General features: G+C 28.9%; 2 protein-coding genes and 2 long non-coding RNA genes across 4 annotated transcripts; 1 reads left to right on the top strand and 3 right to left on the bottom strand.

Moving 5' to 3' along the window:
- Positions 1-12,066: 12,066 nt before the first annotated feature.
- On the bottom strand, positions 12,067-14,485 carry LOC109818940 (gibberellin 2-beta-dioxygenase). Its single transcript, XM_020384492.3, has 3 exons — positions 13,988-14,485; positions 13,478-13,838; positions 12,067-12,499 (listed from the first exon to the last, which is right to left on the bottom strand). Exons 1-3 carry the CDS (start codon positions 14,392-14,394, stop codon positions 12,242-12,244), a joined length of 1,026 nt encoding a protein of 341 aa, XP_020240081.2. The 5' UTR covers positions 14,395-14,485; the 3' UTR covers positions 12,067-12,241.
- Positions 14,486-49,666: 35,181 nt separating this feature from the next.
- CCP1 (P-loop containing nucleoside triphosphate hydrolases superfamily protein) lies at positions 49,667-58,294 on the top strand. Its single transcript, XM_020384489.3, has 11 exons — positions 49,667-49,872; positions 50,260-50,421; positions 50,511-50,566; positions 50,913-50,978; positions 51,113-51,220; positions 53,010-53,076; positions 53,326-53,410; positions 56,426-56,586; positions 57,223-57,324; positions 57,607-57,835; positions 57,962-58,294. Exons 1-11 carry the CDS (start codon positions 49,834-49,836, stop codon positions 58,093-58,095), a joined length of 1,209 nt encoding a protein of 402 aa, XP_020240078.1. The 5' UTR covers positions 49,667-49,833; the 3' UTR covers positions 58,096-58,294.
- Positions 58,295-59,416: 1,122 nt separating this feature from the next.
- LOC145954518 (uncharacterized) lies at positions 59,417-61,366 on the bottom strand. The gene is made up of 2 exons (XR_014431758.1): positions 60,409-61,366; positions 59,417-59,625 (listed from the first exon to the last, which is right to left on the bottom strand). It is a non-coding gene; the product is annotated as an uncharacterized LOC145954518 (long non-coding RNA).
- Positions 61,367-65,314: 3,948 nt separating this feature from the next.
- LOC145954520 (uncharacterized) lies at positions 65,315-67,881 on the bottom strand. Its single transcript, XR_014431760.1, has 3 exons — positions 67,273-67,881; positions 66,885-67,179; positions 65,315-66,780 (listed from the first exon to the last, which is right to left on the bottom strand). It is a non-coding gene; the product is annotated as an uncharacterized LOC145954520 (long non-coding RNA).
- Between the last annotated feature and the right edge of the window lie 4,208 nt (positions 67,882-72,089).

Raw genomic sequence — 72,089 nt, 5'->3', positions numbered from 1 at the left:
ATTAATTCAAATCAACATATAAAATATTTTTATGATTATCCGTCAATTTGAATTAATAAAACGAAGTATTAAATAATTTTTAATTTTTTAAAAATTTTATAAAATTAATCTATATATTAAGAACTTTAATCTTAACAGTTAAATCGTTAAACTTTAACATAAAATATTCGTTATTGAATGAAGTGAGTTTAGGTAGACTTACTTCTAAAATAAACAGATTCCTTCTCTCATATATATATATATATATATGAGAGAACATGCTGCATGTCTTAATCTTTATTAAGTTAACTGTATATGGGTTGGAGTACCTCTTGTACTCGCTTTTAATATATTTCATTTTGCCTAACAAAAAAAAAAAATATATATATATATATATATATAATTGATTTTTCATATAATTAATATCTCTAAAATTAATCCAAGAAAAAACACTAAACACAAATCATGGCATAAACCAGGCTGAAGTTCCAATATACCGACGGATTACATCACTATTGGCTCTTCTGGCAATAACTGGTTTGAAAATAATGGGGAGGGAAGCAACTGGCATTAAATTTGAAATAGTTTCTATCCGTACAATTTATACAAAGAGCTCATTAATTGGGCTTTATTCTTATCTTCAATTAATATACAAATCTAAACCAGAAACCCTGAACAGTCATGCATTTTACAATGGCAATAAGCTATTTGTGTGCTGTACCATAACTCTTACGATTTTCCCTTCATTATGTACATATAAATAGATAAAGATAGAGATAAACTGATACATAAATATATAGAGAGATAAATTTATATATAAAGATATAAAAATAAATAGTTAGATACAACATAATATATATATATATATATATATATATATATATAAAAATATATAATATTTATTACAACTTCAAATTTTTTTAACTTTGTTGTATACCAAAATAAAAATCCATTAACATTAATGTTAAAGTCACTTGTATTCAAATTATTGTTCACTTTTTGACATCAACGAACATGATGCTAGACCAATATCAAATAAAATTCTTATTATTACGAAAAATATAGACTAAAAAGGAAATTAGATTAATAAATATAACTATAGTTTGGTTAGTTAATTGGATTATTTAGTTAGCATTACAATTCACATGTAATTAGTTAGTAAGATTACCTATTCTCTCTACTCTCTACTAGATATGACTTAAGCTTGCATCACAAACATGATGGTTAAATACTAAGTGTGAAGAATGTTAATGATACTCTTTTTCTCTACTTATCAGATTTTCCTAATAATCTTCACTCTTGTTATATATATATATATATATTTTTATTAATAAGTAGCTTTATAAAAAAAATTAATTAAATAAGCTAATATAAGTCTTAATGTTTACGTAACGATTGTTGTTATTTCATATGTAATTTTCATTATTTTAATTTTAAATTATTTCCATTAGAATTTTTATCATAAACTATTTAATTTGAATCGAAAAAAAATAATCTAAGGATATAACGATAGGTTAGGTCAGTGAAGATCAGTCACCCATGAAGTGATGAAATCACGATTTAAATATTTATTGAGAAATATGTTTTTCGACCGTGTTTTAAGTATTATTGTCTATTCTCTTAAGAAAAAAAGTATTATTGTCTATTATTAATGGTATTTTTGAAAAACCAAAGGAAAAAAAAGACAGTTATGCAATGTTTAACAACTTTTTAAATGTTTAATTATGACATTCTCTTGTTTTCTGTTTTCCTACTGCATGATTGCCAGAAACTGTTCTAAAAACATCGTATTAATGTTCGTTTGCATACCAGAAAGCATACTGGAAACATCGTATTTGCATACCGGGGAAAATCTTGTGGTCAACGTATATTTATGCCTAACATTATTTAAATTTTGCATATTCTGTTTAAATATTAAATTCAATAAATTGACCTAGCTAGTAAAAAATTACTTTAGTTAAAGCTAAATTTAACCTGAGGCAGAGAGTCACATTAACACCTTATCTCTAAATCAAATTTGGTTGAGTTAAAGCTGAACTAAACCTGACCCAAAGAGTCACATTAGCACCCTACTTGTTCATCTAATCAAATTAATTTGTGTTAAAGTTAAATTAAACTGACCCAAGTTGTTCCTAATCAAATTATATTGAACTAAAACTAAACTAAATTTGACCCAATAGGTCACATTAGCATTTAATCACCCCTAATTATGCCTTTTAAAGTTGAATTAAACTTGACTCACTTTGTTCATCTAACTAAACTGAGTTAAACTTGACCCATCGAGTCACATTAAGACCTACTTTTTAATCTAATCACATTCTAAGTTTTGGTACTGAAGAAGTAGAGATGATATTGATTTGTGTGCGACATCATCTACGAATAGAATCCGCACCAAAGTTGCAGTCTCTAGACCAAAGATAAACAATAAAGTGGATAAATTATGGAGATCACATTCTACTTGTAGGGTCTTTGAATCACATATATTTTCAAAAGTAGTAGGAGTTAAAGTAAATTTGATTGACATGCACCTCTACGGCTTTAGCTTAGGTACACGAAAAAAAGAAATTTGTAGTTGGAATTACTCTCTCCACCCATTCAAATTTTGACAGAAAACTTTCACTCCTGTAATCTTCAATTTCTAATGTGTTCATAAAAAATATTTTGTATGAAGAGATTATATTTTCTTCTACGAATGAACTCTAGCTCCATGATATCTCCAGAAAGATTAATCTCTATCCGTTGATTAGAGTTGTCTTTATGTTGCATATAAAAAAAAAATTTAAAAAATCTTAACACTTATATTTGCGTATTATTTAAATCTAAAGCTTTTTTTTCAAATAAAATATTACATTACATAAAAAAAAAAGGGGGAAATAGGTACTGGCTTTTCCAAATTTAGGTGAGACATGAAAACGGATATGGAAGTGACAGGACTTAGGGTTGAGGTCCTCTTGTCTTCATACTTTAACCAATTCCCATTGAAAAGCCTCTTCTATGAATTTTTTGCACTTTAATTACTATAATTTTCCACCTTCCAAAATATTGGGGGCAGCAAGGGACCCAAGAGGCGGCGCCTCTTGAAAATCCTTTTAAATCGTTTATAATATTTAATATTAGATTTTTTTTATAGATAATAATTAATTAATAAAAAAATCCAAAAACACTACAATAAAAATTACATATAGTGACATACAAAAAGTGTCACTATAAATATAATATATGTCGGTATATACCTATTTGGCATATAGTTACACACAATTTTAGTGTTGATTTTGAATGAGATTTAACAACATATTTTGTATGTCACTATAATTTATACTCACACTTTTTAACAATATACCAACATATATTATATTTATTATGTAAGTAAAAATAGCTTTTAATGACACATATTGTATCATTGTAGGATATGTCATTATATGACAATTTTCTTGTAGTGGAAGTACTTTTAAAGTATGGGTTTAGGAAGGAAAAAATTTGTATTAAAAAAATAAAAAGTACATTGTCACCCAGTTTTTTGTATAATTTTATTGTAATTTATAATGAAATCCTTTTTCATATTAATTATTTTCATAGTGTGAGTCTTAAGATTATTAGTCAGTAAAATCTTTAATATTTTTTTAATAGATTATTTTCTTGTTGAACATAAGAACTTATCTCCGATAATTAATATAACTAATGAATATTAATATAACTAATGAATATGTTTGATTTACTAAAAATTATGATCCTAGACAAGGTAATTATAATTTTTCTACATTTGATAAAAAAATATAATTAAAATGAGAAAAATTAGATGAAAACAAGATATATATAAAAATTCAATTTTTTTAATAAATAATGAGATAATATTTTATTATTATTATTATCACTTTACCATCATCATTTTGCTCTTAACACTATTATTAATTGTTACAAACCACCATTAACATCCATCACTATCCTCATCAACTATACTATTTTTTTCCTTATTATAATTATTATTATTTATTATTTTATTTTTTATTATTATTATCATCATTATCATTATTAATATTATTATTATTATCACTATTATTATTTTCATTATAATTATTGTTATTCTTTCTACAATTTTTATCACTCATCCCCTGTTATTATTAGTACTATCATTACATCATGAATTACCTCAATAAGAACTTACTTGGTCCCATTTGTTTGATATTCTAATATTTTTTATTAGTTTCAATTTGATTGTCGTTTATAATATCAATGTAACATTAAATTTTTTATATATATTATACTCTTAATCATTAATGTATTATTTAATATTATTGATAAAAAATCTAAAAGATTTAAAGGTATATTAAAAAGTTATTTAGTTTATTTTATGAAATCACACATATTCACTGTATTTCTTAAATCTCATGTTAAAACCTTAACTATTAAAATAATAAAATCGAAAGAGTAATTATAATAATTCATCAAGATAATTAATATTAAAAAATATATCATAACAAATATAAAATTATTTTATTTGTGATATTTATTATTTTTTAAATAAAATAAAAAATAAAAAATTATCCAATAACTTTAACATTCATCGTATGGTAATTTTTATTGTGCTTTACTTTGGTGCGTATCAAACTTAAAGTTTCAGCACCAACATAAAATTATTAATTCCCCCTAATTCCTAACAAGCACTAGTAGAAAATAAATATATTACGTCACCCCTTTTACGTCGGAAATACGAAAATCCGACGTAAAAAAAATGCGGTGGCATTTTTGTAATTTTTGCGAACTTTTTTACGTCGCACCTGGTAAGGTCCGACGTAAAAAGTCCAATCTACGTCGCACCTTCCCAGGTGCGACGTAAAAAGTCCAATTTACGTCGCACCCTACCAGGTCCGACGTAAAAAAGACGCAAATTTGAATAAGAGAGCGCGAGGCACACCGCGCGCATTCACTTTTCATTTTTTTCTCTGTAAACCCTCTTCCTCTTCGTTGTGTAAATCCCTCCGCCTCCTACTCCTCTTCCTCTTCCTCTTCCTCTTCCTCTTCCTCTTCATTGTGTAAGGTGTGATTTTTTTCTATCATTCAGTCTCCGTTCATACGACAAAAACAAGCAGTTTGCGTTCATACGACTAAATGTGTATTTTGAACTTATTATGTGTGTTTCTTTATATATTTTGAGTAGGAACAACCAGTGGCTGAAGCCAAGCCTGAGGAGAACAGAGAAGAGAAGCGATTCTGGGAAGAAAAGCGATTTCTGGGAGGAAAACGCAGAAGAAAAGCGATTTCTGGGAAGCAGAACGGGCCGTTCTGCAAGGAGAACGGCCCGTTCTCCAAGCAGTATGGGCCGTTCTCCAAACAGAATGCCCCGTTCTGCAAGGAGAACGGGCCGTTCTCCAAGCAGAACGGGCCGTTCTGCTGCATTCATTTTTCTTTTTTTTTTTAAAAATTTTTACGATTTTTTACGTCGGACCTGGGTATGTCCGACGTAAATTTACGTCGGTTTTTGACCCCCGACGTAAATTTTACGTCTCCCGCTTCTACGTCGGACGTTTCCCTGACGTAAAAACCCCTAAATAACCGACGTAAAAAGGGTCTTTTGTACTAGTGAAGATAACATCCATTAGAAAAAGGAAAAGGGAAATGTCTATTGTAGTACTTGAGGAAAAAAATCATTTGGTTTAAGTATTTAGAAGTGATTAATATTTGTTTATAAAATCATAGAAATCCGTAAATAATAATTAGTTGCTAATAAATAAGTCAAATAAAAACAGAAATTATTAAGGTGCATTTAATAGTAATAATTAAAATAAATACACGATATTCATCTTTATTATCTTCGTTATAATTATTTTACTGATAAAAAGAAAGAAAAAAAAAAAAAGAAGCACCTGCTGATCAGTTCGGTTTGGTTGAGATTATTAATTTCGAGTTTTGATTAAATCAGATCTTTTGCCCACAAAGAATTTCAAACCAACAAAACAGATTTTCTTTTCGTCATTCCTGTAGTCCTAGAGAATCTTAGAACTAAACTATGAATTAGGTTATCAATTAAGCCCCCACCACAATCTTTATTGAGACCTCACTTTCTTGTTTGAAAAGCATGTTTCCTTTTTACTGTGCTGAATTTTGTTCCTCGGCTATGTTGTTCGTATCACAGGAAATATATGCTACCCCACCTAATCTTATAGGCGTTAATTTCCCAGACATTTTGGGATGTTAATTTTTCTAGAAATAACAACTGGCCTATGAAGTTCTACAACAACTTGCCCAGTTAACTTTTTCCCTGTCTAACAATTTTTTTATAAAAATTTAAAAAAAAAAATAGGTTTTGGGCAAAAGTTTGTTCTTTTATAAGTCACCACTTCATTGTAGGAATAATGACCTTTAATTATTATTATTATTTTATCTCTTCTCTACTTTCTAATTACTATTTACTATTTACATAGTAAATAGTATGTAGTGCATTTTTTTCATCCCCTCTTTTTAAACAAATATTTTTTTTTAAATCTTCATCATTGAGATAATTACATTTCTCCTCTTTGTCTTTTGGTAATTAGTACGAGTGTAAATATCATTTATCTTTTTATATAGGTTTTTCTTTTTATAACATAAGACTAGCTATAAGTGATTCTATCTTCAATCAAATGGCTTTTTAATTTCTTTGTATATATATATTTTTCTCTAGTCATTAATTCTTTGTGATATTATTCTAACTTGTGTTTGGCTTCCACCACCATGGGTTGGGTATGCAGCGGTTTTGCCATCTGATGAAGGAACTATTTCAGGTGAGGAGGTGAAGGAGCTATGGATGGTTAGAGTGATGGATCCAAGATTCTGTGTCGGGGTTAATCTAATTATAAAAAACGAGATTATCTTGAATAATGTGCAAGTCGATGTTAATAGAGTATTATATTTGATTAAGATTTTGGATTAGATGTAATAAGGAAGATGGCTTCTTTTTCTCACTTTATGAATGGGTGAATAACCTAGTCATGTGTACTTTTTCTTTCTCAAATGAAATGAATATGATAAGGACTGACCTACTCTCCTTTTAAATATGTTATCTTTTATTTTGCTAAAATAAATGAGTGATGTAATAAGGATAAGAAGAAATAAAAAATAAATATCACTCTCTTACCCACACACACCTATATATAAAGTACTATTCAGTCTATTCTACATGAAGTAATTTAACATATCCAATAGGAATACAGAGAACAAGTGAAATCGAGGTCAGAGTTAAAGGTGGTGCAAATATCTAAATGTCAATAAAAATATCATTCATCAAATATATAAATGAGAAAAATACCTGATGCCTTTAATTTTTTAGATAAAGATATGATATCAACTTTACCCATATAATTAACTCATGACCCATTTAATGAGAACTCTCCGGTGATTTATTTAGCTTGTATTTGGCAACAGAAACTTTGGATAATTTGGAGAACATGTGAGGGGTAATTATATGTACCTGAATGTGACTGGCGCTTTAACTCTATGGCTCTGTGGCAGCTTTTTGACAAATGCTAGCTCTGAACCTTTTATTTTCGGCAATCATTTTGCTCTCATCTTAACTGTTTAATTTGAACCTTACTCCTTCACTTGCTAGTTTGACAATTGTGGAATGATCATATAACAAAATACTTTTCTCAAATGATGAATGATCGGATTCTCAAACCGTTGCCAATCATGGACAAAGTTTATGATTGAGTTTTTGTCCATTAGTCCTAACCTTATAACTCATGCATTCGACCTTCTGTTTCATTAAGAGCATTGACCGACCAAACAATTTGTAGGGACAAAATAATATCTTCACATGCATGAAAGGATAAAAAAAAAAAAAAAGTAGTATGGAAAAAGTTAATTATGATGAGACAAAATCAAAGATAATAAAGTTAAAATGACAATATGACACTATAATCATATTAAAAAATTACAATAAAAGGAACATAGTGGATTAGTCTTTGCATAGGAGCCTTGCTAATCTACTTCTTTAGGTTCTTCACTTCACTAGGATAGAAATAGGTCATCGATAGAAACCTACAACCTATCCTACTTTAGATATAGGTCAGGAAGCTTTTTATTAAAACTTATCAAGTTAGAAAAAAAAATGTTCTAAACCATTTAATAAAAATATTAATATGTGAATTTATTTAAATCAAAATAAACATTTTTTATTATTATTATAATATTAAATATGTTTAGTGATTAAAATAGAAAATTAGTAAAAGTTCAAAAACTAAAAGTATAATTAATTTTGAGATTAATAATGCCCTCATAAATACGAAGGGTGCAAAAAAAATGGTATTCATTATATATATGTAATTATTAAAAGAAAATTACATTTTATCTTAATTACCAAAATTATACAATATCTTTTTTTATTCATCAGAATATGCTAGACTAATTGATAACAACTAGAGTTATGATAAACCAACAACTAAATTATAAAATAAAAGTAAGAAGTATTACAAGATAACCAGAGCAAAAGCTTCTTAAAGAAAAACAGGTTTCCTCTCTATCCTAGTCAGAGTATACACTCTAAACTCCCAAATTGAAATACATAAACTCCACATGTTTTTCCTTCATCCCTCACTATATTTAAAACAAATTCATTAATTATTTTTTTTAATTCCCTCTCGGTACCTAACTGTTGATTCCTTTCCTATTTTTCATCGGAAAAAGATTCTGTGTATGTTTGGTTACACGTTCAAAACGTAATTCAGAGTAAAAATTACGTTTAAAACATAAAAGTTATAACCGATAACTTTCATTCTAACATGATTTATCACATTAAAAATCTGAATCAAACACACACTAAGTAAATCTTGTACATTTGGAATTGGGATTGAGAACTTGTCAACGTAGACAATGCTTCGAACTTAAAATTTTGTGAATAATATTTAAATTTTTTATCATTAAATCCATTTTAATGGTTACTAAAATTATATAATATAATAACAATATAATTTGTTTTTCAAATTTTAGGTTTTATTAATCATCTATCTAAATCTGTATGCATTATATAAAGTATTTCATCATTGAATTGCTTAAATTTATATTAAATATTTGTAGTAAAAGTTTATGGTAATTTTAAAACGCTTAACATGTTGGATTTATGAACTTTTTATAAGGTAAAAGTAAAATTTTGTTGTTCTCGTTTTGAATAGGTAAAGATGTGCACATGTCTCTTATATCTCATTATGACTTGTTAGAAGCTTTTCGTATCCTTCTTTTGTTGATTTGTGTGGAGAAATGTTCGGGCGGCCGCAAAAATCATAACCTCATTTTCATAGTTTTCCACGAATTCACAATTAAATAATTTTAATTTTTATATCTCAATATATATATATATATATATATATATATATATATATATATATATATATATATATATATATATATATATATATATATATATATCCCATTTGAAATGAATACGCCTCCCATGTATTAAAAATCTACAGTATTTTCGTCGAAAGCAAACTAAGAGAAAAAAAATTGTGTAAACAGTCATATTAAGTGAAAAGAGTACAAACCACATATATCTTCATTTAAATTGTGAGTTATGTTATAAAATCAACTTATTTTATAAGAATTATTTTCACTATATTTTATTTATCTTATCTTTATTTGACATGAGATTTTTTTTTTTAATATCTCTTATTAGAAAAAGAAAATGGCAATAGCATGCAAGCTAGCAACAGTAGAGACCTCGAAAAACTGATAACAGAATTTGTTATTTATAAAAATAACTAATAATTTATTATCTTAATGATATATTCATTTGTTTTAAAAAAATATAATTGATTATTTATGAGATAATCGATTATTTACAATTAAATTTCCTTTAAACACATGCAAAACAATCAATTGCTTTAGTTTATATATAATTTATTATTTGCAAATAAATATTTTCTTTAAAAAACTCAAAATAAATGGATTACAATTAATCTTAATCGATTTTTATCAAATTGATTTTTAACCTTTTCTTATTTCTCTTTGAGTGATTTTATTTGAAAATAAATGGATAATCAATTAAAAACCTTGTTATGACTTTTTTAGGAGGTGTTTAGTAGGGGAAAAAATTTATACTCGAGAATCATGATTTTTGGTAATTATAAACTCTAGGAATTATAATTCATGAGAATGACTTAAATGTGTTTAGTTATTCATAAAGATTCATAAAAATATTAATATAAGTTTCCTAAAAAATAAAGATTTTCACATTTAGTTACGAAATTATTTTCCTAATTATATAAATATTTTTTTTACAAAAATATCTTTTACAAAAAATTAAAATTTTTCTTCTTCACAAGGTATACTTGTGCCATAATTTAACATAAATAATATATTCTATTTAACTTAGAATAACAAATCAACAATTTATATATAATTACATTATATGCAAAAATATAATAAATCAAAATGTAAAATATAGTTGTCATGATTTATCATAATAAGAAAAAAATTGAATTAACAATCAAAATAATAATTAAAATTAAAATTTATGTAAACTAGAAAACAATAATATATATAGCGGTATTTTGTTTAAATATTTTGTTAAATTTAGAAGCTAAAAATTATAGTAAAAAATTAGCAATGCAATTTTATAATTTATAAATTTTAAATAACTATAAAATATCATATTTTATGAAAATTATATAATTATTTAATTTTTATTATTAGATTAACGATAAAAGTAATTTAAAAACATACAGTAATTCATACCGAATAAGTAATAAAAAATATAATAAAATAGTTTACTAAAAGTTTATACATGAAATGTTCTACTGATTTTTTTAAAATAATATAATTAAAAGTGATAAAAAAAATAATATGGCCTAATAAGTTATTTAATTTAATTTATATTTTAATTAGTTAATAAAATTAATGTGTTTTCGTGTTTGTTTTTCAAGTAATAATGGATAAAAAATATTAATTAAGTTTTCTATTTAAAAAAAAAAAGATTGTAGTCTTTTTATATACATAAGAATATTTTTGTGAAAAGCGAGATAAAAATAATTTTTAAGATTTACTACAAAAAATGTTTCATATAGTGACATACAAAAAGTGTCACTATAGGTATAATATATGTAAGTATATACCTATTTGACATATAGCTACATATAATTTTAGTGTTGATTTTGAATGAGATTTAACAACATATTTTGTGTGTTACGTACTATAGTTTATACTTACACTTTTTAATAATATACTAACATATATTATATTTATTGTGTGGGTAAAAGTAGTTTTTAGTGACACGTATTGTGTCATTATATGTGTCATTTTCTTGTAGTGAGTATATTTTAAATAACTATTAAATGTGGAAAATCAAGATTTCTCATTAAAAATTTTCATGAAAGTAACACACTAACACACAACTATACATAAAATATCCAATAATTTTTTTTTATTTGCATTGATATCCAGAGATTTTGTCTTATACTTATATGACTTGATTAAAAGGTAAATAAAATTTGACTAAGAATTATTTTCGTTAGGAACCAAACTCAAACACTAATTAAATAATTTAGTCTTAAATTCAACACATTATAATCTTATATCCAATTCTTAATTACAATCATGTTCAGTAACACAATAAAATTTTGTCATTCTAATTATTTCCTCATTTATCATTTTAGAATATCATGTTATGAGGCTTTGCTAGTGTCATTCTAATTATTTCCACTTTTCCTCATTCAATTCATTTTCAAAGAATATTTACTTTCTTCACCAAAAACTTGAAAATTTATTGAAAAGAAAAAACGATTACCTAAAAACAACGTATTAATTTCAAATTGATTTGCGAAAGCCACAATCTAATTCTCAAACTCATCACAGATTTGCTAAAGCTTAGGCCTTAGTGCAACTATTTCACGACCATAGTCAAGTGGATAATAAATTTTTAATTGAAATTTTCCAAAAGCTTACTTATAATTCCTTTAACCTGGTAACCCATTTTTTTCTTCTAAAGGTAATTAAGAGTGTACTTTCTTTAGATACAGATTTTGAATTTGAATTTCCTAGGAGGCAAATCAATATAATTGCTAACTCTCTAGTAATTAAGGAACCGAGTTTTATTTTTATTGAATAAAAAATCAAAGAAACTTGGGTGGCAAAAGAAAATTTATTAAACATGTAACATAAGATCACATCATGGTAGAGAGCTTGAGTTGCATTGAGGCATGCACCACAAAGTGCTATCGACAAGAGAATGGAAGAAAACAATGGTATAGTCAAGTCTTTGAAACCTGTTGTGACCAATGGAGATATGAGTCACTGACTAGTGAGTAGCAGTGGGAGATTTGTGAAAGAGAGAGAGCCTATTATCAGAAAGCCTTGACTTGTAGGCAGCACTCTTGTATTCTCGCCATGTCAACTCTCTATACAAACTTTCTTCTTCACTTGACATGAGAGAAGGTAAAGGAGCAATCTTTTCATTCAAGGGTGGTCCTCCAAAGTATATCATTGACAATCTTGACATGCTTGAGTCAGCCAATACCCTGTGCTTAACACTTTTAAACCTCCCATTCGTCATCACCTGAACCAAATTTACATTTTTAATCACATAATCCAAATTACCCTTTGGTGAAAATTCCCAGGTGATCCACATGCAATGCCACATCCGAGTAAAACAACAAATTAATGGCTGGCAGATTATGATATGAAAAAACGATTGACTTGTAGGGAGATAGAAACAATTTCTTATACAGAATTGTATTACTCCCTCAGTATACCATAATAAAATACATGTTATATTAAAAGGAAAAATGCATTTCAAAATAAATATCATCTTAAATTTTCAATATAATGACTCTGTTGATTTAATTTCTTTTTCTTCTAAAAGCACTTCCTTTTTAATAAAATAAACATTTTTTTTACGTGTTTGTCTAAACTTATTTTTTTAGAATAAACAATTTTTTTATTCTTTTTAAAAGACAACTTTTATCTACTTCTTAAAAATAAAATTTAAAAGCATTTGGTTTAAAATACCTATTTTTAAGTTTAAATAAAGAACCACAATATTAGTTACCAAATTTTTATTTATACCTATAATAATCTTATGTAGAAATTAGTTATTGTATTACATTGTTTCTAGTAAAAATTAGTAATAAGATTAAGTTTGTAAAATTATTATCTTCTTTCATCTATTTATTAACTTTTTTTTATATATGTGACATTTATTATAAAAGAAATGAATATTTGTTATGTATTTTAATAATTTTTTTTTATGATTTCTCGCTCTTTCTATCACATTGATCGTCTTAATAAAATCGTATTATATACTTTTGTATACATTTTCATAATTCATTTTTTATTCCTCTTCTTCACAACTTCTATATTTTGATAATTTCTTCACATTACTCATCCATACATATATTGCTTTTACAAATATTTATAGAATAATATAAACGTTTTAATATCAACCATCATTCAATTATAAACTATCATACACAACAAACATATTAATTTTTATAATAATCAAAGTTATAGGAAAGTGTTGAAATGGGTATTGTACCTGCAAGAGGTCACCAACACTGAGGAAGAAGGAAGTGTGATCAGGAGGGATGGAAACCCAAGTCCCATCTTGGAGACATATTTGCAGTCCTGATGTGTTGTTGGATCTGAGGACAGATATTATTTGTGGGTCTGTGTGCTCTCCAAACCCAATCAAATTTCGTCCACTCAATGCTTCTACTTCAACACTCAGCTCTGGACATGCTGGGTAACGATTAATCCTCAAGCAGCTATCACTTCTCTCATCCCTTATCAGCCTGCTAAACACTTCCCTTGATCCAATCCCCAACCCATCACCCATTAGTTCCAACACTTCACTGCACACCTTCTTCACTGCCCTTGTATACTCCTCCACACCACTCCTTCAAAGTTAAACAATATCACACTCTTAACAAAAATATCACCATGCTTTATTCAAAATTTATAAATACATATAAAATAAAATAATAAAAAAAAGATAAAAAAAGATAAACACCAGGGGACTCTGTTTTGAAAAGATATGATCAATTACCGAAAACTTTGTGGGTTTTGGTGAAGAAGGAAAAGTGTCTTGGGGGATACGACTTCAGGGTTGGTGGTGAAGAGAAGGTACTCAAGCCAACCCATGTCACCGTTGGTGCCGATTCTCTTGCTGCCATATCCATAAGGATCGGGAGGTCCAGCCTTATCCTTGTGGAACTGGGGTTGCACGAAAAACTTTAAAGCTTCATTCTCCAAACTAGTCATCAACTCCAAGGGAACACCATGGTTAACGAGCTTGAAGAAACCAACGTGTTGGCAGGCCTCAACCATGAGCGTCTTGGCCTCAGGGTGTGCGAGATCAACCACTGGAACACCCGTGAACATGCTCGAGGGCTTGCATGATGCTTTCACGAGGAATAACTCGTTTAATGCAGCAGGGTGCGAAAGAACAACCATGGCTATATATGTGTGTTATTGCTTCACAAAGAAAACAAGAGAGAGTTTATGATGCATGAAGGGTGAGAGAAAGATAGAGAGGCGTTACGAACTAGCCTCTCATTGTCTTCGTCGCATGTTTATATATACTATCGACCCACAAATCTATTTCTTCTTTTTAAGCATTTTTCTCTTTCTTAACGTTATTTTAACTTCTATTAATCTATAATAATTCTACAAAGAATTAGAAAACCTGGAAAATTTGTTTATAGAATAAATCATATTGATTTTATGAGATTATATATACGTAATCTTTCTTTTCCTTGTGTAATATTTTATAAATAATTAAGGGTTAACATTAGGATATAGAAAAAAATAAGGTATGTATTTGCAATTTTACCAAACCTCGTAGGTTGTATGTAATTTACTCGTGTTCATATTATTATTCAATTATGTATTGCTATTTATGATAAATTTAAGGATAGTTATATTAAATTCCGTACTTTATGATAAATTTAAGGATAGTTATATTAAATTCCGTACTAAAATTAAATTCTAAAAATTGTTATATTAATAGTGTATAAAGTTTGAACTTCTGTATAGTGTCATTTTGTTATATGTAAATTCAGAAAAATTTAAACGAAAATATTAAATGTAAAAAGACCGATGGAGTGCTATATATGTTATACATAAATACTGTTCAAAAAGCATATTCAATGTATTTGGGCTATTTTTTCAACGTTCCAACTCACTTTAGTAACACTAATGAATTGACAGATAGGATAACTTTCATTTTTCAACCAGAATATTCATCCTCATGTAATTAATATTTATATATGAAGCTGATGTTAATATTAACTGGAAACACTTACGCCGAGTGTACTTATAGAAAAAAGTTACATATAATTATGTGAAGTTATAAAAATTACGTTTATTAAATCCTGTTTCTATACGAGTGTATTTAAATTCATCTAATATTTTGTAAACCGTAGTTTCAAGTAATAAACGGGATATATTACTCTGTTTTAATTTCCTTTTCATTGTTGTTTTGCAACAGAATGGTAGAAGAATTAGGAACAAGTGAGTAGAAAATTAGAAATCGTGATATTGGAAATCCTCGTAAGATATGTAATTTGACAAATATATTGACTTTCTTCTAATATATTTCTTACTTTCATAAAATCGCATCTTATTTTTAATTCCCATAAAATCATATCTTTTTTTTTTTTATACTATCACACTTGTCTTAATATAATATTAATTACTTTCTTAAATAGTGCTCAATTATGATATTATTATTTATTTTAAATTGATTATTAATCATTAATTTTTAATTTATTAATATTCAATGAAATAAAATATTTTATTATTAAAAATATACTTTATATATATATATATATAAGATTTTTTTTCAACATTTGACCTATTTAACGAAAGTAGCCGTACGAGATATTTCCTAATTTTGCAACAAAATCTAGTCGCTTTCGAAATGGCTAAGGCACCCCATTCGCCTTTCTGGGGTGGTGCGGTACAGTGCTTAATGCAGAGAAACAGTGGATTGATATATTATTTTCTCCAAGAGAAATTAATATGTAGTCAATTCAAGAAGATTCTTTCGACCTTTTCAGTAAAATTATTTATGTCCATGGTGTAGTCAATTTGATCTGCAACTGCAAAGACCATATATTAATTTGATACTAATATCTGCAATTGCCAAACCGACCATCCACTCATCTTTCATATATCATAGCTTTTGAAATATGCTACCGAAGTACTCTTAAACTTATTTTTATTATTAATTAGAACTTATGTAAAACTTATTAAAGAGGAAAATATTTTTCTTATTAATTAGAGTATATTTGGTCTAGCTTATTTAAAATAAAATAAAATAAACATGTAAACTTATTTTTGTTAACTGTTTCAAAGAACTATAATAAAACAGAAATTGTTTCTTATAAATAATATATATCTTACCAAACATACGCATATTAAGTCTTACTTTTAATTTAGTAAATTATAAATAAATTTTGTAACATTTTATTTTTATAGGCTTTAATTAATCATTTTATGATATATGTTGTTTAATTGTAGATAAGTTGTATGTATTGTTGTTTTAGAATTTTAAGGATCAAAGAATTTTTGAGAGTTAGGTTGTTTCTTAGATTGTGTTCAGTTAAGGTCAAGTTGACAATATTTAGGAGAAGGTATTTGAGATTTTTCTTTAAACATGAATTTCATAAGTTTGTATCTTAAAAAAAGTTATAGAGATATGACTCTAATGTCAGAAAGATCCTTTGCTTCTTCTGATTCTGCAAGAACCTTTTAGATCCTTCCCTTAATTGAATAACAGTCGTAGATTAGAGGATTCGTAGCATAGGAGTTGAGAAATCAAGGTAAGGGAAGTTTTCGTACTACGACCCTAGGAACTTCCTTTCTTCCTTCCCTTTTCTTACTTTCAAAGTGATTTATTGATTGATAACTATTGAACTATACTTGTTTGTTTCTTGGAATTACCATTTTGTGGCTAAAATTGATTGAAATCAAGAGATGAGAACTTGTTGTTTAAGCATCATTATTGAAGGTATTTTGGAGGAGAATTGGTGATTCTTGAAAGTTTATGGTTACATTTTTCTTGTACTGGAATCATGTAATTGTGGTATGTATATGTTGATATATGGAATTATGTCAGTGTGGTATGTATATGTTGATATTAAGAATGCGTATTGGTTTGTTATGAGTTTCTTGCAGGTTGAGCTAAAATCACGATTATGTCAAGTGTAAAAATCGTTATCATGTCAAGAATGATGCAAGTCAAGGAGTTCTCTATCTCATTTGGGTGTGAATTAGTTGGAAGTTCTCTACTTGGTTACGCTAAACGTGCAATGAGAGGCATCTGGCATGCACAATGCACGATTACTTGAGGAGTTCTCTGACTTAGTAACATTGAGCGTAGGATTGGTAATGTCGAGCATGATCAAGTTAGTAGTTTTCTGTCTGGACGACACCGTACAGGGTTTTGTAGCGTTGAGTGTGGGTTAGACAGAAGCTCTCTACCTAAATGACATTAGACATGAGTTTTGTAACATCGAGTGTGGTGCACATAGAGACTCACTTTCTCATTTTCGTCGAACGTTGGTGAAATGACTTTCTGCATGGGTGAGCTAGAAGCTCTTTATCTCACCAATGTCGAGCATGGGTTGAATGGTGTTGAATATGGTCATGCTGAATGAAAATTTGTAACCTAGTTGATTAAATGTTGAAAGTATGTTGAATGTTTATCTTATATATGTTGATGATTGATTCTAGTTCATTATGTATTTATTTATGACGATATATAATGATGTTTAAGTTGTTTAATTTAGAAGTTACCTATTGATGGAAGTTGATTAAGTTGAAGTTGCATGTTGCTTAAGTTGTATGGACATGTGATGCATGTTTAAGTCGAGATATATAAAAATTAGAGGAGAGTAAAATTGTTTTAAAAATTAAAATATCACATTGTATGGTGCTTCGAGAGCCCAAAGTTGAAAACCTTTCAGTGAGCAATTTATCTCTTAAATCTAAAGTTGTTTTTAAGTTGTCTTCTCTATGTTTTTATGTAAAATAATATAGGGGTCAAGTTGAGCCATACTGGCTAAGAAGCAACTAATTGGGTAAGGTATGAAGTTGAGAGATAAAATTATTAACTGGTTACTAAAAAGGTGCATAGTGTTTGAAGGGTAGATGATAGACTAATTCCAAATTAGGTCGTGGTAGGCTTACACCCAAGATGCTCTATCCCTGATAGTAGTATTGGACTTTTCTAATTTAAGTAACGAAACCTAAGAAGCCAAAATGAGTTGTTAAACAAGTGCTTGAGAGACTTGAAGTCATCTACACTTGACCTGGAAGAGATATGTCAGACGTTATGGTTCAATAGGGTCAAATCACTTAGACTATTCACCTTAGTTGTAAGAGATCATCATAAGATGATATGTATGATGATACATTAGTTGTTTAAGTTGTCTAAGTTGTTAAAGTTGCATTAGAAGTTACTTATGTTGATAATGTTGTAGTTGTTGTAAGTTGTGATTGATTGAAGTTGTGGTTATGTTTTAAGTTGGAAACTAATATGCTGCTTTGAGTTGATTTTTAATTGATGAAGTTATTACTTCTTTATGTTGTTATTATGTTGATGATTCTTTCATAAGCTTACCCAAAAAAATTCATATTATTGGGCTGCATTGGTTATACTTGGTATGAGAGCAGGGTAAGATTAGATTGGATGGTTCTATTGGTAGATGATCTTACTGGAGATGACCTAGTTTTAGTTGTACTATTTTAATATAATACTTGTATATAGACACTTGACTGACAATAGGATTATTTTATATTCAGAAGTGTATATTTGATGTATGTTGTATACATGTATAGGGTTTATATGTAACCTTATAAGAGACATTATATTTTTCAATTATATTGACAAGAACTATCTTATATTTTCTGCGTCCTATACATATATTTGTTACATAAATATTCAAATGTTGTAGCGTGAGAATCCTAGTATAGCTGAATACTTTATGTTTTTCACTGTGTAATGTTATATTATACTAAGTACAGTGAAATATCGGATTGTTGTAAATTTCAACTAATAATTCATTGATATATATATATATATATATATATATATATATATATATATTAGTTTCTTTGATTTATTTTCAAAATGCAAATTTTCTATTTTCATAAAATATATCTATCATGTTTTGTTTTCGGTGTTTTAAAATATCAAAACACACTAGCTAGTGGAATGGTGGTCTCATGTGTTTAAATATGAAGAAAGTTAGAAAAAAAAAATAATAAAAAAAAGAGAAAAATTATAGTTTTCTATTTTATTGTTTAAATGAAGAAAAAAATTCTCTTTCATTTTATTTAACGATAAGAAATAAAATATATATATATATATATATATATGATAAATATTTTTTTTATAGCAGATAAATATTTTTATTTATATTCTTTTAACATAATTATTAGGTAGGATAGTGATTGGTGAGAAAGTTTTTCGTGTCAACAAAAGTTTCTTTTTCTCTCAACCTTAACCAAGGCTGAAAACTTTTTTATAGGGCCCTTTTTTTCTCTAATCTAAAATTGTTTCTTTTAATAAGTAGAAAATACTTTTTTTATTCACTCATTTTGTTTCCACTCATTTTTAGTTGTGATTTCAACCCTCTGTCCTTATCATTTTGGAAGCAATTTCTAAACATACATTGCAACTAGCTACTACGTTCCCACCTTTAGACAAATATTGGTTTTATCATTTAAGTTTGAAAAATCAAATGTTAATTAAGGACCATGAATTTGGAGTGATCACTCTGATAATTGTTGAGAGGGGAAAGGAAATGAAATGTTAAAGTCACTTTCGTAAATCTTTATGGGCGATTTTGTTATGTGGGATTTCATGTGACTCTCGAAATGTAAGGTTGCTATCAAATGATGCGCCAATATAACATGCCCGATTTAACTACAACCTCTAGATGTTGGGACAGACGTGAGAGACACACAGGCCTTTCAAAGTTTCAATAAAAAAAATATCAAAGAAATCTATTAAGTACGGTGATATCAAGTTCGATTTTCTTTCTATATATATATAAAGTTTCAATTAAAAAAACCAGGCACTCCATCCCTTAAAAAAAATCATTACAAAGGCAAATTCTTAAAGCTGACACAAAAAAAAATTAGGTCATTATCAGACCAGTAAATCTGACGAATCCAACAAGGTACTAGCACATTTCTTAAATCAGTAATCGAAAAGGGTCATTGAAGTATCAAAATTGAGTGTAAAATGTCTAAACTCGGTTAAAGTTTGTATTAGATGAGTGTGCTTCAAGTTTGTAAAATTTCATCTATTAAGTATAGGGAACTTTTAAGTTCCTTATGTTGTCAATGTCATTTTATCATTAATTACTCCATTAATATTAAAGCATACTTATCATGTTTCTAAAAAAATGTGGATTAAATTATTCTAAAACAAAAGGGAAACAACAAAACATAAAGAAACTAATTCAATCCGCCGAACTTTAATAAATTAATTCGAACCTGAATCTACTACGTATATAATTCTATATATGTATGAACAATTTTGTGTGTGAGCCCAGCCAGGTTAGGCATAAAGTCAAACAAAAATGGGTGTGTTTGGCAAAAAGCTTTATAAATCTATAGAAGTTAATTTGCATCGTCCGGTCATTGAACGACTAATTTCCCCGTTTCAAGTAGCTAGTATGATTTGTGGGCAACCTTTGCCATGAATCGGGTTAAAGTTGCTATCGATCTGACCTATGAATTGTTGAACCTCTTTCACACTCCATGGACTTTGCCTTTCCAAGGTCACTTGACTACCAAGGTGCACTTGAGTGGGTTCAAGTGCATCTTGTATATCTTATCTTACTCTTGTTAAAACATTCTCCAAATATTTCATGTGATCACCATTAGTTGAGGATCTTAACATATAATATATATCAGATATATAGACATAGTATCACATATCAAGTAAAAAAGAAAAAAAAAACTGTGTTATCATCATCTAATTAATAAGTAGGTCCAATATTAATCTTCATGTCAAAAAGCATCATCGTATAACACACAACCTTGGTCTGTTATGGAATAAATTCTAACCTCGCCTTCAACATATATGGGGATTTGGTTAACTATAACTACAGTAAGCAACTAAGCATCCATAAAAGAAAGCTTGTAAACAAAGAACCCCGACTTAATAGATTTCCCATCTTTGGTGCGATTATGAATAACCAATTATTATTTATATTATTCTCATTTGCGAGTGCAATTATACATGTGTTAGGCCTACTCGAAAACTGCATGAGTCGAAAAGAGTATACAAAGATTTCTCGAAAAATATTATGAAATCAACACCTACCAAGAACAGATTTTCGAGATCAAAGAGAATTATTTCGAGTTGAATAAAGATATGCTCGAAAATTAGTGAGTTGTCTGGGGCACTTATGGTCATATTAAGGTAGTTATTAAGTCTAGGTCGAGAAGTCAATACACGTGGGAGAACGGTTATGAGAAGTTACAATTTAGAGCCACGAAATAAGCATAGTGGATAGCGGTTATCTTATAATGACCTACGTGCACGAAGCTAACTGTTTTTGATTGGCTCTATAAATTCAAAAGTTCTGCATCTTTACAAGGGTCAGAAAATTCATACTAGAACTAGACTTTCAAACACTCTCCGCCTGCGCATATGGCTTTCGTGCAAGGAATTATTTTCGGGTATGATTGCTTCTCGGCCATTTCCCTTTTCTGTTTATAGGAGTAGATTTAGTGTAGTTTCTTGTTTTTCTTGTAATCACGTAGTAAAATTGTATACGTTGATTCATATGCTCCAATGTGTAATGTAATTTGACCAACATGCAAATTGAACCATGATTTGTATTGCTAACATACGAGTTGTTCATTCTGTGCATTTGAATATTTACATTAATGAATGTTATTGCTTGATAATAATTAGCAAATATTTGGAAACAAGCAATTATTAAAATTCTTTACTCTGACTCTTCTTGCATTACATTTCATCACTTTGTAACAACATTCAAAATACCTAAATTGAAACATTTCTTGTGCTAGTCCGAGTAAAAAGAATCCGTAAAATTAATTCCGCCATAAACAACATGAATAACCAATTATTTATATAGATGGATGATGTGACAAAATTATATAAGATAATTTAATGGGATGATATATACTGCATGTGAGGATGGACATCATCAACATCAATTAGTATATTGTTTGCAGTGAAAGGTTAATTTGTTTGTGGAATTAATTGTATAAAGGACAGTTTAACCAAAAATTAGGTATTTGTCTAATAGCTATATCCTATGAATCCATGAATTAATTGGTAAGTAATTTAAAATGATTAATTAAACTAATGCACAAAAACATAAAGACAGACTTAATTAGTGAGGGTGTGAAGCAACTTTATCCTAATCAAAACCCATTTTTTACTGAAAATTATAAAACGGTTAAGATCTTACTCCCTCTCCACGTACAGTGGGCTAAGTTCATCCAAGAGTTATCTGCCTAGTAAAACCTAAAACCTGAGGAGGCTTTACAGATGTGCAATAATCTCCAGAAACCAATTATGAACAAATTTAGCCATATATGCATTTACATGTTCCACTGTGATCCCTTTCCGCAGAGAACCTACCAATGTTAATATATACATATTGCATAACCTAAAAGTGCATGTGACTCACAATTAGGTGACAGAAAGAAAACGAAATTTCTTTTAGTCTCAACTGTTGGAACAAAATCAATCCCTAGCTAAATGAAAACCATCATCTGTAATCAAAATGTCGAATCATAATGATCATTAAAAATTTAAGCGAAAGGTGCTTGCATTTTTAACGACTGAATATTCTTTAGATCTAAAATTTTTTGTGTAGAGTAAGAGTTTGTACGATAACTTTGTCCTGAAGTACTTCTATAATAGATAAAAACAAAAAAGAAAATTAAAATAATTTTTTTTAGAATTAAATCTACCTTGTTCGTGAGTTAAAAATAAGATTTAGAAAAAATTAATAAAAATAAATAAATTAACTTAAGTATAAGTTAATTTTAGTTTATAAAAGTAATTATTTAATTTTTTTCGTTATATTTTTCTTATGGAAATATTTTCCAAAGTACGTAATTACCCAAATATGCCCATGACGATCCAGATCAAAGAATGCAAGAAGCCAATGAAGTAAAGATCCGAATTGAGATTAGATAAGCAGAAATCGCTTAGCATGGTTAATACAAGACTTGCACGCATGCAGAAGCCTCCGAGTGTGGCTTATGCCAAAAGAATTTTCTTCCATGGACTCCCCTCACATGAAAATTCCTGCACGCCATGTCCACTTCCTCATAAACAAATAGGCTTTCTACAATGTAATTACTATTGACAGTATATCATTGCTTTTGTGGGTGTATGGATTAAATATTATCATTAGAATTTATCCAAACCCATTTTCGTTGTGCCATAGCTAAAACCCAAAAATAATGCAATTTTTAATATACGTATACACATCTAGCTATCTAGCTAGGAGGGTTATTTAATTAATATAGGTTCTCTTGAATATTATAAAATTGGTGTAAATTAATTTTGAAATTTATGGGTTTAGATATGACTTAACCAAAACAAAATTAACTTATAAGATGAAAATTGTTCCCTACTTATATATTTTATTTTTATCATATTACTATTATATGTGAGATCTCAAACCACTAGTGGAAAATGAGTCTTTTAAGTCACCTCTTTCTCATCGGACTTAACAAAAATCGACGTAAAAAAGATGCGGTAGCATTTTTGTAATTTTTGTGAATTTTTTTACATCGGACATGGTAGGGTCTGACGTAAAATGTAAAATTTACGCCGGACAAAACATACAACCGACGTAGATTTTACATTTTATGTCGGACCTTACCAAGTCTGACGTAAAAAAAATAGCGAAAGCGAATAAGAAGAGTGCATAGGAGGTACACGCACTCACTCGGATCTCATCACTTTTCTAGATTCTTCTCTGTATAAACTCTCTCCTTCTCCTTTGTTGCTAAATCATTTTTTCTGTCTTCTGCAGAGTGGGGTGAACTCTTCGTTACTCGTTCGCACACTGTTGCAGCTCAGGTATGAATCGCTAACACCTTTTTGCTTCGCATTGCTATTGTGCCTATTTGTTCTATTCGGTCTTTATGTTGTTCTATTTGTTTGGGTTGTTGGCTTTTTCTTCTGGGTTGTTTTATCAAGCAGAACAACCCATTTTCCAAGCAGAACGGCCCGTTCTGCTTGCACTCATTATGTTTTTTTTTACAACTTTTTTACGTCAGATCTTGGCAATGTCTGACGTAAATTTACGTCGGTAAAACCGACGTAAATTTACATCTCCTGCTTTGACATTAGACTTTTTTCTAATGTAAAAAACTTAAAATAACCGATATAGATTTCCTCTTTTGTACTAATGAACATTAATTAAGTTGACAAGCTTGTTGGCATTTTCACTCCTTTTTCATATGTGATACCCGCTCCTCTTCCCCCCTCCCTCTCAACATTCCCATTTCTCCTTCCTTTCTTTTTCCTTAGATTCTATTTCTCAAGCTACTATTGGTGATTAAAAACTTAGAGACTACCATCAAGTGATTAAATTTATTGAATATTAACATTATAAATATAACTAAATAAATTTATTAAAATTCATTACAACAATAAAGTTCAATGGTGGTGTGAGAGAATAAATGGACCTTTTTTGAAGTCTATATCTGGTCCATGAAATTTCATAGATAAATAGATTGGTTTGTGGGTTTAAATAATGATTTAAAAATTGTATTTTTAAAAAATAAAAATACATAAAATCTTTAAAAAAATCTTTTTATTTTAATCTAAAATCCATCATACTAAAATTTACCAATATTTAGAATGATCTTAAGCACCAAAATTTAAAATACTAAGACTAAAAATATTACCAATACTTATATAATAAACTTTTGATAAAAAAAAACATTAAAATATCTTTAAAATAATTCAAATGACAAATACACATCAATTAAACATAGTTTTAATGTCATATAATAATTAAAAAGTTTTAATTACACAACCAAGTATTAAAATCTTACTATCTAAAAAATTAATTAGCAAAATTCGCAAGCTAGCCCGTGAGTCCACAGACTAAGTTCGTCATTCTCGTAAACTTCAAGAATCGAGCTTGAAAATTACACATAGTTATATGAATTTGAAAAAAAAATGATTCATTATCCTTGAAGTTTAGGGGCTTAACAAATCAACCCGCGAAAATAATTATTTGAAAAAAAGAACAAAAGTATACAAAAAGTTAGTGAAAAAAGTGAGAAAAACAAAGTAAGATTAGAGTACTTGGTCTTGTATTTTTGGAACTTATTTCTTAACTTTGTCCTTTGTTATTAATGGTTGAAAATACATTCTAATTATTCAAATTAATTGCACAAATTTTTGTTTCATTTATTAATCAACTATAAAGTCGTCATTTCTAAGACTTTTCCTTTGAAAGGGTTCACATAAGATTAGGCAAAATTAAGATAGGTGCAAAAGTCAACCTACTCTTAAACTTTTAGAAACTACTGTCACGTTTAGCACCTGGATACAAGGCTTGACCTTCTTAGTCAACTTGGTTAAAGGTAAGACTATCCTAGAGACATCTTTTATAACCCTCTTATAGTACTCATCCATCCAAACCTACCCAAATAACACGCACTATTACATGATCTTACATGAACCTATTGTAAAGAAACCTTCTATAATCCCCCTATAGTACCCATCTAACCCAAACAACTCTTAGTTTCAATAATTAACATAGGGGTCACCTATTAATAATGTACACTATAACATGATCTTATCTAGTTGATGTCCTTCTTTACTAGGTCTAAGCTTCTAGAACTAAAGTCACTATCTCTTTTTTCTAACTCCACTATAATATATTATCATTTTAGGAGTAAATTTTTTTTTAAAACTCTCTCAATTAATATTAAAAAATGTATATATTTAGATTTTTTTTCATGTACTTTTGTGAATTCTAATACAAAATATGAAATATAAAAAAAGAAATCAAGAAGGAAGCATGAAATCAAGAAATAAGTGAGAAACCAAACAAAAAGCAAGAAATCAAGAAAGTAAGTGAGAAATCAAGAAAGAAAAAGTAAAACCCTAAACATTAAACCCTAAAACTAAACATTAGACCATCAATCCTAAATCCTAAAATCTAAAAAACTTAAACACTTGACAAAGAAATTAATAAAGAAGCATGAAACACATATATAAGCGAGAAACCAAAGAACCCTAGCCCATGAACGCTAAACCATAAACCATAACCTTAACCCCTAAACAAGAAACACATAACCTTATTATACCATAGACATTCAACACTAAACACTAACACCTAAATCCTTGACACGAACTTTAAATAATAAATCATACACCCTAAGCCCTAAAATTAGACATGTAACCATACATCCTAAAAAGCTAAAAACGTTAAACCCTAAACAAAAAATTCAAGAAAAAAGCATAAAATCAAGAAATAAGTGAGAAACTAGGAAAGAAGAAAATTAAGAAATAAGCATAAAATCAAGAAAGAAGCAAGAAATTATCAAGTAAACAAGAAATAAAGAAAGAAACAAGAAACCCCTAAATTCTACACCCTACACCCAAGACCCCAAAAATCTACACCTAAAACCATAAACCCTAACTATAAACTATAAACATTAACCCCTAAACCATAAACTATAAACCCTAAACTCTAAAAATTAAACCTTAAACCATAAACAAATAAATCAAGAAAAAAACATGAAATAAAGAAATAATTGAAAAACCAAAGAATAAGTAATAAATTAAGAAAGAAACATGAAAACAAGAAATAAGCAAGATAGTGGAATTCAAAAATAATGTAAATAATAAAAATATAGCAGATATATAATATTATTTAAGGGGATGTTTGGTAGGGGATAAATTTTTTCATACCCAGGAATCATGATTTTTGGAAATTAATTACAAATCCTGAGAATTATGATTCATGAAAATAACTAAAATTTGTTTGATTATTCATAAAGTTTCCTGAGAATATTCATATAGGATTTTCGAGAATTAAAGATTTTTCATATTTGGTTGTAATAGTATATTCCTACGTATATAAATATTTTTTTCAAAAATACCCTTATTAAAATAATCTCAGTAGATATATTTATTTACTCAAATCTTATTACAAATATGACATTAAATTATTTTAAAATTTTGAAAACTTATAGCTATAATTATTTGAATATAGAATTCAACAAAAAAAATAAACAAAAGAAATGATACATTATAAATAAGAAAAATACAAATATATTATTTCATTTCATTCAAATAAATAAATAAGTATTAACAAATACTATTAAACTTTAGAAATAAAAGAGACTTTAATAATATTATTAACATTTTATATACTTTAATAATATTATTAAAATTGTCAGTGTTAATAAATAATGAGATACAAGAAAGAGAAATAAAGATATGAGAGAGAGAGAGAAGGGGAGTGAGAATGACATAGAGAGAAACCAAGAAAGAGAAATAGAAGGGGAGAGAGAGAGAGAGACAAAGAGAGAGGGGGGAGTAAGAGTGAGATTGTGAGAGAAATAGAGAGAGAGAGAGAAAGAGAGGAAGAAAGAGAAATAGAATGAGAGAGATTTAAAATATAAAAAAAAAAGATATTATAATCTTTTTATATACATATAATTTTTTTCCTAACTTGAGAAAGATATGAATTTTTACTCCCTTATAAAAATGTTTTGGGTGAGAACGTGAAATAAAAATGATTTCCGGTTGAAAACTATATTCTTAAAATTTTCTTAAATAATTACTAAATATGGAAAATTAATATTCTTGATTTCAAATATGCATTAAAATTAGTTTTTCATATATTGTGTTAAGAAGCATTCTCCTTTTTATATCTTCTATTTTTCTGCTAGCATAAAAAAAAGTCCATTTTCGCGTAAGAAAAAAGGTAATGTAACGAAAATGTAATGCATAGTAGTACCGTTATTCAATTATAATCATACATTATGATAAATTTATTAGTTTTTATAATAATTATTTTAAAATTATATTTAAAATATTTTTTTATTGACTATATTTTTTTTAATTAACAGTGTACGACTATTAAAACTTTTTACGAAATTAACTAAGCATTGTTTTAGCGAACATAACATTAACTAGAATTTGAAGTGTTCACATTTTCCCCGGGTAGCTAATTTAAGTTGATAATCATCATATGGTTCACTCCTGAATTTTTTTTCTTATCAATAAAAAATTATAACGATGACATAAAATTTAAATTTAGGATCGTGTAATATCCATCTAAACTCAAATCCCTGATTTAGTTATAACCCTTCATAACATATGCATCATTCAGCACCGAAATTAAAGAGAATCATCCCAAACGAAGAAATGCCAAGCAAGTTCAAAAAGAAAAGGAAAAGGAAAAGAAAAATAGTGGACTTAAATGGCAGAATCTGGCAGTGCAATCGACAAAAACTTTGGCACTTTGTCACAGAATTGAAGATGCTCGAAGTGAGATTTTATTGTACTTTTTTCAGTTAATTAATGAAACCATATACCTTTATTTGTTTGGGATAAAATGAGTCAGAAATGGAAAGAAGGAAATAATAATATGACAGTGAAAATAAATTGAGAGATTTGGTTAATAAAAATTAAGGAGGGAAAAAAATTAAAATGTGATGAACTTCGCTCTCTTTTTTTTTTAACCTTTTTATATATACATGATTTTTTTATTAATTTCTTTTCAATCAAATAATTAATAATTAATGTATTTGAATGAAAAATTTAAATGGAAAAATTATTTTTTTTTAAATTTGAAATGTTTTGAAGTAAAATGTTTTGTTTAGACGAAAAATTTATAAAAAGTTTAAAATTTAAGCATTTATAATTTTTTTAAAATAATAAGATTTTAAATTTCTCAAAAAAAATAAGAATTTGAATTTTTTCCCTTTTTTTTCTACCTTCATCTTCTCTCTTTTAAAATTAACAAAAAAATATCAATAATTTTTTCATTTAATTATTGTATATTTAAAATTATTAAATATTAATCTTTTAAATTATTAAATATTTAAAAATTGACAGATATTTAATTTTATAAAATTAAAATTTAAAATTTTAATATATATACATATATATATATATATATATTTGTTTAAAATGAATTTTATCGTAAAAATTAAATTGCTCAATTGAAGTTAAGAATTTAAAATTTTGAATTAACTTATATAAATAAAAAATTTAAAGAATGATGAAAATTAAAATTAAAATAATTCAAATTTTAAGAATTTTAAATTTCTTAAATTTTTAAAAAAAATTATCCAAATATATCATAAATTTTTACTTTATTATTTTTTTTTCACTTATTTCTTTCAATCAAACAATTAAAATTTTTCTTTATTTTTATTATTTCACTTTTTTCTCTTTTCTCTATTTCTATTCACTCAATTTCTTTTTTTTTTTTTTGTTTTCTCTCAACCACACAGAACCAGAAGTCCAGAACCATAGCTGACGACTACGCACGGAGGTCTGAAATGATAAGATTGAGGTATGAGAAATGATGTTTCCATTCTTAGATTAAAAAAAAAAGGTCCAATCAATATTGGACAAGAAAAGCAATACCTAGATGCTGTGTCTTAAGGGCTAGGAAAAGCAATGATGTTTCCACATGAAAGCTTCATACGTAGTTATGTTAGCTGTGGGGGACTCTATCCTCTCCATTTTTTTTTCTCTATTGTTTTGATGTTCTAAATACTTTTTAAAAAGTTAATAAAATAATTTTGATGCATATTTTAAAAAGAGTAACATTTATATTTTTAAAATTTTAGTAATAAAAATAAAAAATAAATAGAGAGAATTTTTAATCAAATTTACTATACGACAACTGATTATGAACACAAATTATTCTTACACTTGCCATGCATAACAAGTCCAAATCATTTACTTTGAATTCAACTAAATAAAAATGACATTAAAATTAGTAGAGATTAAATTTTATAAAAAAAAAATTTGGCAAAAATACGTAATTAAAATTAATTCTTTTGATCTTCTACAATAATTATTCTTTTATTTTGATATGAGAGAAAAGAAATTAACACTTTGTATTTCTATATATTTAATTAAAAAAAAGTTAATAGAAGTTCCATAATAATGAGAGTACACGTCAAAGATAAGGGTAAAATTTTCTCTTCCAGTTACAACTTAAAAGACCATACAGTTACTCAGTAAAAGTTAAGGATAACATGTTTTAAATAAGTATACACCTAAATTATTATACAATAGAAAAATAAAAATATGATGATTCACCAAAATATAGACACTCAAAGTTGTTACTAAAATAACGTTGGAGATACTTCAAAGGGTAGGATAACTGACTCCAAGATTTAACGTGGTTGCATACAGCAGGCAGGATTCGAATCCCTAACCTTACTTAAACGTGGATCAACCCCTACCACTGAACCACACACTTGAGATTACTATTCCTTTTATATAATGATGATTAAGAAAAAGAGTATAATTAATTTAATAATAGAGATTGTAAACATTGCTTTTGTTGGTGGAATGTAAGAGGTAGAAATGAGAAAGCGCATACAATATCTTATCCTTTAACTGTATATTGTAACCGATTATTTTATTAAAATTTTCAATCTCTATTCTCTTTATTCGTATTCTTCTGATAAGAGTAGTGATCTAGTGGTAATGTAGGAGAATCACATTAATAATAATAATATTATTGTTTTTATTATTATTATTATTATTATTAATGATAGTGAAAATTATGGTTGTGATGTGATCAACAATACATGTAGTGGTAGCGGCAATTCACGACAGTAATGATTAATAATAATGTTAATGAAGGCAACAATTACGGAGGGAAATAAGGGTAATAATCATCATATATGAATAATATTTGGAGACATATATATTAGGTAAGTATTAAGTATATCTTATGCTTTATAATTATGTTTACTCAGAGTATAAGGTTAGGAGTAAATAAGTTGATACTTAAATGTTTTAGATTGTTAAAGAATTTTGGTGTTTTTCTTGTAAATTTACAACAAATGAAAGAGAAGGAAAAGTTTTTGTAAAGAGCTAAAGTTTTCTAGTGCAGAAGCCAATGTTTTCATAGGAGCAAACCAGCTAGAGTGAATCACGCCAACTTGGTTCCTTAAGCAAGACATGATAGAGAGTTGAATACTTATGATATTATTCGAAGGCTTGCTTAAGCAAACTTTCCTAGTCGCTTAAGCACATAAAGTATTCAGACCCAAAATCACAAACATAAAAGGTCAAAAAAAGAGAGAGAAGATTTATGAGTTATTTAGTAGAGAGACATGCATTTTCGGGAGAGAAAGAGAGAGACAATAACATTCATTATGGACACATTTCAAAATTCAATCTCATATTCTACTTGTATCTTAGATTATTCGTGAGGGCTAATTCACCTATTATTGGAAATTTACATAGTTGACCTAACTTATGTACTCATTCTAATTTTTTTTTACAGTAAATAATTAATATTATTAGAATAAACAAATACAAGGGATACCTGAACCTTTTTACACTAGATATATGAAGTAATTAACAAGAAAAATATTAAATTACAATAGTCTTTATATACTCATTCTAAATGTTTATTAGGATTTTTAATCCACACTAGTGCAAAAATAGGCTTTTACGTCACTTAATTTATGTCAGAAACAAGAAAACCCGACGTTATAAAAACGTGGCGGCAGTATCGTAAATATAGAGAGACTAATTTACGTCAGACAAATGGGGGTCTGACGTAAATTAGACAATCTACGTCGGAGAGTTCTTTTAGCTGACGTAGATTGGCTAATTTATGTCGGACCCCCCCTGTTCGACGTAAATTAACCTCTATAATGGCCCAACCTTTCATTCTCGTTCCCGCGCGCCCCTTGTTTACGAAAGCATCTCTAAGTTCTTCTACTCTAAGTGTCGAAGTTTGTTTGTTTGCACACATTTCTCGTTTGTCTAAGTCCTCTAAGAGTCTGCACATTCCACATTTGAGGTAACTTTTGTCTACGCATTATTTTGTTTATTTTCTGTTATATGTTCATCTGGAACGGCCCGTTCTGCTTGATTTTTTTGTTTGTTAAATGTTAATCTAGAACGGGTCGTTCCAGAACCAGATTAGGCCGTCCCAGATTAACAATTAACACAAAAGTTTTGTAGTTGGAACGGGTCGTTCTGATTTTAGTACGGGCCGTTCTAGACGCATAAATCTGTGTTAATTGTGTATCTGGAACGGCCCATTCTGGTTTTAGTACGGGCCGTTCCAGATGCATTAAAGAAGTTTTGTGTATTATTTGCTTTTTTATTAGTCGTTTTGTTGCTATATTGTTATTATCTTTTTTTACTTTATTTGTCTATTCAGTTAATTCGTTGTTTTAATAATGAGAGTTTAATTTTTTCAGGATTATGGAGGATTCGGGGTCTGGCAGTGGAAGGAGGGAAGGTAGATTTGTCACCCGATTGTCTGGGTTGACAGCTGGACGCATTGCCAAGGAGAGAACACCGGTTGAGGTGGATCCTCGTTCTGGTAAGGCGTCAAGCCTAAATGCTACCAAGTTTAAGAGCTATTTGGGAGTCATAGCTCGACGGCATGTTTCTATTATCATTCCATCATGGGATGACGTTTAGGAGGTTGACAAGAACCTCATGTGGCAGGATATTCAAGTATATACTTTCACATCCCTTCAATATTATATAACTTAAATACATTATTTATTATTTGTTGTTATTTTCATAGCAAAATTTTGACATTCCCAACACTGAGGTCATGAGGAGGAAGATGTTATCTGTCCTTGCCACCAGGTGGAGAGACTTCAAGACTTTCTTGACACGGGAGTATGTATTTGGAGAGCGACAAAATGAGACTCCATGTCTAAAGTACCAGATCACTGATGAGGAGTGGATGCAGTTTCGTGCCACTCGATTGGACCCTTCTTGGCAGGTTAGTTATTGATAACTCTTACATTGACACAAATACTTAAGGTATATTTTAATTAATCTCATTTTCTTTTTTGTATTATTACAGGCCAAAAGAATAGCTGTCCAAGAACGGTAGAGCAAGAATGATGCACCCCATCTATTGTCAAGAGGGGGATATGAATTAATAAAAAAAATGATGAAGGCTAGGGCAGAGGCAACAGGGGTTGAGTCTGCTGACCATGTGGAGTCACCTCCCCGCCATGAGATGTGGATAGCAGCCCAAACAAAACCAAATGAGCAAATGAGTTCTGAGTCTGCAAGGGTCGTTGTTGATAAAATAGTAAGTAAAAATATACAAACTAAGACTCTTCATTTCAACTCATTTAATTCATAAGTGTAGTTTAGGGTATACTTATTGTTAATATGTTGCAGGAGGGTTTAGTTGAGCAGACCACCCAGGGCTCATTTGTTTCCCATGGTCGGGATGATATCCTCACAACGGCCATAGGAAGGGCAGAGCACGTAGGTCGTGTGCGTGGTGTTTGGGGTTCTTGGAGCCACCGAAATTTCTTTGGTGCACGATCATCGAGGAGCAGTACTGTTGACTCTTGCAGTCAAGAGGCTATGCAGAGAATGGAGATGCAGTTTGAAGAGAAATTGAAGAACATTCGAGAAGAGTTTGAACAGAAGTTTGAACTTTTGGCTCGTTCTCAGCAACAGACTACAATTGCTCATGATGGTGTTCGTGTCAGCACTAAAGGGAGTTGTGCTGCTCCAGATCTCTCAGGGGGAACAGACTCACACTGATCTACCAAACCAGTGTGAGTTATATGTTGAGGATGACCCCCCACAGTTAGTGGCTATTGGCCGAGTATTTGAGGGTGGTTCAACCATCCATGGTGTCCCTCTACACCCAGACTGGACACGGGTTGTGGTTGACCAAGTTCAAGATGTTGCTACTCCAGTGCCTTTGCCCAATACAGAAGTTCAACTAGTAGGGTAGGCAACCGACACATTCTTAGCTTGGCCAAAACGTTTGGTGATGCCGTTTACAGTACGGGCAAAGGTAATTCTATTAGTGCTCTTTTATATTCTTATAATTCTATTATTGTTTAACTAATTTTGATTATTTCTTTAGGATTTTATCAATCGTGGTAAGGAGGTCATGAGAGAACCTCATGTTGATCATGCTAATATCGCAGAAGCTGAGGATGATCTCATATCTACGCTTCTATCCATATTACCACGATTAAGGAAGAGACCAATTCAATTGTACTGGGACATTAGAGTTTTTGGAGTTGATAGCTCTAATGTTCCACTGTACATATCCCTGCCTGATGCATTAGAGATTGTTGGGAAAAATTCCATGTTAAATATATCTATCATACAACTGTGGGCCATGAAAGTCATATTTTCTTTTATGAGTCTAAATTTACAATAATTACATTTAACTTATAATGATTATTTATGTTAGGTACGTGGAAAAATTGAGTGTGGAGCAAGCACAAGCACAAGTATATGGATTTATTGAGCTTCAATCCATCCAAAAATAAGGAAACACTCAGGTCCACATCCAACAATATATGCAAACATGGATGAGTGAATCAGGAAGAGATATATACATGGCTCCATACATTGACGGGTTAGTTTTTTAATTAGTTTTTTAATCATGGTAATTTTATAACTAATTTGTTTGTCATACAATGTAGGTCCCATTGGCAGTTAATGGTAATCATTCCTAAGGAATACACCGTGGTGTGGTTTTGTTCACCACATCGAAAACCAAGCCACGAAATTAAATGCCAATTACAAGGGTAACTAAAATTTTTCATTATGTTTTAAAACTGTAATTATATATATTGGCTAACATATGATTTTATTTCAAATAATTAGAATCGTGTCTGGAACTAATATTTTAAGTGGAAGAAGCAGATCATCAAAGACATTGCACTTCATATACCCTAAGGTTATCAAATTAATTAATACACGCAATAATATTTAAATTTATTGACTTTGAAAATAATAGTTATTTGTTTCTCATTTTAGTGTAATAAGCAACAAGACTCGTTTGAATGTGACTATTACATCATGTATTGGATGAGAGCCATAGTTTCTGCGGGTATTACTGGTTCTTGGGCGCAGGTAATTCATATCAAAATTTATTTAAGTATATTTACCTTTACGATAATTAACATTGCATATTAATGACACTTAAATTAATATTTCAGGTCTTTCAAGATTCATCTCCATTGCCCGAAGATGAGATCATCAAGATAAGAGAACAATGAACAACTTTTTTTTCTTCAAAGTATACAATAGTTAGATTATTTCTAGGTTTAGTTAGTTAGATATTATGTTTCTAGTTAGATTTCTAAGTTTAGTTAGTGAGATATTAAGTTTAGTTAGTTTGATGGACAAACATATGTTTTATAGCTTTTTTAGGATAAAAAGATTTACATTGTCATAATTTATGCTTTTTAAGATTTATATATTATTTTCTTTTTGTCATTCAATTTTGAAATATAATTTGAATTTGTATACTGGACTGTCTGGTTTATATATGCAGGTTTTAGTTTGGGTATATCAAAAATCAAAAAAAATTTAAAAAAAATGCCAGATTTTACGTCGGACTACACCATGTCCGACGTAAATTTACGTTGGACCTAGCATTGGCCGACGTAAATTTATGTCGGACATGGTGTAGTCCGACGTGAAATCTGGCGTCAATTTGTTAACATTTGAGGCCTTTTTATAAGGCATGTCCTACGTAAATTTACATCGTCTCTCACGTGCGACGTAAATTTACGTCTCCTGCATTAACGTCAGAGCCTTTTCCGACGTAAAATCCTTAAAATAGCCGACGTAAAAGACCCCTTTTGTACTAGTGTCAGTGAATCATTTCTTTTTCCTTTTCATTGTCTTTGATGTTTATTTTGACTTGATTACCTTTAAATTAATCCATAAAATAGAATGTTGTTGGAAACATTTTTAAAATCGAAGACTATAAAATTAAAGAAACCTAATAAAATTTATTAGCTAATATTTAGACCTATGATCTTAATGCAAATCATTTGATTAACAAAGATTAGAAACTTAATCAGCATTACGATTTTGATGATACCCTTTTGTCTCTTGAGTAATTTGTGTTTAGAACAAAAAGTTTCTCGTAATTTATTGGTTACAAAAGTGGTTTTTGTCTTGTCTTTTCTCATCTTATTAATTTGCCATGTTTTATAATTTTTTATGTATCAAATATTGAAGAATTACATTTATATTTTTCAATATCATAATTTTTAATAAATCAAATGGTCCATTAAGCGTCTACCACGTACAATTTTCTTCTTTCCAAATTCTTTTTTCTCAAGCATTGTCCACTCTGCTACATGGACATCACAGTAGCTGGCAACTAAGTCACTTATGATATCTCTATATTTAGCTAGGGCACCTTTTCTCCACTAGTTGAATATGATTATCCAACGATAAATAGAAAGCCTAGGGCACAAACTTTTTCATCTGTGGGCTGTGGCAAGAAGGATTCCTTTCTTATTTTGGGGTGGTTGCATCTGAAAGCAAAGGTTTGAGATTCTCAACCATTAAAGCGTTAATGGCAACTGTTATATGTTACCATCGTTTACTTTGTGAGTCATGAAAAGGAAAAATGGCAACACGTGGTAAAACCAGAGAGAAATCTGACACGGTCCCTCTGCAGTGGTGCATCCACCATGACATGTACGTAGAGAATGTCATGATCATGAGCATGAGCTATATATATTGAGCTTCATCACCACTCAATCGTTGCTTCTCTTTATGTCAATGTGCATTATTGTGCTTTTGTTTCGGTATCACTCTCTACCTGTTCAAAGACCCATTAACTGATATAGTATATGAAAGGGACATTATCTTTTCATGTCCACTTTTATTAAGACTTATTATTTCAATATTTTCTCACTAGCACATCTCTTAAAAAATTAAATAGAAAGCAAGAAAAAAAGTTTCTATATACCAAATAGTAATTACTCACTCGATCAATAATTATCTATTTATTATGTTGTTTTTATAATAAAGATACAAAGTGTTTTTTTTATACTACTAAAAGTAAACACTTTGATTTTTAATAATATTATTTTCCTAGGTGGTTAATTAATGGCGCGGATAATATTACTTACAGGCACATATTAGTATTTTTAGTTAATTTTAAATGACATATTAATAGTGAATCAACATTACTTTATTTTAAAAGCTAATAAAATAAATTTATAAAAAAATTATGAAACCAAAATTGTAAATTCATTAAAATATAAAAAGAAAAAGTATATTTAAGCCATGTATTATGAATTTATGATAATTACAAAATGGAAATGAAAATATTAATTGCATAAAGTTTTTAAAATAAATTATATTTACCTAAAATTTGTATAAGAATATTAAAAATTGCACCAACATATTTGTAACATTGAAATTTAAGAAACTTTTACAACTAAACTTATATAAACCTAAAATTTGATTCAATTATTTTTTATAATTTATCATAATTTATCTTAATTAAACTATTTTTAAATTTATCTTAAATATTATTTTTTTTACATAAACGTATCTAATAAAGTTATTTTTCTAGAAAATTTTTGAAAACCATAATATATCCGTTTTTCATTTTCAAGAAAAATGTATAAATATAAAGAATATTTTTAGCCAATAAGCAGATTTTAGTCTCGCCTAAAACAAAATGAAGAATTAATTGTTAAGGAAAAAAGACTTATGAATATTAATTTGTTTAATCAATCAATTATTTTAGTCAAAAGTCTACTAAGAATTTATATGATTTTTATGCGTATCTTTCATTTTGAATTTATGTAATAAAATATTACATAATTTTTAAATTTTGCAAAAATTTGTACACTTCATTTATATAATAAAAATCTTTAATTTAATAATTTGATCATTGAAATTCATTTTGGATTATAAGTTATTGAGACAAATAACTCCATAAAAATTTACTCTTAAACTAAATGAATCACTATATATATATATATATAAAATATGCTGCCTTTACTTAACCGTTCTTCCATTAAAAAACTCTTTTTTGTTATTTTATTATTATTATTAGTTAAATAACAATATTTGACTTTAACTATTCTATTATGATTATGAAATAATTTTTTTGCTATAAATTTTATAAAATTTATATTTTTACAAAATGGCAAATTTTAAAAATATTTGAACTTGTATTATATAAATTAATAGTTTACCAAAATATAAAGATTAAATTTTCTATTAGAGATATAAGATATTAGTGTTATTAGAATTGATTATATAAATCATAGTATGTACTAATGTAAATTGATTTTTTTTTATTTGAGTAAATTCACCTTTTAAGTTTTGGGATAAATTGTAATTTTGGTTCATCTATTTTTTTAATCCAAAATTTTAGTTTCTTTATTTTAAAATAAAAGAATTTAATCTTCTATATTTTAAAATATGAAATTTTAGTCTTATAATTAATTTAATATTCATTCATCATTGAATTTTAACATTTATCGGTAATATAGTATCACTCAAATAACGTGATATTTAATAACATAACATGTAAGAATAAAATTTTAAAAAGTAATATGCAAAATTATCCTTATTTGTATATATTTAAATAAGTGATTAATATTTATTTTATTAATAAATTTTATATTATAAATTTTTTTATTTCTTTCATTTCTAAATGTCATGTTATTAAATGTCATATTAATTAATTATGTATAAAATTAATATATGCCAATTTAATGGGAACACAAAAAAATTAATTTTAAAATTAAAAAAATTAAATGTCTCTATTTTAAAATATTGTAAATTGATAAGAATAAAAAATAAAAATACAATTTAGTCTTAGTTTTATCTCTTTTCTTTCTCACTTTTGTATGATGTTTTCTAATATTTTCTAATCCAACCCTAGAATTTCTCCGACCAAAAAAAATAAATTTAAGCCCAAAAACAAAAGAAATACGCAGACCCAACGAAATTGGCCCAAAATCCCGACAACGTTATAACTTATAAGCATCAGCAACACAGCAAGGACTCCTAAAGAGAAACGGGCTTGGCCTACGTATCCAGTTAAAAAAAAAGTTTAAATAATAGCATTTGACTAATGAGTCTAGTCGTCTAGATAAAAAAAATGTATAAGTTGAAAAGAAAATAAATAAAAAACTCAAAAAGTTAAAATTAGTTTCTCTAAAAACTAATATTAAACTTATTGAAAAATTAATTTTAATTTATAAAAAGTTTATTTTATTTTTATTTTAGTTTTAAAAATATTTGTGGAAAAGATTTTCAAAATAGACCTAAGTCTTGTTCAATGTTTATCATCTTTTCCATTTTATCATTTTACTTCTTTTGACAAGATTATAATGTAAAAGAAAACAAAATGGTTGTGAACTTGAAAAGTGAAACTGAGATTTCACGCATAGGAAGTCGAGGTCAAAGCAATAACATATGACTTCTACTTGAGTGATTGTTTTGATAAATCTGACTTTGCCTCATCCCTGATGTGCCTTGGTTTCCTCTCTTTCTACATCGTACTTGGTTTATTTGAATGTTTTATTTCTAATTCTTAATTAGAGGAATTTTGCTTCTTAAAACATGTTTGTTTAACCAGTTAAAAAAATATTTATAAAAATGTGAGTATGATAATACAATCCTCTTCTACTCCCAAAATGTTTTCACTTATATTATAATAAAAATAAAAATTAATATAAAAAACTAAGCTTTAACATACTGATAAAGAGATTCATACCAATATTTTTTCTATATAAAACTATAATAATAAAAAGAAGTAAATAAAAAATAAGTTAGACAATCAACTACCTTTACAAAAGTTCTCAAATAAATAATATAAGTCTTAAATAAAATAAACTCTAAGTATATAACAAATTAAACTAAATCCATTGTCTTAATCAACCTCATTAGAGCAAATACAAAAAAATAAATATTGAAACTTAAACTTTATCATTGACATATAAGGTCAATACAGTCTACTTGGTCTCCACTTAAAAGTTAACATTTAACCCAAATAACATAAAAGACACAAAATAAAGAAGTAAGAATACATCTCACACATGTTCGAAGCACGTGTAAGAAGACCATGTAGTAAGCTAAAAACATGTCAAAATTGTAACACAAGTACATTCAATTTCACAACTCAAAACACTTGACCTATGGACTTTTATGCTTTTATATATGCATATGGTACCAATAACTCTTAACTTTTATAGTATAATGCACATTAGTTTCATAGTTATGCATGGTTAATGCTTATCAAACATGTTAACAAGATGCCCCTAACTATTAAAACTCTCGAGGCTAAGATAAAATATCACAAAAGACTATTTTAATTGGATTTGTAGAACAATACCTCCAAATGAAAGATACATGCACATATAGACTCTTCACCTAATACATCACACAAATGGCACATGGTTAGGCAACACCTAAACTTAATGCATGACTAGATAATGTTTAGACTTCCCAGGTGACTACACATAGCTAAGTCTTTACGCATGACTAAACAACAACTTAGACTTAATACTTGAAACATATACACATTTGCTCATAACATATGTAAATGTTGTGACACCCTTTACCTCTCATGCATAATATTATGAAAATAAAATTTTTAAAAAGAATATAGTCCTACATAATTCAAAATTAAAGGTAGAAGGTCTCACATTCTAAATTCAAAAGACTAAACCAAATTATTACAAAAATTGGAAAAATGTGTTTGAAGGAAATAAACTAATTTCCTAGCGTAGAAAACATAAATACATATTCCCAGTAACCTCGATGTCACAGGTATCAAAGCTTTCCCTTCCATCAGTTAAACTCCTCCAAAAAGGAAGTCACCTACAACCACATATTAAAATAACCACAAGAAATGTAGGGAATTGATAACGTAACTCACTTTGGCTACCAATGTAGAATAAATTCAAATAGTCACACACAAACAAAAACACTTAAATAAAATATTCATAATGTTAATCAATCTAGATACATATATAGAATGACAATCAAAGCATTACTCCATAGTTCATGTTTTAACACATTACAACATAAACCATATTATAATTTAAATACAAACAACATGTTATGATTAAGATTTAGGGTTTAAGATTTAGGATTTAGAAGGACATAGTATTAGGATCTCATTAAGAAAGTTAAGTTGCACAAAATATGCTTCATGCACACAATGAGCGAGATTGTAGCTTCCTAAATTAAACTATCCCTACGAAATAATTATCAAACTTTTACACTAGGAGGGCTTCCCTAATGATATATTTTGCATCATATCCATGAAAAATACATAAGCATGTGATACAAGACATTCAAGACCATACATTTTTAACACACAATCACTTATCAATATATGATTCCTAACACTTCACGATTTGTCACTTATTACATTATGAATATCACTTAATATTTCACTTTCACAATGTCACTAAAATATAATTTACAACTTCTCTCATATATAATTTTCCACAACTCACACAAATTCTGGAATATTATGAAATTTTCATACCATATTATAATATTTTCAATTTTTTTATTATCAAAATAATAGTTTAAATTTTTAGTTATCATTTTAAAAAATATACATACATATTTAATTACAATGATTTTTATTTATGCTATGAAATTTTTATATTTCTAGTAAATTAAAATAGAGATATATAAAGTTCAATTACATTATAATTTTTTTTAGAAAATATATATTTTTTTATAGAATAACACTGTAATTGTATTATTATTATTATTATGAAGTATATAGATATTCAAATAATTATTCTTTATATGTATATAAAAAGAGAAAAGTTTTTTTTTAAAGATTTTTATCTTTAGCAGTATGTTACAAATCTTATCTCTTTATCTATAGGTAAATAGAGTAACCAATAAGCAATGGGTAATAATGAGTAATAAATGATCTCATCAATTTCTAACTAAATAATAAAAATAATAATAAAATAATCATTTAAGTCTCCAATAAATAGAGATGGAGGGCGACCAAGGAAAAATAAAAAAATAGAGAAAACATGAAGAGAGATTAAGGAAAAAGAGAGAGAAAGAGCACGAAGAAGGAAAGTGAGAAATTTTTTTTACGAAGTCTTAGTTATCTCCAAGCAATTCTACTTTTTTATTTATTTATTAAGGTAAGAGGATGAAACTTTTATTTCTTTTAATTTTTTTATATGATTATATTTATTTTATATTTGTCTATATTTAATTAGTGAGATGTCTCTAACCTTATTTTACTTGTTTAATCTATGATATTTTTAATTTTAAATAACTAATAGGGTATTCTTAATTTATGTTATTTAATTGTTTTATGTTATTTATAACTATCATTTTTTATATTAATATTCTTTAATGCATCTCATTTTTATAAACTATATTATACTAAATTTTAAATAACTAAAAATAGTCTAGTTTATTTAGCTAAATTATTTTTATATTAATTCTAACTTTAATCTAGCATCGTTAATTTTTTCTAAGCTCATCTTATTATTATTTCATAATTTCTTATAAAGATAAATGTTAATTTATGACCATAAGAATGAAAGTTTAAATTAATTTGTAGTTTGAGGTTTGACCTTGAAGATTTAAACGAGTAGAGAACTTAAAGGTGAAATATCCTTATGTTATTTGAGATTATGATAAAACTCATTTATCCTAACTAGTCACTACAAGAATAATTCAAATCTTTAATATGACAAGAAGAACACACACACACACACACACATAGGGGTGAACAACGGGTGGGTTTGGTCGGGTTCGGGTGAAAAATGTTCAACCCATTGTAAACCGACTTTGAAAAAATGTGACCCATATCCGACCAACTGAGCTTTCGATTTGAGGCGGTTCGGGTTGAAACGGATTCGGATTTAAGTGGGTGGGTATAATCGGGTTTGAATTTTTTTGTAAATCAATTTATCTTAAGGAAGATGAAGCTTAAAACGATAAAAAATATTTTTAAAATAGTGTATAAAAATAGAATGAAGGTGACAATAGATGGTGTAAGTAGATTCGTAGTTGAAACATTTACAAACTAAAGAAGCAAAAATAAAAGATAACAAAATTCATAGTTGTTACGTGGAAAAGAAATATAAAGTTAGATTACAAAATTATAAGAAATCACAGTCACACAAAATGTACTCAAAATGGAGATAAGAAGATGGAAAAGAAAGACAAAGAAATAAGCAAAAAGATAACTCTAAAAATGGACTAGTGTGTTGAGAAGTTGAATGAGGAAGGAGAAGACAAAATAAATATCTAAGTGTACCGGTGGATACCCCTTCGGTCACGCAATAGGCCGAGAGGGGTACCCGAACCGGAGGGCCACACCATATAGCACCCCCTCGGTCAGACAATAGGCCGAGAGGGGGGCCCGAACCGAAGAATCGTACCACGTGGCACCCCCTCGGTCAGACGATAGGCCGAGAGGGGGGCCCAAACCGATGAACCACAGCACCCCCCCCCTCGGCACCATACCTAGCCGAACACCCCCTCGGCCTCAGGCTAGGCCGAGCACTCTTCTGGTCCCTTGGGAAGACCCAAATAGTAGTTACCCAACAATGTCCTTTCGGCCCCTAAGCCTAGCCGAACACCCCTCGGCCTCAGGCTAGGCCGAACACTCTTCTGGTCCCTTGGGAAAGACCCAAAGAGTAGTAGTTACCCAACAACGTCCTTTCGGCCCCAAGCTTGGCCGAACACCCCTTCGGCCCCAAGCTTGACCGAACACTCCTTCGGTCCCAAGCTTGGCCGAACACCCCTTCGGCCCCAAGCTTGACCGAACACTCCTTCGGTCCCAAGCTTGGCCGGACACCCCTTCGGCCTTATGCCTAGCCGAAAACATAGTGAAAAACCCATGGTGAACACGTGGCAAATCAAACACTGGTGAACACGTGGCAAACCAGATACCTACTTAGATACTAATCACCAGGCCAGATTAAGACAGGGTTAAGGTTAATTCACGTATTACCCGCATCCCAAGAATGAAGGCCCATGTTAAGTCTCAATTTTACCTCTTTTTGGATGAGACTTATTGAACAAATTCCACTCATCCTTTGAACCATTGCAATATAATTGTTCTCTTTTTGGTTCATTTTGTGTGCAGATATAACTAACCCAAATTCAGCTAACAATACCTTAATACTCCTCATTTTTTGTGCAGGTATTGAGCTAGTGACTTGAGGATTGAAGACTCTTAGGATTGGAAACCTAAGAAGCTAAGGAGCAGAGAAGAGGTTCTGCGCCGGGCTCAATATAACCTGCGCTGGGCGTGACAAAAACAGAGTATTTCATCTCTGCCAGTTATATTGCGCCGGGCGCAAAAGGAATTAAGCCGGGCGCAAAAGGAATTAAGCCGGGCGCAAAAGGAATTAAGCCGGGCGCAAAAGGAATTGCGCCGGGCTTGTGTTGAGACAGAGAGTGCTTGACTTCTCTGGAAGAACTTGCGCCGGGCGCGAAGAATTGTGCGCCGGGCGCGGAACCCTAATCTGATCTCCCAGGCTCGTATTTGAAGCCATTTTCGGGGATCTTTCTCTCCATTCACACATTGGGCGCGTTTTGGGAGCTGTGGAAGGGATTCTCGGAGCTTGAAGCCGTTCGTGTGTGGGTCTTTCCTTCGGTTCTTCATTTCTCCCTTCATCTCTATTTTGTATTTACCCTCTTTGTTGAGTGGTTTCACCCATTTTGTGGGGTTAGATGTAACCAACGTACTCTATTGTAATCTTTACGGTTTTAATGATATATATACATGTTGTTTTATTCTTTGTTGTGTTTGTTTCTATTCTTAATGCTTGCTTTGGATTGATCACCCTTTGCATGATTTAAGGTTCCATGGGTATTGGAAAATAACCTTTGAAACTAGTTCTGAAACATATGCCTAGTGGTGATTGTATCTAGGGATAGAGCTTGACCCATTAGTAGTCTTAAACCCTAGCCCGTAATGCAGGTGTAGATATTGGGTACTCAAGGGATTGATATTCAATATCCGCACCTAGGCTCTTTCTCTAAGGGATTAGGTTTGAGTAAACTTATGGGTTGACTAAGCAATGAATTTAACAAGAGATTAAGGACTCATTAGTGTAACGTTTGGTGAAATCTGACCCCACAACCTCACAAAACCATTACCATTTCTACCCTTTTCCACTCACAAACCATTATTTATTTATAGCTTTCATTCCAGTAGTCATGCTCTTCGATTCATATACATGACGAACTACAATTTGGAATCATTCTTTAGTCACGAATAGTCATTAAATGCTTATTTTACCTTCTAATCCCTGTGGATACGATATTTTTACTACTTGAACGGCCGGTATACTTGCCGTGTTTGAGACCGTTGATAAAATTAAACGAATTTACAAATATTAACAAAAGCACTTCAACGGAAATCTCAACAGCCCACCAGGCCCAAATATGTCACTATAAATATACAGGTGGTGTGACATAAATGAGGTACGTTACTATTCCCACTAGCACATTTATTGCTCTAAACCGAATACTGACTTGATCGTCGGAGTGCCTTTGCAGGTACCCTCCCCACCATTCGGAGTTAGTAATTCGGTCGGCACGGAAGACTCGGAAAGACTCGAAGGCAGCTAAGAAAGAAGTAAGGAGACAAGTGTTCTCACGCAGGAACACTAAGTTATGAGAAAAAGAAAAAAAATAAGTTACAAATTGATGGCTATATTATACTTGAAATAAAGACTTTTAGTTTTAAGTTTGGACCATTGTTATTTAGTTATACAAAAGTAATAAAAATTTAAACTTATCTCATTTTCGGTTGGGGTTCGGTTTTTGGCGGGTTTAAAAATTCAAAACCGAACCCGCCCAATATAACCCGTATAAATCAAAATTTTAACCCGATTTACCCATAAGACCCGTCCGAACCCACCCAAAAACAATATTTTTTATCGGGTTTTTCGGGTTCGGTTCGGGTGTCGGTTTAATGCTCACCCCTACACACACACACACACACACACACACATATATATATATATATATATATATATACTTAATACTGGTTAAAAATATTTTTATGTATTTTATTTAATTATTGGTATGTATTGGATAATTGTTCTTACTCTTTATTTTTTTATTTTAAAATTAAATTAAATTTATTATAAAATAGATGAATCTACCTGCAATACCAAGTCCTTTTACAGTTGTCATTTCCCCTGTCTTTTTTGGAAGAAATTGGAATGTGGATGTTATTTCCAACTCTATCACGTTTCAAGGCGTAAGATTATCTTTATTCGTTTTTTTTACCAAAAAAACCCACTATTATTGATGGACCTATTATAGTAACTTTCTTTTTATCACCCACCAATCATGTTAATCCAATTGTAAATTTATTTCCACTACCAGTGTCCAATGTAATTATTGTAATAGTTGTGTACAAAAAATAATTTGTAAATAAGTACTTATTGTAAATATTTTATAATAGTATGCGATATATATAAATCCAACTATATGTACATTATTTCATGAAAATTTTCTTGTGTCTACTGTAAATATTATTAATTCTATATTTGCATTAGTAAGATATTTTTTGGTATTAAACTTTATAACTAGGCATTAAATTTTAATGATATCACAACGACGTTTCAGGTATGATATTGGGAAATGAACTAATAATCATGTTTCTAATATTAATATTAATATATTAATATTATATGATTGTTTTATAATTAAAAATATAAGAATGCTTGAAAATTAAATTAACAAAATTATTTATGATGAACCTTATAAAATGTTATTAAATAAGTATTTTGTGTTTATAAGAGTTGAAGAGTGAAAACATAAAGTTGATTACGAAAGAGGAATACAAAACTATAAATAAAAAATGATAAAATAATAAATAAATTAAAAACGAAAATATTTATGGTGTGATTGTTTTACAATGAAAAACATGATAATTACTTGAAAAATAAATTAAAATAATTACTTATGATGAACTTTTATAAAATGATTTTAAATAAATATTTTATAAGTTTATTGGAGTTGAATAATTAATGATAATATGAATTTCATTACGGAAAAGAAAATAAAATCGTAAATAAATCATAAATAGTAATTAAAAATTCATTATTGCGAACAATAACTAATAATTAGTATACTCAAATAAGTGATAGGACGTTTATTTGCTTTTATTTTATTTTAAATTTTTTCCAATTTATTATTGGATCAAAATGGATGAAAATTACATGAATAAAAAATTTGAGGGACAAACACGAAAACAATTAAAACTTGAGATAAATAAAACGGAAATTACTAAAATTGAGAAGACTAAAAAAAATAATTAATTAAAAAATTAAAGTGAACCTTATTTTTAAGAACACATATATTTAGGTCAAAATTAGAAAGTTTAAACTTTTAAATACAATAAAACACTAATACAAAGTATATATATATATATATATATATATATATATATATATATATATATATATTTATAATAATTGCATTAATGACTAGTAAAGAATTTATAAAAATTAAATAAATAACTTCAAAGAAGTGACACAATTAAGCTTAAAATGTAAAAAAAAAAAAGATTAAAAGATAAATTGTGAATTTAACTTCCTATAATATTCAACTTGTAATTTTGGTTTCTTAATTTTTAAATATATAATTTAGATTCTTAATTTTATAAAATTTATAATTTTAAACCTATTATTAAATATTTATTCATTAACTATTAAAATTATAATATTAATTCTCACGTGACATTAAATAAATAACATAAAAATTAATATTTGATAATATTATAGTAAATTGAATTCTTATCTTTATTTTTAATTTATATTCATCTACTTTACCATTTTTGTATGATAAAAATGATGATTAAAAATATAATTTAGTTTAAATATTATTAAATATTAAATATTATATTATTTATTTAATATTAATATATAATTAAGATTACAATTTTAATGATAAATAAATAAATATTTTAATGATAATTGTGAATTTTATAAATTTGAGAACAAAATTATAAATTTAAAAAATGAGAAATTAAATATAAATTAAATATTATAGGAGAACAAAAGTGTAATTTAATACAAAAGCATGACAATCATAAAAAAAAAACTTAAAAATAAAATAGAAACAAAAATTGAATAATGTAAAATAGGCTTAAATATGTTTTTAGTCTCTCAAATTTAAGATAAATTTATTTTTAGTCCCTCAAATTTAAAATTATTGTTTTTAGTCCCTGTAATTTTCAAAAATCTTATTTTAATCCCTTAGGTCACTAATAACATATTTGAAAGTGACTAATTAAGACAGTTATGCAATATCAACTAGATTAAATGTGATATTTTCACTAATAGAGACACTAATAGATAGATTTTATGCAATAATATTTGATAAATTTCTTAACAAAATTTGAATATAAGGACTAAAATTAGATTTTTTGAAATTACAGGGACTAAAAATAATAATTTTAAATTTAAGAGACCAAAAATAAATTTACCTTAAATTTGAGGGACTAAAAATATATTTAAGCCTGTAAAATATTATACTCACACCCTTTCTACATTACACCATACACCTTACCCCCTCCAAACCCAAATATAAGTGATAAAATAAAATAAAATTCATATAAATTATGAATTTAAACATAAACAAATCTCAATTACTTTTATTTTATTTAATGATATTATCTTTAAAATAATTTTCATTTAATTAGAATTATATTTTCAACACTTTTTTTTAAATATCAGATTTTTATAAAAGATAATATAAAAAAGGATAATTTTTTATTGACATTAACAAAATTAAATAATGTTAATTATTTTTCTTAATTAACATATAAGTTAGTGTAACTTATAATTAAAAATTTGAAGAATATATATATATATATATATATATATATATATATATATATATATAATACGAATGATTATTTTACGTAATAACATTTTAAAAAGTTTTTTTAGATAACTTTTTTAATTTCATATTTAAAAGAATTTTTATTTATTATAATTATTAATTAATTAAATTTTAATATTTTAAATAAATTATTAATAAATAAAAATAATTTCATATCATAATATAAATTATTTATCATAAATTTAAAATATTTTATATATTTAAAAACATTTATTTATTAAAATTTTAAATATAATTTATATATTTAAATATAATATTTATTTATATGCATAATTTACATCATTCATTTTGTTATATCTCTGTTTTATTTTACTTTTTCTTTTCGCTCTTTATTTATTATATTTTCTTATAATTTCTGCAAAAAGTTATACGTTTTATGTCTTACGTCGCTACATGATTTATTGTTGAGCATTTAACTTTTATAAATTCTTTAAGCTGATAAACTAAGGTTTTTACCGAGTAACAAAACCTTAGTATGTAGGCAATAAAATGAGTCGAAAATAAGGCCGTTCATTAATAGCCACAGAAATCATGTAGCTTCATTTGATATATACAAATTTTCTTTTAATGATTTTATTTTAAAGTATTTAAATATTATTTTTATCTCTAAGTTTTCAAATATTAAAAATTAATTAATTTTATAAACTCAAAATCATAAAATTTAAGAATATGAAGTACAATATTAATTAATTTAATAAATATTAATAACTTTTAAATATTTTTATTAAATAATATAGAGACACATGTGCATTAATTATATGAGTGGGTTCCAGTTCCAGATTCCGGTGATTCACGCACGTGCCGCCACTCGTGATTCAGTCTCTCTCTCCCTCTCCGTCGAAAATCTTATTCCTGCGTATTATATTCATTTCTTCGCTGTTCCTCACTCTCCCCAACTAGAGTGCAGCACTCTTTCGCTGTTGCTCCACTCTAGAGAGAGAAACACTTCTTACACTCTCTCTCTCTCTCTCTCTAACATGGCCGACGAACCAATGCCCACGCGCTGGTCTTTCCAGGTTTTCTACTTCCCCTCGCCTCTCTCTTTCCATTCTAAATTACAATTGCGAATCTCGATTTCTTTGTTTTCCGTTTTCACGCGATGATTCTCCGCTCCGCATTTCGCCGATCCTCGAAGAGCCAATTGTTACGGTACCTCGAATCGTCGTGCATAGGTGGAAGAAAGGAGGATCCTCTATTTATTTATTTATTATTTTTTCTTATTCAGTTTTCTCGTCATGCAATTAGCGCTGTTCTAGTTTATTGGATCGGTTTTCTTTTGTTTTCACACTAGCTTGTAGGATTTTATGGAACTCTTGCTTTTGTGTTTGGTTTTGTTGATTTTGTGGTGGACTGAGTTTTACTTTCGGTGCCGAGAATTTGATATGCATTGTATGGATCTCCAGGACTTTAAAGTGTATTATGATGCAAAGTTTGGTAGGAAGAAGGCCTTGGAGAATGGCGAGACAGGTGATAAAGCGGTCAGTAATGGAACTTCGTTATCCAATGGCAATCTGCATGCCAAGAGACCATCGGAAATGGCTGTTTATGAGCAGTTTCAAAGCGAGGTACTGTGTTTTCAGACTTCCTAGTTTCTTGGTGAACTGGTCATGACTCCTTCGAATTTTGCTGATTTTTGGATTTGATGGTGTTTCAGGGGCAGAATCAGACTCACACAAATGGTTTTTCGCCGGCCAACATGGATGAAAAGCCGTATGATTCTTTGAGTTATCCATTTGTATTCTTGGACTTTGTAGTTGGCACTTATTTGAAAGTGTTAAGTGTTTGCGTTTTGCTGTGAGAGTCAATTAGAGAAAAACAGAGAAGGAACAGTATTAGCACTCTTGAGTTGTGGATTAAGTTTTGATTGGATATCTAATAGCTAGTCAACCAATTATCAAAGCTCTCAGTTTCAGTACTTGAGACTATTTGATTGACTGTGTTTGAAATTTATTAGGTAGGTGATGACTGATAGTTTTGTACTGATATCTTAGAATAGGTGGAAGATAGAAAATTTATTCATTCTTGCTTCTCAGATGATTACCCCTAACTTTTTCAGGCAGAAGTCTTTGCTTCCACCTTTTGAATCTGCAGATATGCGAACTTTAGCAGAGAGCTTAAGTAGGTAAATTTTCTCTCTCAATCCAACACCTTTGATACAAGTGATGACTACATGGAGAAGTTACTTGTGTGTTGGTCATTTGATTCTATTTTGTAAGTTTTATTTTCATGTTTGTCATTCACTTCTTATTGGGTCAGGGATATCATTCGTGGAAGTCCAGATGTGAAGTGGGAAAGCATCAAGGGGTTAGAGAATGCTAAACGGTTACTGAAAGAGGCTGTTGTAATGCCAATTAAGTATCCCAAGTAGGTATCACTGTTGAAAACTTTCTACACCTAATATTCCTTAGAGCTATTGATAACCATTTTGTTGCACTGTAGTAAAAATATTCTTGTGTATGTTACTATTACTAATGAGATTTTTTTATTGGTTGTTGTTGATAATTTACATTGATCAGTTAACAAACTAGTGTTTTTAATTTAAGATGAAAGCAGGAATGTTCTTATATATAAACTGCTGAAAATTCCAATATGGATTATTTATATGTTTATTTTCCTTTCTATAGCAATGGAGTAAATCATACATATTTTTACTATGCAAAACATTTTCATGGTTTTCACAGCATCAAATGGCTTCTCTATTGCCACTTCACCTCATAATTGAATAACTTGCCTAGTAGGTTGACTTGCAGCATGCAGGCAGGAGGCAAGTTGAAGTTAGGGTTTATGGAAGTGTGGTTTCTTTGTGGGGTTCTGGTATCTCTAACTAGTTAAATACCAGTGTGTTTCATCTGAAGCTTCTCCCCTCACACCTTTTCTGAGAGAGTAATTTCTTTTGACTGGCTACCTTAATGGATTTTGGCTCATGCTTTCATCAATGGGGTGATTTACAAAGGGATCATATAGCTTTTGATACAACAATTTCAGTTGGATGACCACTAAAGGTGTATATTGGGAGGAATAAAAGGCAGGCTCAGTCTAGTAAGGCTTGATTAATTATTTTAAATGTTATAGAACAGTTATGCTATTTCTGTGGCAGTTATCTGAGTGGTTTTTATTTGTTGTAGGGCAGTTATCAATTTGTGGTGACAGTTAGTTGTGGGATATAGATCTAGGAAAATAGAGCAGTTATGGGGGGGGGGGGGGGGAGACGTCATACCAAACAAGTTTCTAAAGTTAAGTATCTAGGATTAATATTACAAACTGCTGGAGAAATTAATGGAGATGTCACACATGATACAAGCTGGGTGGTTAAAATGGGAAAAGGTGTTGAGGGTTATTTATGAAGGCAAAGTACCTACCAAACTGAAAAGGAAGATTTATCGTTGACTATAAAATCAACAATATTCTATGGCAGCAAAGTTAGGCTTTAAAAGGACAACACGAGAAAAAAAAGTGAGTAGAAAAATGAGAATGTTAAGATGAATGTGTGACTTCATAAGAAATGAAATGTGTTGTAAATGAGAAGATAATGATATGGTAATTTTTGAGATGACAAAAAATCAGTTGAAGTCATTTAGACACGTGCAGAAAAGGGCCATTGGAGGCACCGGTGAGGAGAGCAAGATTGTGTGGGTTTTTAATCATGTAAAATGGTTAGAGGAAAACCAAGATGGACATTGGACGAAATTATTGAAAGTGATCTCATGATGAATTATATCTTTGAGGACTTGATTTTTAATCAAGTCTAATGGCATTGTTTAGGTTGCTTTCTTTCTTAATGTTTCTTTTCTTTGTTAGGAAAAAAAATCTCATTTTACAGTCCTTGAGTGATAGGGAACAAAAAGAGGTCTAGCGTATTTTGGATGTGCTTGTTTGAAAATGACAAGTAAACCTACCTCTAGATTTGTTATTTTGCAATTTTAACGACATTGGTCTGTTCGTTTACATCTTGTTGAAGTCTTTGAGATCTGTATTCCAAGCTCCTGCCTCCTAGTAACACTAAAAATGGCTGTATCAAGATGTTGTCCTAAGAAATGGTTAACTGATTCATTTTCTAGACTTGCATATATGCTATAATAATAATTTATTCGAAAAGTAGAGATATAGAGTGAAATTTTTTTCATGGTCAAGCTAATCTTTCTCCTTATTCTAGGTACTTCACTGGTCTGTTATCCCCATGGAAGGGCATCCTCCTTTTTGGCCCACCGGGGACAGGAAAGGTTTGTATTGGTGTTCCATCAGAAACATTTACAGGGTTGCCTCCTTAATGTCTATCATTCTAAAATTGTTAGAGAATGTTTTTGTATGTGTGTGCAAATAAAATTACAAATTCAAAAATAAATTATGTTAAAAGCAATATGCAGCCTTTATATTTTCAAAATTTGATGATTGTGAATACAATAGTTTCTTTTTCTTTTTATTTTCTGAGTAATTAAATAACTTCTTAACTTTTGGTTTGAATATTGTAGACAATGCTTGCAAAGGCAGTTGCGACAGAGTGCAAGACTACTTTTTTTAACATTTCAGCATCTTCGGTAGTCAGCAAGTGGCGAGGCATGTTTTTTACAACTCTCTCCCCCCTTCATTTTTTGAGTATTTATTTATTTTTCTTTGATAAATCTTAATCTAGGTTTGAAACCTGAAAGTGTTTTTTTTTATTTATTATGGTAGTGTATTTTATTTTTTTAAAAGAAAATAGACTAGTCTCTTTCTGGAAATGATACAACTAACTATTGTTCTTCAAATACAATGATGCTAAATACCTTGAATCTTGCTAATTGATATACCCCCTACTTGGTCATTTGTTCAACACCCTCATCCTCTGTTAGCCATATAGACAGACAGGCATACATAGCATATTAGCATATATCTTAAAACAATGATCTATTATCAGTGTGCTTAAAACAACTATTTGATATACCATGAATGATTTGGATTCAAACAATTGATTGCACGACTTAAGGGCTGTTTAACTCGGATCATTTGCTATGTTCAGCTTCCCTTACATCTCATTTTAAGCTAATGATGTCAAAGAATGAGTGTACAATAGATAATAGATACCTGATAGTGGTGACTTGTTAGATGTCCATTAGTTTAGTCACTAGTTACAATATATCAGTTAGTTACGATGAATTAGTTAGTTAGCTGGGAAGGGATAATTAGAATAAATAGGGCGTTGCCTATAAATAAGAGGGAAGGGAAGAGAGAATCTTGTCATTTTGTGAGAGAATTCGGACCTTTGGTTTGGGAAGTGCAGCACCTCGAAGAACTGCATTGTGTGTGTGTTTTATTTTGTAAATTGGGGAATTTCTCCCCAGTTTGTATAAATACCAGGTTCCATCAAGTAGAATTTATTTGTATTTTATGTAGCATTGGTACTTCAAAATTTAGCAGCCTTCACAAATGATCTTTTTGAATGGCATTTATTATGATTTTTATTCTTCAAATGCCATTAGAATTGGTGCATATGATTTAGATGATGAGATTGAGAGCTTAGTTTGGTATAAATTGTTGTCAAGTTACAATGCAAAAAGTACATATTTTAAAAAATAGTTTATTTTCATGCCAGTATTATTCCTAATATCATGCTCATTTGTGGATGTACATCTGTTCATTGAACTTTGTTTTGGAATGCCCATAGATGATAACATTGCTACTTATCAGTGTGTTAAATCCCAGATAGTGGTGCCTAGCGGTCAATCCCAAAAATGCTATAGTGGGATAGCCGCTATTCTGACATTCATAATTAACTATGAAAAGTCATAGGTGTCTTAAACTAACCACACAAATAAATTCCAACAGAAGTCAAATACAAGTTTCCTATATGTTGACATGACTGAGAACAATAGGTAGCGGTCACCAGACTGAGAAGAGAGAGGCAGAGGTCGCTGGGGGTAGGCAGAGGCAGCAATCTCTGACAGACCCAGTCATCAGAGAGGAGATACCAGAAACCAGTTGCCAGAGAAACCAGAAACCGTCCCCAGAGAAGAGAAAACAGAGGCAGAGAGAAAGTGAGAAACTAGTCCCTCGAGCAGTGTTTTAAAACCCGGACCGACCCGGCCGGTCGAACCGGTCGGACTGGGAACCGGTGGTCCAGCCGGTCCGAATCTGAAGTTGGATCGGTTATGCAGTCGACCCGTTTCAAACCGGATTGAACCGGTCAATTTTCCGGTTCAACCAGTGAATCGGTGGGTCAAACCGGTTCAACCACTTTTTTTTATATTTTTTTTAAATTTTTTTAAGGGACCATAAATCACAAAAATAATAATGAAAATTGAATCTCTTAATGAAAAAGCAAGGAGTCTTATTAAATATAACAATGACTACTTGTTCTAATATATTTGTTTGCAATATATACAACTTAAATAACTTTTATAGTATATTATTAATTTTAAATTATATATTTAATAATGCAATATCTATGTAAATATTACATATATTATTTTGTGATATTAATTGCAAGCATATTATATATGTACATATTGTTTATATTTTTAATTTGTATTAATATACCGTTTAACATGTAATTATTTTTTTACAAAATAAAAATAAAAATAATTTTAAATAAGATAGAAAAATTGAAATTTAAAATAAGATATGAATTTATTAAAATTTATAAGTATAAAATATATTTAATATGAATATTTTTTAATAAAAATAAATAAAAATCGAGTCATGCGGTTCAACTAGTGACCCACCGGTTCAACCTTTGACCCACTGACTCAGTACCTTAACCGGTTCGATGACCGGTCCGGTTTTTAAAACTATACCCTGGAGAGTTGGGTTGAGAGATATGTCACACAGAGAAAGTGAGAAAGGACAGCTTTTTGATTGATTTAATAAGCAAAAATTGTTTTGGAAATTGAAATCCCAAAAATAGCCCTAATGGTATTTCGTCTGCAACAGGCACTACACTGAACCACTCACTATGGAAGCCTTGTAGAGGCTAGGGCCACTATGCCGCTATAGCAGTTGTTTAAAACCGTGCTATTTATATTAAACTCTGACACAAAGATGCTTTATAAAAAAGACTCTGAAATTGGAATTTAATTAACTTTTCCTTTTTTATATTTCCTACACCCTCTTCAGTCGTCTCATGCAAAAGGTCCCAATCCCAAATGCTTTGCAATAAGTGAGAAAATGTTGTAAAAATGTGATTTACTTTATTTTAATTGGTTTTGTCTTTTATCCTTTTGTTTTTGGATAGAATGCAACAACAAAACTCTTCCCTCACCAGATGAGGTTGACATGAATCACATGAGCTTGGTTATAGACCATAATTTCAGAAATATAATTTCCCATTAGATCTCTCTTAACAATCTTCCCCAATACTCCCTTTTCACCGGGCTAAACAAAATAAAACCTCTCCGCCTATGGTTTCATAGCTAGTCACAAGCTTAGGTAAAGGAAGGTGGTTGTGATAAGCCCTTATCAGTGAATGTAAAACTTGTCACTGAACTTTTTCTTGACAGAATGGGGCTTTTAAAATGATATTCTTTCTGTTTTCTATTTGTTGTAGTTTGTTCTTTTGTGAATATGTACATTTACAAAATTTGTTTTGGACTACAGGTGATTCAGAGAAGTTAGTGAAAGTGTTATTTGAACTTGCTAGGCATCATGCACCCTCAACAATATTTCTTGATGAAATTGATGCGATCATTAGTCAACGTGGTGAAGCTCGCAGCGAACATGAAGCAAGTAGACGTTTGAAAACTGAACTTCTCATTCAGGTGATGCTTGTTTCTTACATTGAACATACTTTTTTGTGATCATCAAGTTCATACTATCTGTCAAGATGTACTACATCAACTAGGAATATGGTCAGAATACTCCTTAGAAGGCTTGGACAATTCTCCCCCTTTTATTGAGCTAGATTTTGGAGTTAAATGAGGCTCAATCCGTTTCTAACTTTGGAACATAGAATCTATATGGGACATTTTTTTTTTCTTTTGCCTCCTACATTAGATTCATGTATCAGCAAAAGCCTCCAATGTATTATGTCCTTCCTTTTTTTTGCACATAATCCTGTATTTCTCCTAGTCCGTTGTGGTGTGCAGGAAGATCTTTAAACATCTCATGCATAATTGTATCAGCACACAAAGATTAAGGAGAAATTATTTCCCACAAATATCCAGATAGATTGTTGAAATTTTGTTTTTGCAGCTATCGTGACTTAATCTATTAGTTATTTAAGTTTACTAAGATAATTGGCATTTGAAAATTGAAACCTTGAAAGATTTTTCATTTTTCTTGGGTGTTCTCTGCAAAATCAAAATCTGCATCTTAATATGCATTATCATAAATGGAGTGGCATATGTATTCTGCTGTGCTTTCTCAAAAATTAATCATTTGGATTAAGATTGCAGATGGATGGTTTGACACGGTCAGATGAATTGGTTTTTGTTTTAGCGGCAACCAATCTTCCCTGGGAATTGGATGCAGCTATGCTCCGACGTCTTGAGAAGCGAGTATCCTTTAAATAATAAGCTAATGCTTAGTAGTGTGCATGATAAATGATTAGGTCAAATTTTCTAGTCCTCTAAATGACATTTTACTTCATTGACTTGGAATTATTGGTCTTGATGAGGAAATATGAATTATCTGTTAGGTTTCAACAAATTGATGACTATTCCCTTTTACTGTAGAATAAATCTTAGTTCAATGCATATTTAGATGATGTCCAATAAGCAATATGCAATTGAAAGCTCTCAGTCCTTGTCTAATGGTTGCCCCTTGACCATAATTGAAAGATCCTTGTACCACTTCCAGAACCAGTAGCGAGAAGAGCGATGTTTGAGGAACTCCTTCCTCCACAGCCTGACAACGAACCGATTCCGTATGATTTATTGGTGGAACAGACAGAAGGATTTTCGGGGTCAGATATTCGGTTACTCTGTAAAGAGACAGCAATGCAGCCCTTAAGACGCTTAATGTCACAGCTTGAGCAGAGACAGGAGGAGGAGGTGGTTCCTGATGAAGGTATGTCGTTACAAAGGAACATTGATAGATAGTGTTCCTCTTATGTAGAATTTTCAACCATAAGCTATTTACTTGAGTTTGTTTAATTTTACTCCCCGCGAACTAAAAGCAATTATTGGGTTACAGAGTTGCCAACAGTTGGGCCAATCAGATCTGAAGATATAGAGATAGCTTTAAAAAACACAAGGCCGTCTGCACATCTCCATGCTCACAAATATGACAAGTTCAATGCTGATTATGGTAGTCAAATACTACAATGAGAACTTTTAGTCATTATTGTTAGGGTCTCCACAATTTGATTGTCATAAAAAATGCTGTTGTACAACTAGGAAACGTAAAACATTATTTTGCTGTGAGTTTATTTACAGCTTTTCTGAAGTGCAACTTTGCATTTGGTCTTCTACATTATTGGTACCAGATATTTTTACATATCTAAATGGTTGTGATTATATTTTTAAATCTCTCATTATTTGATCATTAAAATATTATCGCCGCATATTGTCACTTCCTATGTTTCTTTTTTGCATTGTCTGATGTGTAACTTTGCATACATTTTTCTCCATGATTAGTACCAATATATGTAGATGGTTGTGATTATATTTTCAAATTCCCCCACTATTTATTTTACTATCGTGACATGTTGTCACTTCCCATGTTTATTCTACGCACTGTCTAATAATTGGGAAATAAGGACATGTTCCCACGACAGGTGTTCTAAGTATTTTCTTCACTGACGAAAATTTTAGTATAAGTTTAATCATTAACGAATTATTTGAATTTAACATGTTAAATACTCGATTTTGTTAGTTTTGTTAATAGAATCAATTTAGGTTCGATTATTTTAAATGAACTAATTTTTCTTTGCAACGATGACATTAATAGCTGATGTATGGTTTTTTTTACACCAATAGCTGATTTATGTTTTATCACATTTACTTGAAAATTGTGTTTCTATTTATTGTTGTTATTATTATCTTTATATATATATATATTATTTATTTATTTAACTTTAATTTTCAGTAGTCATTTAATGATTTTTTTCTTCAAATTTTTATTGGTCATTTTTATAAACAAAAGATTGCATTAATATTTCTATTATGTATACTAATCGATCAAACCATGAATGAGACATGCACGTAAGTGTCATATTTTATTTTATTTAAATAAAACGATTTTAAATTTTAAATGCAACACATTTCAATAAATGCCTTTTTTTTTTCTCCTATCACAATTCAAGTTTAAAATTTAAATGTCTTGACTTGATTCATTTATACCTGTCTTTGGACAAAGCTCTCTACGATATACTTCCCATTTTTGCTCGTTGTTGGGACTAGAGGAATCCAACACGTAAAGAAAAATAAAATAGTATGTTTAGAGGAAAATAGAAAAGGGAAAATTTCATTTTATGAAATTACAAATCCATTTCTTTGCACGAGAGAATGATTATAACGATTTTCAATTTTGAGGCTTGAATAAAATCAATATTCCCTAATTTTATTGACCAATATTAGAAAATTATTCAATAAAATTCATCACACAATGGCCGTTTAACCAACGTAACATACGTGTACAGGTTCAATCAAAATAAAGTAATATATGGTATTCGAAAGTGTATTGCTTTATGTTACAAATTTTTTCTTACACAACAAAACACACAATAACCATAATGTCAAACAAATAAATTAACGAATACAATAAACAGATGCACTAGCTGATGTGATGTATACATGCTCCAATCCCTATAGTTCTTGCTTCCATACTTCATACTGGTCCAACTTATATTCATCAATCTGCAAGATATTAAGTTAATTAAAAGTATATCATTAATTTGGATTTAGTTTAAGGATGTTTATAAATTATTGACATGATTTTTTTTTTCTCATACATAGGTTCTCCTTCAAGATAATTCTTTTTAAGATGTGGTTGATCACTAAACATGATCATATATCAACTGCCGTCGTTTACATGATTTTTCACATCTTAATTTCTACACTCAACATATAAAAAAGAACCCTTTTGTTCAGATTACTATAAATTGGTTTTTTAGTCCGTGTCATACAGCTGAGAACTGTTTATATCTTGTAAGTACTTTTCTTTAACAAATATATACTTTTAAATGTATAAATCATGTTATGGTTAAAAATTATATTAAGGAAATATTTTTAAATACATAAGTAGATTCATAATAAATAATTTATATATATTATGGTATATTTTTCTAAAAGATATTAAAATTCAATTTATAAATAGCAATGATGGATAGAAATTTCTCAATACATTATTCTTCAAAAAAGCACTTCTTATTGAAGATCTTACATAAACTAGATATATGATTATATTCATACATACAAGTGTGAAATAATTTTTATCTTACAAATAAATTTTGTAAAGTTATGTTAGGTTTATGACCCTCTTTTATGATGATTGTAAGTGAGTTATGAGTTTAACTAATATGGTCATATTTTTATTTAATGTAAAATCTTTAACAGTTCTAAAAATACTTTTATTAGAAAATAACTCTCCCAAACACTCTAGTCTAATTTAATTTATATATATGCAGCAAGGATAATTACCTGTGAGAAGACAATAAATATTATGGTATGTGTGAAATCATTTCCTTCTTGCAAAAACCTGTTGTACAGTGGGTAACTTAGTCCCAGTGGTTGGAGGTTTGGAGTCCTTAGGGGGTGGCCTTGTTGTAGGGGCAAGAACCTTCTGAATGCTTATCTTTTGGTTATTCATCCTGCGACCTGGCTAACTAAGATTGGTATTGGTGATGCTTAATTTTGAGTATGGGATTGGACATAAAATGTTGATGAAACATAGCAATGTGGCTTGTGTGTATTTATAGGCAATCCTGCATGCCTTCACCATTCTTTGCATGGAACTTCCCAAGTGAACGTAATTTACGTAGAAATTTCTGCTACTTTTCATGGTTTACGAACTTTTGAACTCTAGGGTTTCCGTGAATGATCATATCATATATGTTAGCTTGTTGCGTAAGGAAATATGCAGTGAATGGTCACCAAGCTTATTATACCGATATTGCATTGGCATGTAAATAATAATATAATAATAATTTATCAAAGATAACCAAGTTATACTCTCTGATATATAGAAACTGTTACGAAAACTCTCATAGTCAAAGCTTTCAACTTTGAATACGCGTCATGATATCTCTCTGCATTTGCCTTTTCATTTCCCCCTATTTTCACTATACACATTAATTAATTAATTAATTAATAACTCTTTCACGTAAAAGACCAAGTCACCTTAATAGTTAATAGACCGCGTCCCACAATTTTTGGCCCTTCTCCCCCTTCTTCATATTATTGTTTCTTCTCTCTTTTAGGAAATTATTGAAAAAATTACATACATTTTCTTTCTCCCCAGGCATGAATTTACACTGACGACATTTTTTTTAGAATATTATTTTGTTACACGTTAGCATAATCGCCCTAGCAATATATACTAATAGATTTCTAATGCAATTCATGGAAATTTGTAATGTAATTCAGCGAAATATGTAATGTAATTCTGCATTATAAAATAGCAACACATGGCATCATTTTAATTACATCAAAACAATATATACATTGTAATACAAATAGTTCATTGAACCAATATTTTGAATATTGCTTTGTGAGAATGAGTTCCAATCCGAAGGACACCTCCAACCTTATAGGCAACAAGGGGCACTCTAAGACTAAGAGCAGCAATGGTTCGACGTCATCTCAAAACGGTGGCCAAAAGAAGACTGTTCAATCGGGTCTTGCCTATAAAAATTCTTGAAATGCATCCAAAACAGGTCAAATAAATTAGAAACAAACCCTCAACAAGGATCTCAATTTCTTGCTATGGAAAATTTTGTAATTTTTTTAATGTTTATTATTTTTTATCTATTTAAATCAGCTAGGAGTTACAATAATTTCATTCTTTTTCACCCCTTTTCCCGTTAATTAATGTCATGGTCTTTAATTACATTCATCATTTTGATTTTATTGCAGGTGATCATGTGGAAGAAGTGGCCGGAGTTATATGTAGGAAGCGCGCAGTGATTATTATAGTCATTATTTGTTTATTTATGAATTGTTCGTTTCATAAGCATTTGTTGTTTACAACCTTTTTTCTTTTTTTTTTAGAAGATTCACGAATAAATTTAGAGCTAGTAATATTTCATTTCTATGTAAAATTATGATAAACACTAATAATCTTTGAAATATTTACATGGTATGCGCAAGTTCCATGTGATTATGAAAGGATATTCACGAATATGTTGTTATTACTTTGTCCTTATATTTGTTTTCTCACGAATTAAGTTCTCTTATAAATATATTTGTTAACAAATACTATCATCTTTGTATATTATTTCTTTACTGTTCCATCAATATAAAGAACCTCGCGTCAAGTTACTTCATTGCTAATAATAGCTGAATAAATTAATTAAAGAATAAAGCGGCTTTTATTTTGTCTAAAAATTCTTGATATCCCAGAGGAGCAGTGGAGCACTCAGAATTTCGAATAAAATAGTTGAACTCGATCAATATACACTTATTTGACGGGCTAAAATTCTCTTAATTATAATTATATAAATGATTTATATTTAAAAGGCTCGAATATTTAAGAGGAAGTATATTTTTGCCACCTAATTATTACAACTTTAGTACTTAAGGAAAACAAGCTCTAAGTAATTTAAAGGTTTTAAGCGATAACATTTCAACTATATGTGACTAGGATAAATTAATATTTTAATTCTCTACTTTTTCCAGTTTATTTTATTTTTTTTTATTATATTTATATTTAAATTGTTATTTTTCAATTTTGACGACAAATAAATCTGTCACAAATTTGTCAATTAATTTTGACGATAATAACTAACACAGTTGAAAAAAAAAATTACATTTTTAACGATTAAAAACACCCTATACGCCATTATTAATATTAGTTATTTCTTAATGTTTAGTCCTTAATTTAAAAAATTAAATTTATATGTAGGAAGCGCGCAGTGATTATTATAGTCATTATTTGTTTATTTATGAATTGTTCGTTTCATAAGCATTTGTTGTTTACAACCCTTTTTTTAGTTTTTTTAGAAGATTCACGAATAAATTTAGAGCTAGTATGCAGTAATATTTCATTTCCATGTAAAATTATGATAAACACTAATAATCTTTGAAATATTGTCCTAGGGTTTGTGTGTAGCACAAGGAGAAATTTGTGTTGAACTTCAGCATGCAATAACTACACATTCTGCATGTTTATAAGTGACTCTCACCGTCAAATTTGTGAACTTTGAAATTTGAATACGCGCAACGTTTGACACTTTCACTGGTGCGTGTGGCCTTTGATATGCCTCTCCGGCTCTCCGTATTTGCATTTTCTTTTCTTCATATTTTCACTATTCACATTAGCTCTATTCCACGCACTAGACTAAGTCATATGAAACCAATATATACAATGGGATTTGAAAAGTTAAATTAAAAGGGATCGAATTTAAAATTATAAAAAAGTACATAATTAATTTTAAATTTTAACTTTTCAAGAAGAGAAATTAAAAATGGTCAACATGCATAATTCTCTAACTGAGCGTAAATTAAAAGGTTTATAACTCGTAAAAAGAAGGACTAACACTATTAAAAAAGTATTATTTTCATGCGATTTTTCCCAAAAAAAATATTTGCAGAAATTTTTTACGAATTTTCTTGCAATAATAATTTCGCAAAAAGTTTTTACAAATTTATTTGCAAAAAATAAGTTGCAGATATTTCTTACAAATTTTTTTACGAAAAATAATTTACAAGAAATTTTTGAAAATTTTATTACAATTTTAATGATCATAGAAATTTTTTTCCATGGTGAAAATATTGTAAGAATTTTACTTTGTTTCTTGCAGATTTTCTTGCAAAAATAAATTCGCAAGTAATGTTTACTAAATGATAGAAAAATTTTGCAGGTAACTTTTCCTGCGGATTTTTCTGCCAATTTTAATCTGCAGGAAAAATAAAAAAAAAATATTTAAATTTATAAGTTTAATATTTTAAAAAAGCTTCAAGTCCCACATCGATTGAAAATAAAATAATTAAAGAGTATATAAGTTGAGGCAACACTTACTTTACAAGTTGATTTGTATGGTTGAGTGTTAGGCTTATAATCTACAATCTTAGAATTTAAAAGATTATGTATCACATGTTTTTGGAAACAAAACAAAAACAAATGCTTCGGATGAATTCATTGTGAGCATTTGAAAGTTGAAGAATTATTGATAGAATTTATAGTAATTTCTTTAATTTTTTTTGTAAAAAATATTTCTGCAGAATTTCTTGCGAAAAAATTCGAAGGAAACTTTCCTGCGAATTTTTCTGCAATTTTTTTTACAGGAAACTTTCCTTTGAATTTTTTTGTAGAAAATTTTCCTACGAATTTTTTCGCAAGAAATTTCGCACGAAAATTTCTTGCGAATTTTAAAATTCACAAAAATATATTATCCATGAAAGTATTACCTACAGATAAAATTTCACAGATAAATTTGTAGGAACAACGTTTCCTGCAAATTTTTCATAAAAATTCGCAGGAAAAATTGCATGTAATAAAAGAAATTCTAGTAGTGTAATTTTAAATATAGATAAGGATTTAACATAACAATTCTTTAATATTAATTATGAGGTCTATTTTTTATTTATCATCAAATAAACAGATCACATGCAATTTTTAATATTTTATTATGTAATACTTATGTAATAAGTTATGAATTTGAAGTTATTGTCATAATAAATAAATAAATAAATAATATATTAACTAATTATTTTCATTTTAATTATATTATTTGTATGAAATGTTCATTATCAAAATTAATTTCTATTAAAGAACCTGACCGATCAATTTTAATATGCTCTTCCTTTTCAATATTTTTTTTTTCCTTACACAAACCATTTGATTTTAGACTTTTAGTTTTAGGTGTATGTTCGAATACCTAATATCGAAATGCTCAACCCGCTCAAAATTAAAGCGTTGCCAATAAAATAAACCAAAATTTCTAAATTTCTTAAGAGTAAAATTAGTAAATTATATACCAACACTTCCTAAAATCTTATGTTTCTTAACAATTTTAATAACCTCTCTTGTAGGGTTATATGGTATAATATGCTATTCAAAAAATTAAAAATGATTAGTATAATATCTTAAGGTGTCGGTGTATTTTCTGAATTATGGAATAAGGTACAATTTTCTGAATAATTATGCAGAATGCATACAGTTCACGACATAATTAGCTTACTTTGAAGCAAATATAAAGTAATATTTTAACTTAATACATGCGTAATATAAGTTTAAACATAATTTTTCTAAGGTAAGGGAGTGCATTTAACTTCAGTTTCAATCAAGATTCTACTTAACTAATAATTAAATAGTTCTTTTGATGCCATTTTCAGCTTTTTTATGCCAACATTTTCGTAATAGTCAAATCATTGGTTGAAATGTAAAGGTTCTATACACACCCTTCATTGGTGGTACCATCACCGGAGACTTTGTCAAATATCTTTTAATTTCCTCCAAAACTTTCTAATGTTTATATCAGTCCATTGAAATTCTTCTCCATTCTTTAAATATAATAAAAAAGAAAACACTTTAGTTTTTTTCAAAAAGATTAGAAATGAATCTTCAAAAAGAAAATTTATCTTACCTAAAAGAGATTAAAGTTGTTTCTTATTTGAATGTGCAGAAGTTCCTATCATAAAAGAGATTAAAGTTTTTTCTTATTTGAAGGTGGAGAAATTCCCATCATATAAAAGAGATTAAAGTTGTTTCTTATTTGAAGGTGGAGAAGTCCCCATGATAACTTTCATTTTATTCTTATCAACATCAATCCCTTTTTGATGAATAGTAAATTCCAAAAACTCTCCTACAAGAACACCTAAAGCATATTTCATAAGATTCATTTTTAAACCACACTTTCTCATTCTCTCAAAAGATTCTTCTAAATGACTTAGATGATCATCTTTTGATTTTGATCCTATAATATCACCTAAGACAATATTTTGATTTAAATAAATGTTGTCCTCAATTTATATACAATATTTTGACTTTATTATTAGTTGATATATATAAGATCTCTATTAAATAAATCAACTAGATTAATTAAATTGTAAGATTGATTAGTTTTTTCTTTCCATTTCAAATGTCAAAGAGAATGACCTTGATGACACCATAACTGCTCGTGGGAGTTGATAGAGCTTAAAAAACACTTAAACTTGTCTTCGCTATCCTTAGGTCGTCAAGATTGCGGACATTAAAGTTAGAGGTGTTTATACAAGTTCTCAACAGAATTTTTCTAAGAGTACTAAGACAATATATGTAAAGTATAAGTTCATAAATTTTTTTTTTACTAATAATTGTTGTAAAAGAAAAATGATAGGTATATTGACAAAAAGACTGAACATATAACTCACTCGTTTAAAGTTAAAGAGTCTCTTTCAGAATTTATTTTGCATCACACTCAGAGTTGTACCGGATTCTAAGAAAAATATGTATAAATATTATAGTTAATCAAAGCTGTTGATACATGTATGTGACATGAGTGGACACCAATTTAATATTGGAAAATTTGCAAAGTCTATGTTCGAAGACTATATGGAGTACGATCATTTAACTTTTCTTTATTAAAATAAAGCCTACAGAAATAGGCCTACCCTGCGACTACCGTTCCACAAAGGATCCATAATATATATATATATATATATATATATATATATATATATATATATATATATATATATATATATATTATTTATATATATTAATTTATCCTAAACCCAAACAAAAGATACATCACAAGACTCAGACAATACCCGAGAAAGAAACTAAACTCTCCGATCCCTGTAGTACACGTACTTGCTTCCTTTCACTCACCTTCTTCAATAAAGCTTCTTACTAATCATACATGCATGAATCTGCAAGATATGAATTAAATGCAATAAGAAAGTGTGTATATGTGTAAATAATTAGGTGAGCAATTAAACGAAGGGGTGTTGTGAAGTAAGATTATAGTTATAACCTGTGATCATGCTATGATCGATGTAACAAAGTCTTTATGTGGTCATTTCTACTTATTCCCAGACCCAGCGGTTTGACTTTGAGGTTTAGCAGTAGCACCCGTAGGGGCACTAACAGTCAGCTTCCCTGTACCTAGGGATCTCTTAATTAGAGCACCTCCAGCGGCAGCTGCTTAGAGTGTTGCTTGTTGATAAGCAATGATGCTTGTTAGAAACTGCCATCGGAGTGATCCTACGTGACATTTGAGTTGCTTAAAATTTTTTTGGTATTGCTTGTACAAGGCACGGTGCTTAGCACTGTCAAGAGAATTTTGATTGGTTAAAATGATCTACGTGGAATGTGGAGTAGATTTATGAAAATAAAAAAAAACAGAAAAAAAACATGTTCACCTCATCTTTGTTCGTCCCTGGAGGTCTGCCAACGCCGGCCCGTGTCGCCGGTCGCCGTTCGCGCGTCGCCGGTTGCCGTTCGCGCGTTGCCGGTCGCGCGTCGCCGGTCGCGCGTCGCCGGTGATGGTTGGGAGTTGTTTATAAGCAACTCTCATTGTAGGGGCTTGCTTACTTTTGGATTTCCCTGCAGGGGCCTTCGAATTCGTCGTACCTTTGGATTTCAGAGGGGCCTGCTTAACGATTGCAAGCTTCGGAATGTTTGGCTCGAAATCGGAACTCACTGTGCTAACTGCTTCACTTTGGTGTTGGTTTAATTAATGTACTATATATGAACAAATTAATGTACTACTATATATGAACAAATTACTACAATCAACTATATGTAACCTACATATTTATAGGGAAACAAACCTACCTGCCCTCGTTATGCATGCAAGTGGTTGTGTTTGAGTAGGGTTGACTCGCTGTGTCTTTTTGGTTTAGACTTTAATTTTCCATATATTCAATTACTACTGGCATCGGGCTTCGGAACAGAAACCACCCAAGTGGAGGGGAATAAAAAAGAGGCTACCAAAATACCATTTTTAGCCATTCATGCATGTGGCGTTGTGGCCTTCTCCCTATTCAATTTTAAATTTTAAACAGGAATCTAAAATGATCGACCTGAATTATTAAAATTGATTTAGTAATCATAGGGATTGAAATAATATACGTAAATCATTCATTTCAATTTTTTTATAGATAAAAAAATTGTCAAACACATAATTCTTTAATGGCAAATTAAGAGGTTTAATAACTCGTAAAATGTCGTAAAATAAAAACTCGTAACAAAATGGACTCCAACTTTGTCTATAGTTTAAGATCACAACTTTACAGTATATATTTAATTATGTAATCATTGTGTATTTATAATCAAACAAAATTGAAGCTAGTGTCATAAACTAAAATAAATAAATGAGCTATTTTTATCAACTTAATTTTTAAATGATCGATAAACTGTGTACCAAAAACCTCAACCTGGTCAACATCAATAAAATAGTATTTTCTTGGTTGTATAATTATATTTGGCAAACTAGTTGCCAATAATATGATAAATTAAAAAAAAAATTGTCTCTGAATTCATTCCCAGTTAAAATATTACTGACAAACTTGACCAAAAGCTTGAGCGAGCGCCACCCACAGGTTGTTTATAACTATTATATCATAATGTCTCTCTTCTTAATTGTAAGTATGTGTTAGAGAAAGGCCAATCAAGTAACTGATGTTTTAGCTAAGAGAGGATTGACAATGTTAAAAGATCGATCTCCAAATTTTTTATACTCCTCCTACCTGGTTACAGCTAGTTCTTTTAGCAGATGTTTTCGCAGTACCCTTTTTCCGTAGCTTTCAATTTGGACGGTTAGCCCTTTTCAATACCAAAAAAAAAAAACTATTATATCATTTTCTCAATTTCACAAAGAGTAAGAGAATAATTCTTTATGTACCAAAATTTATTTTATCATTAGATAGGTTTTCGTACATACAAACTTTAAGATTAAACTTTCCACATGCTTTAAAAAAACATAAACACTCTTTATCTATATTATTATTAATTTCTATATTTATATTTATTATAAAGGAAATATTAGGATATGAAATCGTTTTTTATCTTTACTTTTTAGTAGATCATTATACTCCTCAAATGATAAAAAAAAAAAGATTTCTTATATCTTCTCCAAATAATTACATGTAATCTTCTAATATTTTGTCTATGTATAACTATTAGAGGTACGGAGTGTCTCTGGCATGTAACGTCTAATTGTATACATATTAATCCCAATATTTTACGTCTATATATACACACACACACACACATACACACACACACACATATATATATATATATATATATATAGAGAGATTGAAAATATAAGTATATTATTAATAATATTATATGTGATCATAAAGAAAGATTTTTCGAACTCATATCATATTTACAATGACGTACATAATTTTAACTTCTTATATCACATATACGATTTTAATATTTACATTACATATTATTAAAAATATTTACAATAATGTACATAATTATACATACTTATTTCTTACACTACTTTTATAATGTTTACATATATATTTGGTTGATACAAGTTCATAATTGGATTAACGTGGTTTGTCGGAGGTAGGAAAAAAATAACCACTATCGGTTCATCAATAACTGTAGGAATTTCTTGAGTAGAAGAAAACATAAAAGTTGATAGTGTTAATCCTTGAAAAGTGACCAAGTTGGCGACAACATCTACAGACCAAGTGGTTCCTAGAAATACCGTGAATATGATAGGGGAGAAAGGGCCCGGAAGTGTTGGTAGGTCCATCTATTTTTTTATATTAAATTAATTAAATATTTAAACAAGAAAGATAAGGAGTGAGAACAATTTTCAAATAAATATTAGTAATTACATAACATGCGTAGCAATAGTTATTACTAGAAAATATATTAATGATTTTAACATAAAGATTTGAATTATACTTGTAGTGACTAATCCGGATAAATAAGCATTATCATAATATCAACCAACAAAAGGATATTTCACCTCAAATCTTTACTCATTTAAATCCTCAAGGTCAAACCTCCAACTACAATTTAATTCAAACTTTCATTTTTATGACCATATAATAATATTTATTTTTATAAATGCATGAAAAAATAACAACAAGATGAGTATAAGATATTTTTAATAAAACTATATTATAGTTACTATACTAACATAAAAACTCTTGAACTAAATTACGTAAATAAAATGTATTAAGGAATATTAATTAAATAAATGACATTGATAAATATCATAAAATAATTAAACAACACAAACTAGGAACACCTCATTAATTATTATGAGTAAAAATTATCATAGATTAAGCAAATAAGTGAGGTTAGGGTCACCTCACTAAATAAATACACACAAAATATAACATAACTAAATAAACATAGTAGCATATAAAATTTTAAAAAGATAAAGTTCTCTTCCCCCTTACCTTAAAAAAGTGATATATCCTTGAAATACTCCAACAAGTTGTATTATATATATATATATATATATATATTTTTTTTCTCTCTCTCTTTTCTTTTCTCTCTTCCTTTCTTCTTTCTCTCAATCTTCTTCTACGTTCACTTATGCTTCCTCCTTTCACACTCCTCTCAATTGATTTCAAGCCTATTTATAGAGAAAATGGTATGACCTTGGTTAGCATGTTATGACAAATTTTCACATTTGATTTGGATTTAATTCCTCATTACATGTTTAGTTCCTTATAGATAGGGGTAAATAAATGTAAGATAAGAGAGGATAATAATGCAGCAGAGATTTTCTGCTGCATATTTTTTTTCATTTTTTTAAAATTTTTTTTAAAAAAATTCTTTAATTCATAATATATTTATATGTATTTAAATATAATTACTTACATTAAAATTTATATATATATATATATATATAATGATTAAAATATTATTATTCTAAAAATTTGAATCATAACTATTTCTAAAAAAAAAATAATAAAATAGCCAATTTTATTTATTTTAAATAAGGTAACTAAAAATTAAAAGAAATATTATTTTAAGAAGATAATAATAAGAAGATAATGTTAAAAAAATTTATAATATTGTATCAAGTTTCAGAATATTAAATATGGCCCTCTGATCAATATATTAGAAATACATCTTTCTATTTTTCGTTTCCACAATTTGTAGATGATAATAAAAAAAATGTAACCACCATTATTCAAAATAACTACTCACACTATTTATTATATATATATATATATATATATATATATATATTATTTTTAAAAATATTTAGAGGCACAAAGTACTTCTTTCAACCTAGTTATCTATTATAAGTTTTTTTTCTTAAACATACGAAAATTAATATTTTAGTTTATACAATACACATATTAGAAGTTATTATATATAATCAAAATTTATAATAAATTATATATATAGATAAATATTATATTTAAATATATAAGTTATATTTAAATTTGTACAAATGTATTCTTGAACATATAGATTATATTTTATTTTTAATATATATAAATAATTAATTCTTATATATTAAACTCAAAGACTATTTTTCTACGGAAATTTTTTAAAAAATTCTCTTAATTTTTTCCTAATTCAATTACTTATTTATTTATTATATTTATTTATAAATTAATTTAATTTTAAAATAAATTATTAATAATTAAAAATAATTTTGTATTGTAATTTATTTATATAAAATGGAATATTAATATTTAAAATATCCATATATAAATTTTAAATATCATTTATATATTTAATATAATATTTATCTGTATGTATAACTTATTACAAATGTATAATAAATATTTAGGTCCTGAAATATAGAGGATAAAATACTGGTTTGGTTTTTTGTATTGGCCGAAAAAAGAAAAAGAAAAAGAAACAACTAGCGTATGCTAAAATGACTTGGACGACACCTGGAGGCGGGTCATTCTAGCATTTTAACATTGCGTTCTCCGTGGTTCCATGTTTGGCTATGAAGTCAGAAACTTTTTTTATTTCTCTCAAGGTGTGAAATAATTGGACTTATCATTCACGATTGAGACCAACATAGATGTGGGTGGTTGTTGAATGTTGAATTAGATGCAGAGTAAGTAAGGAATCAGTATAACAAAAGAGTTGTTTAAATCCTTTCTACCAGGCTACAAGCAGTCCATCAAGGATGTGCATGATGTCTGATTCACCTACGAAACTAGAAAACGCGCAAATCCACTTTTCCTCATGAGTGCGGATGACTCCACCAAATCCTGATCTACCC

Source organism: Cajanus cajan, chromosome 2 (assembly GCF_000230855.2).
Source record: "Cajanus cajan strain Asha chromosome 2, NIPB_CcT2T_4, whole genome shotgun sequence".
In the NCBI taxonomy this organism is placed as follows: Eukaryota; Viridiplantae; Streptophyta; class Magnoliopsida; order Fabales; family Fabaceae; genus Cajanus; species Cajanus cajan.
Note: the sequence above shows the minus strand (reverse complement) of the source record. Positions and strands in the feature narration are given on the sequence as shown.

Coding starts and splice junctions, on each gene's coding strand:
- CCP1 (XM_020384489.3), top strand. CDS start 49,834: ATGGCCGACGAACCAATGCCCACGCGCTGGTCTTTCCAG. Junction 53,077..53,325: donor GCCCACCGGGGACAGGAAAG/GTTTGTATTGGT, acceptor TGAATATTGTAG/ACAATGCTTGCAAAGGCAGT. Junction 56,587..57,222: donor AAACTGAACTTCTCATTCAG/GTGATGCTTGTT, acceptor TTAAGATTGCAG/ATGGATGGTTTGACACGGTC.
- LOC109818940 (XM_020384492.3), bottom strand. CDS start 14,394: ATGGTTGTTCTTTCGCACCCTGCTGCATTAAACGAGTTATTCCTCGTG. Junction 13,839..13,987: donor CAAAACCCACAAAGTTTTCG/GTAATTGATCAT, acceptor TTAACTTTGAAG/GAGTGGTGTGGAGGAGTATA. Junction 12,500..13,477: donor GTGTTGGTGACCTCTTGCAG/GTACAATACCCA, acceptor AATTTGGTTCAG/GTGATGACGAATGGGAGGTT.